Source organism: Nicotiana tabacum, chromosome 7 (assembly GCF_000715075.1).
Source record: "Nicotiana tabacum cultivar K326 chromosome 7, ASM71507v2, whole genome shotgun sequence".
Classification (NCBI taxonomy): Eukaryota; Viridiplantae; Streptophyta; class Magnoliopsida; order Solanales; family Solanaceae; genus Nicotiana; species Nicotiana tabacum.
The window spans coordinates 67731447-67803535 of record NC_134086.1 but is presented as its reverse complement, the minus strand read 5'-3'; the positions used below and the strand labels follow the sequence as shown (position 1 = coordinate 67803535).

Genomic DNA, 72089 nt, shown 5'->3' with positions numbered 1-72089 from the left:
GATGAGGGACCTCGAGGTCGATATCCGGCTCGAGCTTGAGCTATCGGGGGAAACTGGGGAAGGGATAACAGTTAGAATATAATTAAAGAAGGCTCTTTATGGAAAATATCAAGCAATAAATGAAAAACAAGTATGAAGGCGATGAATGCTAAGAGGGGCCTCGAGATAGTAAGAGCGAGTAAGTTAGAAAGAAGAAAGAGAGAGAGATATTATTGATCTTATGGAGAATAGTTGGAGCAACATCAGTCCCTTACAAAGTAGTGTGGGTTCCCTTTATATAGGAGAGGGAATACATTATAGAATAGAATGCATTAAATGTAAAGAAACAGGGATGAGACGGCTAGGCACGACGCTAGACTCTACTAATGTTGGTTGCTCGCCTCGGGAGTTCCCCACCCTCAGAATCTTTGTTGGGTCGTGGGCGAACCTCGGGGGAGGGAGCTCGATCGTAGTCCTACAGCCTCGAGATACTGAGATGACTTCCCGAAACACCTTAATGACGAGGAATTGGACCCTCCGATTTCACCGTATAAAGATAGTCTCCGCGTTTCCTAGAATGAAGTAATGGGAAACGACTTTGAACCGTCGTCTCAAGGTCATCATTCCCGCGACGTCAACCGTTTAAGAGCATTAAATGCTATGTTCCAGAGAACTATGTAAAGCTACCGTCAGATTTGGTAATCGAGGAATGCACAAACGGCCATTGGCTCGTCCTTTCCGCTTCCCCACTGGTTCCTATAAATGCATCAGTAGCTTGATACTTCGCACTTTCACCTCATTTCCAAGCTCACGATTCAGAATTTTTTGTATTTGACACTCTTTCATCTTTTTATATAATGATTTTTACCATTGACATGGCTAGGACTTCTAGGACAGTTCCCCAATGGAACGATACCACATCATCTTCCCGAATGCCTAAGGAAGAAGACATAGTGATTCCCTCTTTTGAACAATGTACCCCACCTAATCTCGACATGTTAGAGGATTTTAATGTCGATGCCACTTCATTTATACCGGGCCGATGCGAGCATGTGTCCCGATACGTTAACATTGTGACCGATATTAGCAAAGTGAAGAAGGACTACCGATGGAGCGAGGCAGTGGAAGTGGAGACTCTTGGTCCTAACGATAATATAACCGACTTTAACGCTGACTTCCTTCACGTGTACACCTACCCATTCACCCTAGGTCCCGACGAGTCCTCTCCCATGGAAATAGACCCAGTTATCCTTGATTTCTGTAACCGATACCAAGTGACGCTTGGTCAGATCTAACCTTCCTTTTGGAGGATAGTGTTGATGCTTCGCCATTTTACCGAAGGAGTTGAGGGTGAGATCTTTACCCTCAATCATCTAATCAGGATGTACAGCCCTCGATTGTATCGAGGTTTAATCAGGCTCTGCCATCGGTCCAAAAAATCTTTTTTCTCGAGCATCGACGAGGGAAAAGATCGAGGATGGATAAGCAGGTTTATCCAAGTAAAGACCTCGGACATCATCCCGACCCCGAGGATGACCTTTCCGAAGAGGTGGAATACCCGATGTAAGCAATTTTTCCCTTAGCCGTTGTTGGTATCGTGACCGAGGGGAGGTTCTTTATGTGTTTATCTTTTCTAGCTGCCTTTCATTTACCTGCTTAACTGTTAAAAAGGTATTTTAAAGAAGCTTAAACTGAACTAAGGTGACTTTACATGCTTTTACTGTTTTAATGTTTTTTTACTAGCTTTATATTGCTCCTTATAGCATGTTAATGTGCCTTTACATGTTTTCTTATCGCTCAGTCTTCATTTATCATTATTACTCACTGAGTTGGAGTACTCACTTTACTCCCTGCACCTCGTGTGCAGATTCAGGTGCTTCAGGTCCCGCTGGCAAGTGTTGATCCTTCCAACTTAGGCGGATTCAGATAGGTAGTTGCTCGGCGTTCGCAGTCCAGTGCTTCTCCCTTTATCTTATTTCCTCCCATTTTAGTTATGTAATAGTTGTGTAGACTATTTCATACTTGTAATTTTATGATAGATACTCATGACTGGTGACACCCCGATGTCGGGCTATGTGTATTTCGTAAATTGTATTATTCACCTTTATTTTGGGATTATTATTATGTTAAACACTTAATTTGTATTATTCTAACTGTTAAAAATGAATTGACTATGAGTCGGCTGGCCTTGTCTTCACGAGAGGCGCCATCACGACCGAGTCTGGGTTTAGGGTTGTGACAAGTTAGTATTAGATCCTAGGTTACATAGGTCTCGCGAGTCATGAGCTGGTTTAGTAGAGTCTCGCGGATCAGTACGGAGACGTATGTATTTATCCTCGAGAGGCTGTAGAACCTTTAGGAAAAACTTCATATTCTTGAAATTCTTATCGTGCGAATCTGTTGATCCGAGTACTAAACTTCTGTTATTCTATTCTCGCACAGATGGTGAGGACATGCGCTACAGTTAGGATGGATGACCACTAATACCACCAGCTATGTCCACTAGAGGTCGAGGAAGCAATCGTGGTCGTGGTAGGGGCAGTGGTGTGGCCCGTACAGCAGCTAGGGCAGCACCTGCAGATCCATCGGCTGCCTCAGTTCAAGATAAGGACCCAGTTGTGGATGCTCCTGCAGCACCAGCTTAGGCACCAGATGTGCGCATTGTGATTCCAGGTCTTCAGGAGGCCTTGGCTAAAATTCTGTTAGTATGCACTGGCCTAGCTCAGGCGGTCTCAATTACTATAGCCACAGCTACTTCTCAAGATGGGGTAGGCACTCAGACTCCCACCACTCGCATACCTAAGCAGGTCATGTAGGGACTTCAGACACCGGGTGTGCATCCAGCCCAGCCGGTTGTAGCTGCTCAGGACTATGTAGCCCCTGCCATGCTAGAGGACGAACAACATAGGTTGGAGAGGTTTGGTAGACTTCAGCCTCCGACTTTCAGTGGTGCAGAGGGCAAGGATGCCCAAGGTTTGTTGGATAAGTATTAGAGGATGCTTCGTACAGTGGGTCTTCAGGAGACCAGCGGGGTCGCTTTTACTACTTATCAGTTTTTTGGAGCTGCCTTCACTTGGTGGGAGGCTTTTGAGAGGCGTAGGCCTATTGGTGTAGCACCTCTTACCTGGCAACAATTCTCCGTCCTCTTTTTGGAGAAGTATGTGCCACAGACTCGTAGAGAGGAGCTGCGTAGATAGTTCGAGTGGTTGCATCGGGGAGAGATGACTATGACACAGTATGAGATGAGGTTCTTTAAGTTATCTCGCCATGCGATTTGGTTGGTTCCGACAGATAGAGAGAGGATTAGGAGGTTTGTTGATGGCCTCACTTATCATCTTTGTATTCTCATGACCAAATAGAGGGTGACTGGTGTTACTTTTGAGGAGGTTGTAGACATTGCTCGTGAGATTGAGTCAGTTCGTCACTAGGAGCGAAAGGAGATGGAGGCTAAGAGACCTCGAGGATCTGGTAGTTATGGTGGTGCTCCTTCAAGAGGTCAGTTTTAGCACGGCAGAGGCCATCCATTCAGGCATGCTCAGCCAGCTCGCCCAGGTTATTGTGGGGCGTCATCGAGTCATGGTTCACACGGTCCTCATCAGGGCCAGTCATCACTTAGTGACCTTCTAGCTCAGAGTTCGTCTCGTGCTCCATCCGTTCAGGGCTCTTCTATGCCAGGTGCATCTTCTAGTCATTCTGGTGCTAGGGGTTCCCTTCAGTCCCCGTCTCCAGCACCCGGGAGTTGCTATGAGTGTGGAGTGATGGGTCATATGTGGAGGAAGTGTCCTTGTTGCCTTGCGATCCATCTCAGCAGATAAATCAGCGATCGACGTTAGCGCCGGTTACTTCACGATCACCCACCCAGCTAGCTAGGGGTGGAGGTCAGTCAGCTAGAGGTCGTCCTAGAGGGGGAGGTCGATCGGGTGATGGTCAGGACCGTTTCTATACACTTTCAGCTAGACCCGATATTATTGCTTCCGATGTCGTTATTACAGTATTGTCTCAATCTGCCAGAGAGATGCTTTTGTATTATTTGAACCCGGTTCCACCTTTTCTTATATGTCATCATTCTTTGCTCGTTATTTGGATACGCCCTGTGAGTCTCTTGTTTCACCTATTCATATATCTACTCCGGTGGGCGATACTGTTATTGTAGACTGTGTGTATCGGTCGTGTGTGGTGACTATTGGGAGTCTAGAGACCTGAGTGGATCTATTGTTATTATGTATGGTAGACTTAAATGTTATTTTGGGCAAGGATTGGTATCTCCATGTCGTGCTATTCTGGACTGTCATGCTAAGACAATGACATTGGCTATACCGGGTGTGCCACGGATTGAGTGGCGAGGTCTGGCTGATTATATTCCCAGTAGGGTAATTTTATTATTGAAGGCCCAGCGTATGGTTGGGAAGGGTTGTCTTTCGTATCTAGCCTTGATGTCGCTGCAGAGACCCCCAGTATTCATTCTGTTCTAGTTGTGAGGGATTTTCCCAATGTGTTTCCTGCAGACCTGTCGAGCATGCCACCAGACAGGGATATTGATTTTGGTATTGACCTGGTGCCGGGCACTCAGCCCATTTCTATTCCGCCGTATCATATGGCACCAGCGAAGTTGAAGAAGTTAAAGGAGCAGCTTTAGGAACTCCTTGATAAGGGGTTCATTCGGCCTAGTGTGTCACCTTGTGGTGTGCCGATTCTATTTGTGAAGAAGAAGGATGGCACAATGAGGATGTGCATTGATTATAGGCAGTTGAACAAAGTAACAGTTAAGAACAGATATCCTTTGCCTCGCATTGATGATTTATTCGACCAGCTTCAGGGAGCGAAAGTGTTCTCCAACATTGATCTCCATTTAGCTTATCACCAGTTGAAGACTAGGGACTCAGATATTCTTAAGACGTCTTTTAGGACTCGATATGGTCATTATGAGTTCTTGGTGATGTCTTTTGGGCTGACCAATGCCCCAGCAACGTTCATGCATTTGATGAACAGTGTGTTCTGGCCTTATCTTGACTCGTTTTACATAGTCTTCATTGATGATATTCTGGTGTATTCGCGTAGTCAGGAGGAGCACGCGGAGCATTCGATAGTTTTGTTGCACATATTAAGGGAGGAGAAGCTTTATGCAAAGTTCTCCAAGTGTGAGTTTTGGCTCATTTCAATGGCTTTCTTTAGGCACGTGGTGTCCAGTGAGGGTAGTCAGGTTAATCCGAAGAAGATAGAGGCGGTTCAGAGTTGGCCCAGTCCGTCCTCAGCCATAGAGATTCGCAGCTTTCTGGGTTTGGCAAACTATTATTGCCGGTTTGCTCAAGGATTTTCATCCATCGCATCGTCCTTGACCTAGTTGACTTAGAAGGGTACTTCATTTGTATGGTCAGATGAGTGTGAGGAGAGCTTTTAGAAGCTCAAGACAGTCTTGACCACAGCTCTAGTGTTAGTTTTGCCATCCGCTTCAGGTTCATATATCGTGTATTGTGATGCTACAAGAATTGGTGTTGGTTGTGTATTGATGCAGGAGGGTAGAGTTATTGCTTATGCTTCTCGTCAGTTGAAAACCCATGAGAAGAACTACCCTGTGCATGATTTGGAGTTGGCTGCCATTGCTTATGAGTTGAAGATTTGGAGGCATTATTTGTATGGTGTGTCTTGTGAGGTATTTACTGATCATCGTAGCCTCCTGCACTTGTTCAAGCAGAAGGATCTCAATTTGAGGCAGCGGAGATGGTTGGAGTTGCTAAAGGATTATGATATCACTATATTGTACCATCCGGGGAAGGACAATGTGGTGGCCGATGCGTTGAGCCGATAGGCGGTGAGTATGGGGAGTTTGGCATATATTATAGTTGGGGAGAGACCTCTTACAGTTGATGTTCAGGCCTTGGCCAATCAGTTCGTGAGGTTGGATATTTTGGAGCCCAGTCGGGTATTGGCTTGTGTGATTTCTCGGTCTTCCTTATTTGATCGTATCAGAGAGCGCCAATATGATGATATGCATTTGCTTGTCCTTAAGGATAGATTTCAGCACGATGATGCTAGAGATGTGACTATTGGTGATGATGGGGTGTTGAGGATGTAGGGACGGTTATGTGTGCCCAATGTGGATGGGCTTCGGGAGTTGATTCTGGAAGAGGCCCATAGCTCACGGTATTCCATTCATCCGGGTGCCATGAATATGTATCATGATCTGAGACAGCATTATTGGTGGAGGAGAATGAAGAAAGACATTATGGGATTTCTAGCTCGGTGTCTCAATTTTCAGCAGGTGAAATACGAGCATCAAAGATCGGATGACTTGCTTCAGTAGATGGATATTCTAGAGTGGAAGTGGGAGAGGATCACTATGGACTTTGTAGTTGGGCTCCCACGGACTTTGAAGATGTTCGATGCTATTTGGGTGATTGTGGATCGGCTGACCAAGTCCACACACTTCATTCATGTGTGTACTATATATTCTTCAGAGCTGTTGGTAGAGATCTATATCCGAGAGATTGTTCATTTGCACGGTGTCCCAGTTTCCATCATTTTAGATAGGGGCACTCAGTTCACTTCGTAGTTTTGGAGGTCTGTGCAGCGAGAGTTGGGTACTCAGGTTCAGTTGAGCACAACTTTTCACCCTTAGACGGATGGGCAGTCCAAGTGCACTATTCAGATATTGGAGGACATGTTGCATGCTTGTGTCATTGAATTTGGAGGGTCATGGGATCGGTTTCTACCGCTTGCAGAGTTTGCATATACTAACAGCTGTCAGTCGAGTATTCAGATGGCTCCATATAAGGCTTTGTATGGAAGGCGGTGTAGATCTCCAGTTGGTTGGTTTGAGCCGGGTGAGGCTAGGCTATTGGGGACAGACTTGGTGCAGGATGCTTTATAAAAGGTAAAGGAGATTTAGGAGAGGCTTCGTACAGTGCAGTCGAGACAAAAGAGTTATGCTGACAAGAAGGTTTGGGATGTGTCCTACATGGTTGGTGAGAAGGTTCTGTTGAAGGTTTCACCCATGAACGGTGTTAGGATATTTGGAAAGAAGGGTAAATTGAGCCCTCGATTCATTGGGCCTTTTGAGGTGCTTCGGAGGATTGGGGAGGTGGCTTATGGGCTTGCTTTGCCACCCAGCTTGTCGAGTGTGCATCGGTATTTCATGTTTCTATGCTCCGAAAGTATATTGGGAATCTGTCTCATGTTCTGGATTTCAGCACGGTGCAGTTAGATGGTGATTTGACTTATGATGTGTAGCCAGCAGCTATTTTGGAGCATCCGGTTCGAAAGATGAGATCAAAGGATATAGCTTCAGTGAAAGTGTAGGGGAGAGGTCGGCCCGTAGAGGAGGCTACTTGGAGCCCGAGCGGTAGATGCGTAGTAGATATCCTCACCTGTTTGAGGCTTCAAGTATGTTTCTTGACTCGTTCGAGGACGAACATTTGTTTAAGAGGGGGAGGATGTGACAACCCGGCCAGTCATCTCATGAGTTATTGCTCTATTTCCCCCATTTATGCTTCTTATTGCTTTGTTTATCAGTTCTATGTGTGATCGGGTTGGTTGGCTCGGGTTTGGAATGGTTTTGGTAAGGTTTGAGACGCTTAGTCTCTTTAGAGAAAGCTTAAGTTGGAAACGTCAACTGTATGTTAACTTATGTGTTAGAGGGCTCAAATGTGAGTTCCGATAGTTCGGATAGCTTCGTAAGATAATTTGGGACTTAGGAGCATGATCGGAATGTGTTTTGGAGGTCCGGAGTAGATTTAGGCTTGAATTAGCGAAATTAAAATTTTAGCATTTTTGGTTTGATAGGTGAGATTTTGATATAGGGGTCGGAATGAAATTCCAAAAGTTGTAGTAGGTTTGATGTGTCATTTGGGATGTGTGTGCAAAATTTCAGGTCATTCGGACGTGGTTTGGTATACTTTTTTATCAAAAGCATAATTCGAAAGATTTTGGAAACTAAGGCTTTAATCTGATGTGTTTTGGTTGATTCGATGTTGTCTAAGGTGTTTTGAAGATTGGTATAAGTTTCAATGGTGGTATATGATGTATTTGTGCTTTTGGTTGAGGTCTCGGGGGATCGGGGTGATTTCGGATGGTTGGCGGAGAGTTTGGAAGTTGGTTTTGGCAGCTGAAGATGTGCCATTTGCTTTCATAACCACACCTGCGGCTAGGGGACCGCAGGTGCGGTCTCGCAGAAGCGAGATAGGAGTCGCGGAAGTGGAAAGAGACTAGGAAGGCAGAAACTGCAAAAGAGATTGAAGAACCGCAATTGCGATGGCGCAGGTGCGGATTGTGCATCGCAGATGCGAAAGCTGAGCACTTAGGTGAGGATCGCATATCTGGCGCTTGGGATCGCAGAAGCGGTTGTGCAAGAGCAAGATCTGGACCGCAGGTGCAAAAACCCTGGGCCAGAAGGTATAAAAGCATTCCTTTGCAATTTTTGGGTTGTTCTTTACCATTTCAAGTCGTTTTTGGAGCTTTTTGGGAGATTTTGAAGAGAAAATCAAGGGATATCGTCTGGAGGTAAGATTTTTGAGTCTAATAATTGATCCTATGGTATTATTTCATGAATTAGAGCTGTAATTATGGAAATTTAAGTGTTAAAATTGGGAAAACTAGGGCTTGGTATTGGAGACCTAGATTTGAGGATTTGAGGGGGCATTGGTGGTCGGAATTTGGGACTTTAGATATGTATGAGCTCGTGGGGAGATAAGGAATCTATTGATTTTATCGAATTCAGAGACGTGGGCCTGGGGGTCGGGTTTTGGTTAATTTCGGGATTTATGTTTTAAATTGATTATTTTCGCATGGGCTTCATTCCCTCAGCATATTTTGACATCGTGATTCTGATTTTGGATAGATTCGACGCGAGTTGAGGTCAATTCGAGGGGCAAAGGCATCACGGGCTAGATATTTGACCGGATAAAGGTGAGTAATGATTTTAAATATTGTCCTGAGGGTATGAAACCCGAGATTGCACATCGTGGTGCTATATTGAGGTGACGCACACACTAGATGACGAGCGTGGGGTCGTGCACAGTTGGGGATTGTGACTTAGTCCATCCCGAATGACTGTTTTACCACGTATTTGATTGAAAACTATTTGTTATCATCATGTTTTGGGTTGAACGCCATATTTGGTCCTCGTGCCAACTATTTGGACCCTTAGGGGATTTTTACTGATATTTCCTCACTATTTTGACTTTATACTTGTACTCAATCATGCTATATTCTACTGTTTTCATAACTCAGCCATGTTTACTCTGTTTTAACACAATAAATGATAATTTGAACTGAACATCATGTTTTACCGTTGCCTGAGTGGCTTATGAGATTCTAATTGAGTAAGGTCGAGGGTCTGTGTTGTGAGGATACACTGATTTATGATTATGAGGCGGAGGGCCTGAGATTGTATGCCACGAGGTGGCTTATTGATAGGAGGCAGAGAGCCTACTGATTATACCACAAGATGGCTTGATATAGTGCTTGGGCCGTAAGGGGCCCCTCCCGGAGTCTGCACACCCCCAATGAGCGCGGGTACCCATTGAGATATGAGATATAGCCCGATGGGCTGGTATTGTTCCATGTGTTGCCCGAGGGGTTGATTCTATTGGTATCGTGCCCGAGGGGCGGTTCTTTATGTGTTGATATTTTTTAGTTGCCTGTCATTTACCTGCTTAACTGTTAAAAAGATATTTTAAAGAAGCTTAAACTGAACTAAGGTGACTTTACAAGTTTTCACTGTTTTATTGTTTTTTTACTGGCTTTATACTGCTCCTTATAGCATGTTGATGTGCCTTTACATGATGTCTTATCACTCAGTCTTCATTTATTATTATTAAGATTTGTCATCCCGGTCCCCAAACTTAACATCTTGCCAATTGAACACTTACACTCGTTCAAAACATGTATAATAAACGCTTATGACATGAGGCTGCTGTGAGTGTAATACAATCTCCTACACGTAGGATGCTACGTCATTACTAGTGCCACATAGGAAAATAAACTATTGACTTTATCTTATTTTTTCCTTACTCCGCCATCTCTTCTCCTTACCACCAACAACTCCATTGTTATCGCCGGAAAATTCCTCCAGTCACAGGAGAACACCATTAAAAATCTTGTAGTGTTCATTCAATTCTAAGAGTCTTGTAGTGTTCTAATGAACTAACAGTGCTGCTGATGACATATACATACAAAAAAAAATAGGAAAAAAAGAAAAAGCAAGATATGTTTACAGTTGTTAGTCACTTCAAGGGGGTGTGGGTTATTGGGGGGGTGGCGGATAGGGGAAGAAAGAGAAAAAGAAATAGAAATGGGAGATGGGTTTTGGGGAAGAACGGACGGGGAGTTGCAGGGGGGAGAGCGGGAAGGGGAAGAAAGAGAAAAATAAATAGAAATGGGAGATGGGTGGGAAAGAACGGGAAAGGGAAAGGATAGAAAGAGAAAAAGAAATGGGGGAGAGGGTGGGGGTGGGGCTGTGGGAAAGAAGGAAGAAGAAAGAACAAAGATATTTTAAATTTTCTTATATTTTTTGTCTCTTGCTTTTACCTTTCTTTTTATTTTTTTCTTCTTATTTTAATCATTTTTAGTATAATTTTGTTTTGTTTATTCTCGTTATGCACGTGAAATTCACGTATTGTGACCAACTCAGTCATGAAGTTGCCACATAGGCTTGGTCAACAGTCAGAGGGGTTTAAAGTAATTTGTTTTAAAAAGTATGAGTGTCTAGATGAAACTTCGTAGAGTATCGGGACCAGGATGAGTTGGAGTACTCACTTTACTCCCTGCACCCCGTGTGCAAATTCAGGTGCTTCAGGTCCTGCTTGTGAGGGTTGAGAGCTTCTAGAAGATTCGGAGATTCACTAGGAAGTTGCCCGGCGTTTGCAGCCCCGTGCTTCTCCCTCTATCTTATTTCCTCCCGTTTTAGTTAACCAATAGTTGTGTAGACTCTTTCATACTTGTAGTTTTTATGATAGATGCTCATGACTGGTGACACCCCGATGTCGGGCTATGTCTATTCCACAAATTGTATTATTCACCTTTATTTTGGGATTATTATTATGTTAAAGACTTAATTTATATTATTCTAACTGTTAAAAATGAATTGGGTGTGAGTCGGCTGGCCTTGTCTTCACGAGAGGTGTCATCACGACCGGGTCCAAATTTAGGGTCGTGACACCAACATCTCACAAAAACATAATCCAATTATACAACGTGGAATATCACAATGTGCCACATATTCAGCTCAAACTCGTGCCACGTGACACCAATAACATGTGAGATAACATATCAAGAATATACAGAGACAGAGATATAATATGTGGATGTAACTATAATGACTGAACCGTATGACTACGGCTAATGCAAATAGCTCAACATAACAAAATAGCCCTATCATGTCTTAAACAATAAAACAGATAGCCTAGACATGATTTCTAGCATGAATAATAACTCACACATCCATACAAATGGAGGAAATATAATGTCAAAGAAGCACGATAGAAAAACGAGGCATATGATAGCCTAAGAACTACCAAGATCATGAATAACCTAGTGCATGCGCATACGACCGTCACCTAGTGTGTCACCCCCAACACATCTCAAATATTGTAGTTTTCACGGATAAATACCCTCAATTTAAAGTTTAGATATGTTACTTACCTCGAACAAGCCAAGACAATACCGAAAAATCAAAAAACAATTATCACGACCCGGAATTCCCACCTTCGGGACCATGATGGCGCCTAACATTTCACTTGCTAGGAAAGCCAACGTTAGAGAATTCACAAAATCAACTTCAGCAAATTTCTAATAACAGAATTAGTTAAGCTAAACAGAATTTGTGGAATATTAAAAAAAGTCCAAAATATCTAAAACATTTAGGATCTGGAGTCACAACTCACGAGCTACTACGATTTGCTACCAACAGAGTCTGAAAGATAACACACTATTCTGAAGGAAAAGAAACAGTAAAATAACAAGACTAGGAAGAGACTCCAGGGTCTGCGGATGCCAACAGATCTACCTTGGTCTCCTAACGATCAAGTCCAGCTACTAAGCTCACGATCAGCTAGGGCCGTTACCGAAATCTGAACGGAAGTGTAGTGTAGTATTAGTACAGCCAACCTCATGTATTGGTAAGTGCCGAGCATAACCTCAGCGAAGTAGTGACGAGGTTAGGACAAGACACCACAAAACAAACATGTATAGTGTAACAATATATATACAAATAGCAGCTATAAAAAAATAAGACAGGTAATATTGTGAAGGGGAGATGCTGGGGGGGGATCACAAGATAAAGTATCACAGCAGAATCTAGAACTTTGATCAACCGATATAATTAGAACGGATAAGGACAAGTAATCACAACAAAAGAAAGTATACGACATCACCCTTCTTGCTTTTACTCTCATGCTCACCATAGGTACTCGTTACCTCACCTATACGTTGTATATAGCATTCAAACACATAACATATAAGAAAACAAAATACATAATCCCTCAAGCCTAGGTTAACCACGACACTAACCTCGCTCCAACGGCCAAACTCAAAGCTCAACCACAACTTTTCCCTTCAAACAAGCCCCTGAACCAATAGAATCTATCAATTTACCAACCAAACGATTCAATTTAAGCCTTAGGAACTACCCATGATTGTAAAGAATTCAATTTAGGCCATTTTTGAAACAGTCAACAAAAGTAAACACCCGGGCCCGCCTGGTCCAAACCCGAAATTCGGACAAAAATCTGATTATTCATTCACCCCTGAGGCCTGATATATAATTGGTTTTGGAATCCGCCCTCAATTTGATGTCTAAATAATTTATCAAATCCCTAGTTTCTACCCAAAAATCCCCAATTTTCACCATGAAAACCTTAGATTCTAAGTTGAAATCTTGCAAAATGAAGTGAAAGATTGAAAGAAACTAGTTTAGAATCACTTACCTATGATTTGGAGAAGAAAAGGTCTTTAGAAAATCGCCTCTTGTGTTTTATGTTTTGAAAATTTGAAGAATGGGAGAAAATTCCATTTAAGTCTCTTTTCATCAGCTGCAGATGTCGCATTTGCGACCTAGGCTTCGCAAATGCGAAGCCCGCAAATGTGAAGGAAACATCACAAATGCGAACCCCTTATCATTTCTGTATAGTTCGCAAATACGAGGAAATGTTCGCCAATGCGAACACTGGATGACCGCAAATGTGATACAATCGTCGTAAATGCAAAGGCTACCCTCCCCAGACCAACTTCGCAAATGCGAAGTTTGTTTCGCAATAGCAAAACCTATGTAGCCCAGCTTCTCTTTGAATTTACAATGAGAAGCTCACAAATACAAATCTCTCAGAGATCGCAATTGCGATGCCTGATCTTGCAAATACGAGATCAGAGGCTTGCAACAAGATCAGTTACACCAGCAAACTTTTCCAAGTTCAAATCACTCTGTAGCCTATCTAAAACACATCCGAGCACTCGGGGTTCCAAATCAAACATGAACACAAGTCTAAAACACCATACGAACTTGCTCGCGTGATCAAATCACCAAAATAACACTCAGAACTACGAATTTAGCACCAAATCAAATGAAATTCTCAAGAACACTTTACAATTTTCTATTTTCTCAACCGGACGTCCGAATCACGTCAAACCAACTCCGTTTATTACCAAATTTCATAGAAAAGTCATAAATATGGTAATGGATCTATACCGGGTTCCAAAACCAAAATACGGACCCGATATCCAAAGAGTCAAACCTTGATCAAACACTTCCATTTCATTAAGCCTTAAACTTTCAAATTTCAACAAAGTCCGATATCTCGGGCTAGGGACTTCCAATTTATATTCCGGTCATACGCCCAAGTCCCAAATTACGATACGGACCCACCGGGATCGTCAAAATACAAATCGGGTCCGTTTACCAAAAATATTGACCGAAATCAACTCAAATAAAAATTTTAGGCAAAATTTCTTATTTTCATCAACGTTTACCATAAAAGCTTTTTGGAAACACGTGCAGACTGCACGCACAATTGGGGAGGGTAACAATGAGATTTTTAAGAGTGAAAAGCGCACAATTGAGTTCTAAAACACAAGAAACCTTTCAGTCATCACAACAATACTCTAGGAACGTCATCCCGTCCGAATCGACCTCCAAACGGCTCAAAACTAGTCATAGCCAACTCAAAATTATCAAATAATGCCAGAGGGAAACAAACCCAAACGATAAAGGTCGATATTTTAATAAAATACTCAAAGTCAACAAAAAATTTAACTCGGGACTGCACCTTGAAACCCGATAAAACTCACAAATTTTGACAACCCATTCGAATACAAGTCCAACCATACTTATTTCACTCAAATCCGAGTCAGAATCGATATTTAAATTTCAAATATTCACTTTAGATAAGTGTCATGACTCGGTTCGCCCTCCGTGAACCATCGTGACGACACCTAGTCTCTAGGACTAGGTAAGCCTAAAATGTGGAAGATAAACCAAATTTGCAGAAGAAAATAATTTAAAACATAAATAGAGTAATAAAACAGAGTCTAAAAGTGCCGCTCGGCATACACAATATTAACTCTTAAGACCAATACATTTTTCCCAAAACCCGAAAACCCATGAATCACAAGCTACGAATATAATAAAAATGCTCTAACTCCAGAATAACTACATCAATAGAAGAAAATAGAAGGGTTATCACTACAAGATAGAATGGAAAGGGACTCCTCGGTCTGCGGACGCGCATATATACCACGAAGTCTCTTGAACAGTCGCCTCGCCTCAAGGCTGATAGGACTGAGTCAAAGCACCTAGAACTACACATGAAAAACATGCACAGAAAGGGCATGAGTACACCACAGTGGTACTCAATAAGTGCCAAGCCTAACCTCGGTCGGGTAGTGACGAGGAAGGTCAGGGCCCTACTAAGGTTAAAAAAATATAAAGTTCGATAGTGTAGACAAATCAGTATAAATAAGTACAACAGTAAAAGTAACACAAGATATAAAGGGCAACAAAAACTATTACAGAGGTAAGGTAAACACAAAAAGAAATACGGCTCAGCACCAAAATAACAATCGGGGATCTCCCAGGATTCCATCCTGTAGTCCCAATTATACATATCCTATGGATCTCCCGGGATCCCTTCCCGTAGTCAAACTCATAGTGCGCGGGGATCTACCGGAATCTCGTTTCGTAGTCCCAAATATAAATACCCAGTAATAAGGGAATCTACCGGGTGCAGTCTCATAGTTCCATATAACTGTGCAGGGGGATCTACCAGAATCCCACATCCGTAGTCCCAAACGTAATTACACAACAGCATCAGGAAAATATTTAGAAATGTCAATTTGATATCAAGGCAAACAAGTAATTCTAGCCTAGCATGTTGCACGGAATTCAGGTAAAGCAGTTTGACCAAATAAAGCAATTAAAACACTTAGATATAATTTCCTAAGCTAACAATAGGCTTTAAATGCAGGTAATATAAATAGGAAAAGAAACATACTAGTAATTACTAAATGAAAATCGGATTTTCGACAATTAGCACAAGTACGTACTCGTCACCTCACGTACAAGTCATTTCAATTAACAGTAATACCAAATCCTAAGGGAAAGGTCCCCCACACAAGATAAGGCAAGCCGCTTACCTCAAACCGGCTCAAAATTAACTCGAAACCATGTTCTTGCCATGAGTACTCGACTCCAAATGTCCCAAATCTATTCAATCCAATTGCATAATGTAAATAACACTCCAAGTAACTGATTCTACATTTAAATTCTAAGCTAATACACGAAATTAGGTAAAATGACCAAAATGCCCCTCGGTCCCACGTCTCGGAATCGGGTAACATTTATATTTTCAGAATCCTCATACTCTCACGAGTTCATGCATACCAAAATTATCCAAATCTAAGGTCAAATTCCCAATCAAAATTCGAATTCTAGGTCTAAGAACTTTCTTCCAACTTTTCCCCAATTTTTATCTCTAGTCCGAAATTAAATGATGAAACTAAGTATAGATTGATGGAATATAACTAGAAAAGGTTAAAGAATTGTTACCCAATGATTTCCTCTTCAATTTCCTCCCAAAATTGCCCTCCCCCGAGCTCCAATTTGATTTTTCCAAGTTTTGAACCAAACCCTCGAAATTTCATATTTCTGCCCAGCGATTACCGCATTTGCAGTCAAGGGAGCGCACCTGCGGTACCGCTCCTACGGAAGAATGCATCGCAAGTGCGAAAACCCAGCCGCATTTGCGGATCCTGGAGCTTGGGCCAAATCTTGCTGCTACAGCCACATATCCGCTTCCGCGGTGGCGTACCTGTGGTCCCACACTTGCAGGTGCGGTTATGACAGGAAACCAGCAGCTGAAGCTGCTCAAACAAATTCCAACTTCTTCCGACAATCTTCCGAAACCATCCAGAGGCCCCCGAGACCTCAACCAAAGGTACCAACAAGTTTAATACCACTGCCCAAACTTGTACCAATCCTTAAAGCACTTAAAATAACATCAAAACTACGAATCAACCGAGAATTCAAGCCTAAGAACTCCAAAACTCTAAAAATACGCTTTCGATCAAAAAGTCTATCAAACCTCGTCTGAATGACCTGAAATTTTGCACACACATCACATTCAACACTACAGAGCTACTCCAACTTCCAGAATTCCATTCCAACCCTCAGATTAAAATCTCACTATCGAACCGAAAACTTAAAAATTCAACTTTCGGCATTTCAAGCCTAAATTAGCTACGGACCTCCAAAACACCATCTGAACATGCCCCTAAGCCCGAAATCACTCAACGAAGCTAACGGAACCGACGGAATTCCATTCCGAGGCCGTCTTCACACTGCTCTGACTACGGTCCAATTTCTAGAACATACAATCTCATTTAGTGGCTAAGTGTCCCAAAACTCTCCGAAACTGAAAACCGAACATCCAGGCAAATCAAAATAGTAGAATTAAACACGGGGAAAGCAGATAAATGGGGATCGGGGCGTAAATTCTTAAAACGACCGGTCGGGTCGTTACATCCTCCCACACTTAAACATTCGTTCGTCCTCGAACGGCCATAGAGACATACCTGATGTAGTGAAAAGATGAGGGTAATGGCTGGGCATATCCTGCTCAGTCTCCCAGGTCGTCTCCTCGACCGACTAACCCCACTACTAAACCTTTACTGATGCAATGTTCTTTGACCTCAACTTTCGAACCTGCTTGTCCAATATCGTCACTGGCTCCTCGACATAAGATAGATCCTTGTCCCACTGGACTTAACTGAAATCTAACATGTATGACGGATCACCGTGATACCTTCGGAGCAACGAAACATGAAATATTGGATGAACTCCTACCAAGCTGGGAGGTAAGGCAAGCTCATAAGCAACATCCCCAACAAGCCTCAATATCATTAAAGGGCTAATAAACCTCGGACTCAACTTCCCTTTCTTCCCAAATATCATAACGCCCTTCATAGGCGAAACCCAAAGTAGAACCCACTCTCCAACCATATACGAAACATCATGAACCTTCCGGTATGCGTAGCTCTTTTGTATGGACTGGGATGTGCGGAGTCTATCCTGAATCACCTTGACCTTCTCCAAAGCATCCTGAACCAAGTCTGTGCCCAATAATTTGGCCTCACCAGCTCAAACCAACCCACCGAGGATCGACACCACCTACCATATAAAGCCTCATACGGCGCCATCTATATGTTGGACTGATAGTTGTTGTTGTAAGCAAACTCCGCCAGTGGCAGGAAATGATCCCAAGACCCTCCAAACTCAATCACACATGCTCGGAGCATATCCTCAAGAATATAAATAGTGTGCTCAGACTGTCCTTCCGTCTAAGGTTGAAATGATGTACTCAACTCCACCCGAGTACCTAACTCATGCTAAACGGCCCTCCAGAACCGTGACGTGAACTGAGTACCTTTATCTGAAATGATGGAAACTGGAATACCATGCAGACGAACAATCTCCTGGATATAAATCTCTGCCAGACGCTCCGAATAATAGGTAGTACACACAGGAATGAAATGCGCGGACTTGGTCAACTGATCCACAATCACCCAAATGGCATCAAACTTCCTCAAGGTCCATGGGAGCTCGACTACAAAGTCCATGGTGATCTGCTCCCGCTTCCACTCAGAAATCTCTATCTGCTGAAGCAACCCACCCAGTCTCTGGTGCTCATACTTTACTTGCTGATAGTTGAGGCACCGAGCTACAAACCCAACTATATCCTTCTTCATCCGCCTCCACCAATAGTGTTGTCTCAAATCCTAATACATCTTCACGTCACCCGGATGAATGGAATACCGCAAACTATGGCCTCCTCTAGAATCAACTCTGGAAGCCCATCAACATTGGATACACATATCCGACCTTGCATCATCAATACCTCGTCCTCACCAATATTCATATCTCTGGCATCACTGTGTTGAACCTTGTCCTTAAGAACAAGCAAATAAGGCTCATCATACTAATGCTTCTTGATATGATCAAATAAGGAAGACTGAGAAACCATGCAAGGTAGAACCCAACTGGGCTCCGAAAGATCCAATCTCACAAACTGGCTGGCTAAGACCTGAACATCCATCGCCATAGGCCTCTCCGATGTTGGTAAATAAGCCAAACTCCCCAAACTCTCTGCCCGGCGACTCAAAGCATCGGCCACCACATTGTCCTTGCCCGGGTGATACAAAATAGTGATATCATAGTCCTTCAGCAACTCTAACCATCTCCTCTGGCGCAAATTTAGATCCTTTTGCTTGAACAGGTGCTGCAAGCTCCGATGATCAGCATAAATCCCACAAGGAACCCCGTACAAATAATGATGCTAGATCTTCAGGGCGTGAACAATGGCAACTAGCTCGAGATCATGAACATGGTAGTTCGTCTCATGCACCTTCAACTATCTGGATGTGTAGGAAATCACCCTACCGTCCTGCATCAAAACCGCTCCAAAGCCAATCCTCGAGGCATCACAATAGACCGTATAAGACCCCGAACCTGTAGGCAATATCAAAACTGGGGTTGTAGTCAAAGTTGTCTTGAGCTTCTGAAAGCTCGCCTCACACTCGTCCGTCCACTGGAATGGAGCACCCTTATGGGTCAGTCTGGTCATAAGGGCTAGAATCGATGAAAACCCCTTAACAAAATGATGGTAATAACCTGCCAAGCCAAGAAAACTACGAATCTCTATAGCTGAGGACGATCTAGGCCAACTCTGCACGGCATCTACTTTCTTCGGATCCACCTGAATACCTTCATTCGACAGCACGTGGCCTAAGAATGCCACGAAATCCAACCAAAACTCACATTTCGAGAACTTAACATATAACTTCTTTTTTCTCAAGGTCTGAAGCATTTTCCTCGGGTGCTGCTCATGATCTTCCCGACTCCGGGAATACACCAAAATATCATCAATAAAGAAAATGATGAACGAGTCAAGATACGGCCGGAACACACTGTGCATCAAGTGCATAAAAGCTACTGGGGCATTGGTCAGCCCAAATGACATAACAAGGAACTTGTAATGACCATACCGAGTCCTGAAAGCAGTCTTCGGGACATCTGGCTCCCGAATCTTCAACTGATGGTAATCTGAGCACAAATCAATCTTAGAAAACACCCGTGCGCCCTTAAGCTGGTCAAATAGATCATCAATACAAGGCAAAAGGATAATAGTTCTTCACTGTAACCTTGTTCAACTAGCAATAATCAATGCACATATGCATAGAAAACAAGACAGGAGCACCCCCAAAGTGATAAACTGGGCCGAATGAAACCCTTATCAAGCAATTTCTGTAACTGATCCTTCAATTCCTTCAACTCAGGAGGAGCCATACGATACGGAGTAATAGAAATGGGCTGAGTTCCCGGCAACAGATCAATTCCAAAATCAATATCTCTATCAGCGGCATGCTCGGAAGATCAGTTGGGAACACATCAAGAAAATCCCGTACTATTAGAACTGAATCAACTTAAGGGGTGTCAATATTGGAATCTCTAACATAAGTTAAATATGCGTCACACCCCTTCTCAACCATACGTTGAGCCTTAAGGAAGGAAATAACTGTATCGAGAGTGTGATCTAAAATACCCCTCCACTCAACACGCGGTACACCTGGCATAGCCAGCATCACAGTTTTGGCGTGACAATCAAGAATAGCATAATGGGGCGACAACCAGTCCATGCCCAAGATAATATCAAAATCTACCATGCTGAGCAACAATAAATCGGCTTTGGTCTCAAAACCACTAAGAGCAACCAAACACGACCGATAATTGCGGTCCACAATAAGAGAATCTCCCACATTAGTAGAAGCATAAATAGGCGAACTCAAAGAATCCCGAGGTACACCCTAATGTGGAGCAAAATAAGAAGACATACAAGAGTAAGTGGAGCCTGGATCGAATAGAACCGATGCATCTTTGTGACAAACCAGTATAATACCTGTAATGACAGAATCAGAGGCAACAGCCTCGGTACGGGCAGGAAGGGCATAGTATATGGCCTAGTCTTCCTCTCTAGGTGACCTCTAACTCCCCGACCTCCACCTCTAGCTGGTTGAGCAGAGCAGGTAGGGTAGCATCTGGAGCTGTAACCATAGCCTAAGAACTCTGCAGGGCACGCTGTGGCTGAGAAGTCTGTGGAGGTGCACCCCTCCCAAGTTTGGGGCAATCCCTCACCATATGGTCTGTGCCACCATACTCAAAACAAGCTCTGGGAGGACATGGAAGCTGTGACTGGATCGGGCCAGGTATGCTGGACTGACCTCTGAAAGCACCCAACGCGGGAGGCGCGTTAGAAATTGAAGGTGCATAATAAGGCTCCTGAGGCCTAGAAGGAGTTGGAATACCACTGGCTGCTGGAAGAGCTAAATGAACAGGGCGACTCATATAACCCCTACCATGGCGACTCATATAACCCCTACCATGGCAACCTGCATCTGGGGCACGGGCACTAGAATAATGGCCCGACTCTCGAGACCTCTTAGCCTCCCTCTCTTCTCTCTCCCTAGCATGTATACCCTCAATCCTCCTATCAATGCTCACCACCTGCTGATAAGAAATGTCCATCTCCAACTCACGAGCCATGCTAGACTTGATGTTGGGAATAAGGCATTCAATAAATCGGGGAACCCTCTTGCGAACAGTAGAAACTAAGGCAAGTGCATGTCTAGCAAAACTAGTGTAACGGACAGCATACTTTGAGACAGTCATGGAACCCAGGCGCCAATGCTCAAACTCTACGCGCCATGCATCCTTGAGGCTCTGAGGAACATACTCTCTCAGGAATAGATCTAAAAACTGAGTCCAAGTCAGTGAAGCAACCTCATCTGCACTGTCTAACTCATAGGTGCGCCACCACTCATAGGCGGCTCCTCGAGCTGGAAAGTAGTGACGAAAACCCCACTCGACCCTGATATACCCATGGTATAGAGAATGCGGTAACACTCATCTAGAAATCCTAAAGTATCATCCGATGCTAGACCACTGAATACAAGAGGCTTGTACTTCTTGAACCTCTCAAGCCTCAGCTGCTCATCCTCGGAAACCGCTGCCCTGTCCTCGAGCTTATCTCGGACAACAAGCTGTACAGGAATATTCTCAAGGACCTGCTCAACATGCAGTCGCTGCATAGGAGTGCGAGCGGCGGGAGTCTGTGCTCCTCCCCGGCCTGAGACGTAGCTGCAGCAAGGGGAAGCAATCCTGTCTGAGCCAAAGTTGTATACATGCTCATGAACAGTGCCAGAGTCTACTGAAGTGCTGGATTAGTAGTAGCACTAGGCGTATCAGGTGCCTGGACTCCGGATGGAACTGCTAGCGGTACTGCGGTGGCAGCTCGCGCAGGTACTCTGGCTACACCACGTGCGCGTCCTCAGCTTCTACCCCAGCCCCGACCTCGGCCTCTGATGGTTGCAATAGGGGGCACGGGTGCCTGATCATCTCGGGTAGAGCGTGTCCTCACCATCTGTGAGGGAATAGAAAGCAGAAGTTTAGAATTGTGACATCAAAATCTCGCACGACAAGGAAATCAAATGAAGTGGAATTTTTCCTAATAATTACATAGACTCTCGTAGATAAGTATAGATGTCTCCTTACCAATCAGCGAGACTCTAATAAACTGGTTTGTGATTCATGGCTACTATGAACCTAGGGCTCTGATACCAACTTGTCACGGCCCCGATTTGCCCTCCGTGAACCATCATGACGGCACCTAGTCTCTACGACTAAGTAAGCCTAAAATGCGGAAGATAAACCAAATTTGTAGAAGAAAATAATTTAAAACAAAAAAAGAGTAATAAAACAGCGTTTAAAAGTGCCGTTTGGCATACACAATATTAACTTTTAAAACCAATACATTTTTCCCAAAACCCGGAAACCCATGAATCACAAGCTACGAATATAATAAAAATGCTCTAACTCTAGAATAACTACATCAATAGAAGAAAATAGAAGGGCTATCACTACAAGATAGAATGGAAAGGGACTCCTTGGTCTGCGGACGCGAGAGATATACCTCAAAGTCTATGGAGCAGTTGCCTCGCCTCAAGGGTGATAGGACTGAGTCAAAGTACCTGGATCTACACATGAAAAACATGCGCAGAAAGGGCATGAGTACACCACAGCGGTACTCAGTAAGTTCCAAGCCTAACCTCGGTCGGGTAGTGATGAGGAAGGTCAGGGCCCTACTGAGGTTAAATAAAATATAAAGTTCGACAGAGTAGACAGATCAGTATAAATAAGTACAGCAGTAAAAGTAACACAAGATATAAAGGGCAACAACAACTATTACAGAGGCAAGGTAAACATATAAAGAAATATGGCTCAGCAGCAAAATAACAATTGGGGATCTCCCAGGATACCGTCCTGTAGTCCCAATTATACATCCCATTCCGTAGTCCAACTCATAGTGCGCGAGAATCTACCGGAATCCTGTTCCGTAGTCCCAAACGTAAATACCCAGTACTAGGGGAATCTACCGTGTGCAGTCCCGTAGTTCCATATAACTATGCAGGGGGATCTACCGGAATCCAACATCCATAGTCCCAAATAAGCAGACAAGGGGGAGCTACCGGAATCCCACATCCGTAGTCCCAAATGTAATTACACAGTAGCATCAGGAAAATATTTAGAAATGTCAATTTCATATCAAGGCAAACAAGTAATTCTAGCCTAGCATGCTGCACGGAATTCAGGTAAAGCAGTTTGAGCAAATAAGGCAATTAAAACACTTAGACATGCTTTCCTAATCTAACAACATGCTTTAAATACAGGTAATATAAAAAGGAAAATAAATATACTAGTAATTATTTAATGAAAATCGGATTTTCAAAAATTAGCATAAGTACGCACTCGTCACCTCACGTACAAGGCATTTCAATTAACAATAATACCAAATCCTAAGGGGAAGGTCCCCCACACAAGGTTAGGCAACCCACTTACCTCGAACCGACTCAAAATCAACTCGAAACCACGTTCTTGCCACGAGTACTAAACTCCAAATGGCCCAAATCTATTCAATCCAATTGCATAATGTAAATAACACTTCAAGTAACTGATTCTACAATTAAATTCTAAGCAAATACGCGAAATTAGGTTAAATGACAAAAATGCCCCTCGGTCCCACATCTCGAAATCGGATAACATTTATATTTTCAGAATCCTCATACTCTCACGAGTTCATGCATATAAAAATTATCCAAATCTAAGGTCAAATTCCAAATCAAAATTCGAATTCTAGGTCGAAGAACTTTCTTCCAACCTCTCCCCAATTTTCATCTCCAATCTGAAATTAAATGATGAAACTAAGTATAGATTGATGGAATATAACTAGAAAGAGTTAAAGAATTGCTACCCAATGATTTCCTCTTCAATTTCCTCCCAAAATCCCCCTCTCCCGAGCTCCAATTTGATTTTACCAAGTTTTGAACCAAACCCTCGAAATTTCATATTTTTGCCTAGTGATTACCGCATCTGTGGTCATGGGAGCGTACCTACGGTCCCGCTCCAGCGGAAGAATGCATCGCAGGTGCAAAAAGTCACTTAATGGGCTGGGTCCGCATTTGCGGCATCGCATCTATGAAAACCCAGCAGCACCTGCGGATCCTGGAGTTTGGGCCAAATCTCGCTCCTGCGGCCACATAGCCACTTCTACGGCACTGCACCTGCGGTCCCACACTCGCAAGTGCGGTTATGACAGGAAACATGTAGTTGAAGTTGCTCAAACAAATTCCAACTTCTTCTGATAACCTTCCGAAACCATCCCAAGGCCCCCGGGACCTCAACCAAAGGTACCAACAAGTCTAATACTACTGCCCAAACTTGTACCAATCCTTAAAACACCTAAAACAACATCGAAACTATGAATCAACCGCGAATTCAAGCCCAAGAACTCCAAAACTCTAAAAATAGGCTTTCCATCAAAAAGTCTATCAAACCTCATCCGAATGACCTAACATTTTGCACACATATCAAATTCAACACTACGGAGCTACTCCAACTTTCGGAATTCCATTCTAACCCTCGGCTCAAAATCTCACTATCGAACCGGAAATTTCAAAATTCGACTTTCGGCATTTCAAGCCTAAATTAGCTACAGACCTGCAAAACACCATCCGAACAAGCCCGTAAGCCCAAAATCACTCAACGGAGCTAACGGAACCTACGAAATTCCATTCTGAGGCCGTCTTCATAGAGCTCCGACTACGGTCCTATTTCTAGAACTTACAATCTCATTTAGGGGCTAAGTGTCCCAAAACTCTCTGAAACTCAAAATTGAACATCCCGACAAATCAAAATAGTAGAATTAAACAAGGGGAAAGCACATAATAGGGGATCGGGGCGTAAATTCTTAAAACGACCGGCCGGGTCGTTACAATAACATAATAACAAACCCCCCCCCCCCCCCATTTTTTCTTTTAGATTCATCCAATCAAATGTCAAAATCAAAGATGGAATCATGTAAGGTAATCAAATCCGAGTAAAAAAATACTTACCCCAATCTATGTGGTGAAAATACTCTCCAAAATCGCCTAAATCCCTTCTAAACTCCAAATGTCATAAAATGAATTCAAAGTCTGAAATAGAGTACTTGTAAACACTGCACAAGTATATTCATTGCAATTGCATAGAAGAAAAAATAGCACTACCCAAAATACACAACGTTCGCGACGCCGGCCATGCGAACACGATGACAACACGAATAGAACTACGCGAACACGCCCAACTCCATGCGAATGCGATGACCACAAGAACAGAACTATGCGAACGTGCCCAAATTCATGTGAAGGTTAAGAAAATTTGCCCAGCAACCACGCTGCCTCGCGATCACAAACTCTCTTTTGCGGCTGAGATAGTCGAATCACCCAGGCTCCGCGAACGCAATCTTCTAGTCGCGAATGCATAGAGTAAAAGTACCCAGCTCCAACTTTATAAATCATGATCACGGTATCCCTCTCGCGATCGCGAAGATGGAAAAACATAACCAGTAATTCAAAGCAAACCAGCAATTAAACATGAAGGAAAAATGGTCTGACACCATCCCGAAACTCACACTAGCCTCTCGGGAGCCCATACGAACATACCAAAAAGTCTCAAAACATAAAATGGAACTACTCGACGCCTCAAATAACCCAAAGCAATATCAAAACCAGGAATCACACTTCAAATCAAGCTTAATGAACTATTTCAAATTTCCAAATTCCAAACTTACGCTGAATACATCTAAACAACTCGGAACCACCTCAAATTTTCACACAAGTTCCAATTGACATAACGAACCTATTCCAACTTCCGAAACCAAAATCCAAACCCGATAACATTAAAGTCAACTTTCGATCAAACCTATGAACTTTCCAAACCTTCAAATTGCCAACTTTCGCAAATTTGTGCCAAAACCTTCTAGAAACATTCAAATGAAAATCCAGGCATACATCCAAATCTAAAATAACCATACAGACCTAAAGAAACCATAAAAACTCTTATTCGAGGTCAAATATACAAAAGTCAAACATGATCAACTCTTTCAACTTAAAGCTTCCTATTTAAGAATTATTCTTTCAAATCAATTTCGAACAACTCAAAAATAAAAATTGACCATACAAACAAGTCATAATACACCATATGAAGTTACTCATGAGCTCAAACTACTGAACTAAATGCAAATACTCAAAACAGACTAGTCGGTGTTGCACCCTATTTTGCACTAGTCAAGACAGGATTCAATTTGTGGTTTCTCTGTTATTGAAGAAAGTGAGTCGCCACCTAATATTTAAAGATATATTAGGGTACATATTTAATTTATAAGTTATATTCCTTGTGGGTCTGCAAATCGGTGAGATTATGGATAAGGGTTCTTGTTCTTCTAAGGCGGGGAAGGTGTTAGGCACCCTTAAAATCTACATGAGGTAGCTCCATAGGGATTAGACTAATTTTTAGGAACTAGTTATTTATACTATGTTTAATTACTACTAAGGCATGGCTTGCTATGTATTAAAGAGAGTGTATATGTATGACTTAGGAGGGATGTGAGTTTATAGAAGAGTTATAGAATGTTAAAAGTGTTCTGAAAGTAGTCCATATTTTAAGGCTTGTAATTGTTAAGTTATGGTAGTAATTAATTTAGAGAATAGATGCTTGTATAATTCTAAAAGATGTTTGTAGGAAAGTGATTCTAAATATACCTTAGTTTAAAAATTCTGAAGAAGTTCAATCTTTGAAAATTTATTTGGGTGGCAGTACCTTACTGTTTTTATGAAAAATATGGTTTCATCCCATGTTAGTGAAAAACCTACAAGTCCTTCCTGATTTCCTCTTTTGAAAATGGACTGCTTTTTTTTATTAGAGTCTGGGCTATAAAAATCTTTAAGAAAGTGAGTGAACAAGATGAATAAATTATAATTAGTGGAGAAAAGATTAATTACTAACTAATTCTCTTTAAATCCTACATTAGTTAAGGTTTGCCTATGTTTCCATTGGTATTAAAGCATGAAGGTAAAGCACATAATCTAATATATGAGTGTTAAATATATAATAATGAAATATGGTAAAACGACAAGGCAGTAAGGGAAAATAATGAATCAGTAAACTATGCTATGGAGAAATGCATAGTAACAAAAGAAATAAGGGAGAGGAGACTGGACTCTGATGGTTGGGACTCAAGAAGGTAGGCCCAGCGATTAAAGGTGCGTCTATAGCTGACTAGATCCTTCAAAAAATGCAACAAAGATGGTTTGGGCCTGAGTTCCTTAGGAACTCAGCAGACCCAAATGTATACATGCCGAAAAGGAAAGAAGGTCATTAGAAGTATACCCCACATACTTAATATATTCAAAAGATGTATGAAATGTATATAGACAAACAATTGGAACAAGAAATAATTAATAATTTCAATACTATGAGAAATTATATTAATGTAGTAGTTCTACTCGACAAATAATTCATATTGAAAATCTTTCCTGTCATTAAATATTAAACCCCTGAATAACTAAATGTGTCAATGAAATAAGGGCTAAGGAGGAGGTTCCACTCAAGGTCTATGCTCCTTTTAAACCCCCGGCACTTCAAAGTTCCCAAAGGACTCAACGCCCAGGGCAATACTTGTGCCAGAGAGGGCAGCCTAACCTAGAGTTAAACTCCATTCTCAAATACCCTTAAAAATACATAAGTAGCCACCCGAACTATACACCAAATTTCTGTTACACACTTTCTAAGGACCAATACCACCTTACACATGTAACCTTTCAAAATTGTATCTAGTACACACTCCTTTTTTCTTGACCAGTTTTTTGTTTGGAGATTGCATACACGTGCCAATCAAAATGCGACATGTGTCATAACTCATTTGTAATAAATACTACTCTATATATTTAACATAAACTTTAATTGATTAAATTAAATAAAATATCTTATGTCATCTTCCCCAAGCAACCCCCCTCCCTCCTCTTTCCATCAGCTTCCTCCTCGGTCATGTAGCTTAGAAGAGGAGAGCAATATCATCTACCATCTATCGAGAATAATACATGGAGCTCAAAAGAGAAGAGCAAAATCAAGTGCAACAAATGAAGCTAAGAATGCCATCATCATTATCAATGCAATAACATTTTCAGATCCGAGAATGAAAGAGATGAAAATTGAAATTGCAGCTTCTCCTTCCTCCATTTTCCTCCTCCATTTTCAGATCTTATACCACGACCAAACAAAGCAAAGCAAATTTAATTTCTGGTTTTCATGAATTAAAGAATTTTATTGTGAAAAAATCTTCAATCTTCTCTTATAATTTTATTCATTCTCATGAAATGCAAAAAACTATTCCTTTTTATCTATGTAAAAATTGGATATTTTGGTAAATTTTAATAGTAGAAAAAGAAGTAAGACAAGTTTGGAAGGGCAAGAGACGAAATGAAAGGTTTAATTTCTGCTTATCTTTAAATTCTTTATCATGGGTTTTGATGGATTTTTTTAAGCTACAAGGGGAAAAGACGACACAAAGAGAAATTTGGGGAAGACAAGTGAGGGAAGGGGTGGGTTTTGGTGGGGGGAGCAGGTGGTTTTGGGAAGACGGCAGGTATTTTCATTTGATAAAAAGGAAAAATAAGAAAAATGTTATTACTTTGACACGTGGCACTAAATACGGAATTAGAGAAAATATTTTACAAATTTTACGCGCTCAATCTTTTTGTTAAGCACGCGCGTGCCACGTAGTTAAAGTAGTGTGTACTAGATACAATTTTGAAAGGTTGCACGTGTAAGGTGATATTGGTCCTCAGAAAATGTGTAACAGGGATTTGGTGTATAGTTCGGGTGGCTACTTATGTATTTTGCCTATGTTTTTCTTACAGGTTTAAATGTCAATGAGGCTCTTTCAATGTAAACTAAATGCTATAGCATTACTTACCACAAAAATATACTTTCCCGCCTAACATAAGAACATATTGCCTACATTGGATACCAAACAAACATATATCAAGTGAATTTAAAGGTCTGACTTTCAAATACACCTAGGTGAGGAGCAGAAACATCACAAGTATGGTATAAAGGTCTGAAAATTAGAGAAAAACATATTCTACGGAAAGGCAAGCTATATAGGGTCATATATGCAACAACTCAATAGATACAAATGTTTTTGTTTTTGGAAAACCAAATGTGAACTATTTGGTTTGCTTCTAGCACATACATAGGTTGATAATACTAGTTTAACACTTTAAAAGTCATCAATGGAGATTGAGACAATACATTCATGACTAACCATTTACAGAGGTTATTAAAGATATCTAGGATAAGATCAATTCTCTCAACAGGTCTACAAGTTGATAGATTAAAACATGGGATCCCTAAGAACTTCAATAGAGTCATACTCCTAACAGTGTTAGCTTCAAATAAATTATCATGTTCAGATCGCATCAGCAAAGATCCTTATAAGATTTAAGGATTATATTTGGTTTCAAACTAAAAGTAAGGAAAGGACTAGAGTAGTTCTGGACGAGGCATGAAATCAGGAATCAAACAGGAATATACAATACCTAGTTAGTTACATGAACACTTCAAGTGGAGTAATGACTTCATGTAGACAGGGAAGCTTTACGCATTTATAGAATCAGGTTAAGCACAACATGAGTAGAAAGAGTTATAGATAAAGGAAAGGCATTGCATTTATCTCAAACCTAAGTCTAGATTAGTATCTAAGTATGAAATGATCATGCTTCTGTTTTCACATATTATCACTTGGTTATATTAGAGGAGTTAGTTCCTATTTTTAAGCAAGACAATCTTAAAAGATAAAATGCATGTTATCTTTTCAAAGACCAATGATAACCTAAAAGGATTAGAGACAGAGGGGTACTATACCAAGTAAGTTTTGGAATGAACATGCAGCTGAAGATGTTAACTAATCAAGAAAATAACTGATTTCATCTTAATAAGTTATCATCTATTTATAACAAATAAAAAAAACAGGGTCATGATTGTGTTATGAAGGAAGGATAACTCAGTTTTAACAAATGTGTACAATAGAACTATTGGGATTCATGAAGCGAAGAAAATTTGATTCAAGCAAACCAAGTCAACAAATGCAACAAAATCTAATGAGAATCAAAATATCATAATGACAAACAAGAAATGGTCTTCACAGTTTAACAGACATAAATATGAAAAAGAAAAATAAATAAACACTTAAAGATTCATGTTAGGATAAAGGGTAGATGATATAAACTTAAATACTTTTAGATTCATGTCACTCATGGTTATCAAACGATAATCACATAATACAGAGAAGTAACATATAGGGGTGAAGGTTGTTATAGAATCATCAGTGAAAGACTATAAGATTTAGGCAAGTATGCACAATCATTCAAGATACATTACAACTCAACATGTAGGCTATTAGAAACTCAAAAATAAAAAATTCAGTAGGAGTCACTTAATGGCTTAATCAATCATCGATTAAAGACTCAAAAGAAGGACAAATAATTACAAGTAAAAATTAGACTAATAGAACATAAGCCCTAACATGCTAATCACAAACACCACATAACAAATGTAATCCTCAGAATATAGCTAGCATATCTGTAGTATTCAAATGAGATGAAGAGAAGAGAGAAATAAAAGATGTGCTGACCTTTTTGAGGGCGGTAGACCAAAACGAAGCTTTCTCAGTTGCTTAAGACCCCAGGAACCTGAAGTTTGAACAAGCGACAGTACTCACAAAATGAAGAGAAAAGAACAGTAAGAAAGCTTAGGCTTTTGAACTATAGATTTCTTAGATGATATCGGCGTTAGGTCGATAGTGTTTGCATCTGCGTGTGTTAGGTGAGAGAATTGAAGACCTTTTTTTGTAGTGCCATTAACGCTCTAAGGTTTCAAAGGATTCAAATCAGATAGTGGAGTGACTCGTGGTAATGATGATAGCAAACCGAGTGAAAATCAAAACACATAGGGGAATTCAGTGTTGAGTTTACCTAAGTGGAGGGTAATCGATTGTTGAAAACTTCGAACCAACAGACAAACCCTAAAACCTAGAGGTCATTGTGTTTGACCTTTGGGTATAGAATTTTATGATTATACTCTAAAGAAAGTTTAATGCATGCTCTAATTCGACAGAGTATTAGAGGATTTGAAGTTTCACGTTTGATCTTAGGGTTCCAGATTTTAGGCTTTTGAATTTCATCGACGAAATGGGGAAGACACCAGCGGGATTCGCAGATTCAGAAGGCAAAGGAGATGAATCCCTGATCGATTTGTGACCTTGCACGAATTAGTGCAAGGTTTTTTTTTATTGATTTGGTTTGTGAGGTTGAGAGAAAAGAGAGATGAAAGGGAAAAAGAGGCGGCGAGGTCAAAAGAATGACTTAGGGTTTGGGTACTTAGGGTCGGTCTCTAGGGTTAAGAATGGGAGATGGAACAGGAGCCGTTGGATCTATTGATCAACGACTCCAATTATTCGGTAATTAGGTTTTTTAGAAATGATTTAAGTGGAAAAATTGATAGTCGTTAGATCAAAAGAATTTGGATGGTTGGGATTTGACATCTAGGGAGGGTATTTCAGATTAAAAGGAAAATCAGGGAATAAATATCAGTCGTTGATCAGAGGAACAGACGGCTCAAATTCGTTTCTGCTTCTTATGTAAGTGATAAGGGAGGGTGACATGGCATGTTGTGATTGGTGCAGATGGGATCACTTGGATTGCCATGGTGGAAAATAGATGGGTGTTTCGGTTGGGTGATTTTCGGATTGGTCTTGAATAATTGCGCCAAAGTAATTTTAAAAAAATGTCATTTTACATTTGATTCAAGAATTGCAATTGTGGCTTTTTGGTCTTGCAACCCCTTTTGAATTTATTTTAAATAAACTTAATTGTTTTCAATAAATGTGATAAAAATTAAAATTATTTATATACTACTAATTATTATAAAATTAATTATTTATGAAATACTTTATTTTCTACATTGTAACACTAATTTTCGAATTTTCACATAATCTAATTAACTAGAAATTAAAGAGTAATTTATCAAATTAATTATGTGTAACGGCCCGACCGATCGTTTTGAGCTTTTGCACTTCGCTCGCCAGTTCTCGGGTAGGACTTTCCCCCTGTGGTGTATTATGACTTATGTAAATCATTGGTGTTGGGTTTCATGTTAATCAGAATGAATTTGGAAGAACAGTCTCAGTTGAAAGCTGAAAATTTGAAAGGCTTGACCAAGATTTAACTTGTGTGTATTTGATCTCAGATTAGAATTTTATGGTTTGGTTAGCTCCGTTAGGTAATTTGGGACTTAAGAGCGTGATCGGAATGCATTATGGAAGTCCGTGGAAGGTTTAGGCTTGAATTGGCGAAATTGAGATTTCGGCGTTTTCCGGTTGATAGGCGAGATTTTGATATAGGGGTCAGAATAGAATTCCGAGAGTTGCAGTAGCTTCGTTGTGTCATTTGGACTGTGTGTACAAAATTTCAGGTCATTCGCACGAGATTTGATAGGCTTTTTGATCGAAAGCATAATTTAAGAGTTCTTGGAGTTATTAGGCTTGAATCCTATGTTAAATTGGTGATTTGATGTTGTTATGAGTGTTCTGAAGTTTTGAACAAGTTTGAACAATGTCATGGGATGTGTTGGTACAATTGGTTTGAAGTTCCGGGAGTTCTGGGTAGGTTCTGGGATGTTTTAGGCCGAAAATAATAGCTGTAGCAGGTCCAGAAGGGTTGCAGGCCTCGGAACCCACCCGTGCGGTCCGCACAAAAAGAAGTGAGGCCATGGTATGTGCTGCGTTGACTGCACAAAATGAAGTGTGGCCGCGGTAGGTGCTGTGCGGACCGCACAAAATGCAGTGAGGCCGCGATGGGGGACATTTCATTGGTCCTACTTCGGAAGCTCATATCTTTTGATCTACAAGGAACTTTGAGATGATTCAAAAACGAAATTTGTAGCCCTTTGTGTCTAGTGTTTGGAAAGTTAAAGATAACTCAATTTGGATATCTATAGAAAATGTTATGGCCAAAATACTAAATCATGTCACTATAGAGGAAAGCATGTGCGGCCGCGGTCTTTTTTGTGCGGACCGCACTAGTTTTGTGCGGACCACGGTCGATTTTGTGTGGTCCGTGGAGGTGTAAATCTGTAGGGTACTCTATAAATACGAGGTTTTGGGTTTTATTTGATATTTTGACCTAGAGAGCTCGGAGTTTGGTGATTTTTCGAAGTTTTTTCAAGAAATTCATCGGGGTAAGTGTTTCTAACTCAGATTTGGCTAGAGTACATGAATCTATCACTAAATTCATCATTTAACTTGTGATTTGGGATGGAATTTGGGAAGAAAATTGTGAAATCTTTCAAAAATGTAAAATGATGAATTGAAGAACCAAATGCTATCGGAATTGGATAATTTCCGTATGGTTAGACTCGTGGGGGTATAAGGATTCTAGTTTTGTGAATTTTGTCAAATTCTGAGATGTGGGTTCGGGGGTCGGGTTTGACTAATTTCTAAAATTTTGTGGTAATTCGATTGTTTTCGCTTGGGCTTTGTTCCCTTAGCATATTGTGACGTATTCGTTCTGATTTTGGATAGATTCAACGCGCGTGGAGGCCAATTCGAGGGGCAAAGGCATCACGAGCTAGAGAATTAGCCGGTTCGAGGTGAGTAATGATTGTAAATGATGCTCTGATGGTTTGAAATCCCGAATTGCACATTGTAGTGCTATATTGAGGTGAGGCACACGCTTGTTGATGAGCGTGGGGTCGTGCATTATTGGGGATTGTGACTTGGTCTGTCCCGATTGATGATTTTACCGCATATTTGACTGAAACTTATTTGTTACCATCATAATTTGGGTTGATTGCCATATTTGGGCTTCGTGCCAACTATTTGAACCCTTCGGGGGTTTTTATTACTATTTCCTCGCTGCTTTGACTTATTAATTGAACTCAGTCATGTTATTTTCCACTGTTTTATCACTCACCCATTTTTACTCTGTTTTGAGACTTAAATGATATTGTAAATGATATTTTGGGCTGAGAAATACTGGTTTACTAATGCCCGAGGGGCTTCTGAGCATTTTTTACTGAGTAAGGCCGAGGGCCTAGTTGTGAGTAAACGCTGATACTAATTGAGGCTGAGGGCCTGAGATATGTATGCCACAAGGTGGCTTGTTGATATTGTTTATGAGGCCGAGGGCCTGAGATATATACGTCACGAGGTGGCTTGACTGATATGAGGCCGAGGGCCTAGATTTGATGCCACGAGATGGCTTGATATTGCGCTTGGGCCGTAAGGGGCCCCTCCGGAGTCTGTACACCCCCAGTGAGCGCAGGTACCTATTGTGATGTGAGAGATAGCCCGAGGGGCTGATATTGTTCTATGTGATAGCTAGAGGGGTTCGTATTGTTCTATGTGATTGTCCGAAGGGCTGGTACCATTCTATGTGATTGCCCGAGGGGCTGGTACCGTTCTATGTGATTGCCCGAGGGGCTGGTATTGTTCTGAGATATTGCCCGAGGGGTGGAGTTGTTGACATTGTGCCCGAGAGGAGAACCTTTATTTGTTTATCTTTCATATTTACTTGTCATTTTACCTATTAAAGTATGGTATTTGTGCCCGAGGGGAAAATTTTTGTGCTTCTCTGCACTAACTATTTTGCATTCATTTGCGTAACCGTTGAAAAAGCCATTTTCAAAGAAGTTTAAACTGAACTAAGATATTTTAAGAGATTTTTTACAGCTTCACTGCTTTCTTACTGGTTTTGGACTGCTTCTATATAGCATCTTGATATGTTTTACGTGACTTCTTGCCTTCAATCTTTATTTATTATTATTAGTCACTGAGTCGGAGTACTCACATTACTCCCTGCACCTTGTGTGCAGATTCAGGTATGTTTTGGTTGATCGGAGGCAGAGTCATCAAAGTTTAGCAAGGTAGTTGTCGGTGTTTGCAGCACTGTTTTTGTCTCTCTTCATTTCACTAGACTGTATTTGTACACTCCAGGCTTTCAGTTGTATTTATACCCTAGTAGATGTTCGTGACTTCTGACACCCCGGTTAGGGCTGTGTTGGGTTGTATAGCCGCTACTTATTATCATTAAATCATGTTTAGACTACTTTTATATTGTTTAACTATTTTAAAAAGTGAATTGGGTTTAATTGGTTGGCCTTGTCTTCACGAGAGGCGCCATCACGACCGGGTTCGGGGTTAGGGTCATGACATTATGGAACCTATATAACGTATGCATTAAAAAATCTTTAAAATAGTTAATATGTTTGTAATTACAAAATGTTAATACTGTTTGATTAATTTTAAAACTAATGCTTGGTTAATTTGTGAAAAAATAGATATTTATTACTAAAAACACTTTGAAAACATTTATTGTAAATTATTAAAATATAAATAAATTAATTTAAAAGGGGAGGGTCAAAATTAGTCATCAACAGTCGAGTTTTTATATTCTCCCACACTTAAATATATGTTCGTCCTTGAGTGTGCCAAGAGTCTTTTCAAAGCCATCAATTCACTGTATAAATCAATCAAACACATACACATAGGTGATCTCATATCACCACAATCAATATAAACCCGAAAACACAACCTAACTGAAAATCTTAACTTCAATCTTAGTCCACAAACATTAGAACCTAATTCTCAAACATCAGAAATTCATCATAAGATCTGATTCTCACATCTATACACTGTCTAAGTTTGAACAACCTGAATCAAGACATAATGTTAGCTCAATATGTAATCACATGGTATACCATTTAACTCAAATACTCATAGCAATAACTTCTAACCACAATAGCTTCCCAATAACAAATCTGGTACCGGTAACAAACCTCCTATCAAATAAAACCTTGTTCTGAACCTTCGCATACTGCCAATGATGAAAGAAACACATAGATACTCATAATCACTCATCATATCAACAAGTCGTGGGGTTCCCTCACCTGCCAAGAACCATAACCAAATTCTAAGTTGACAAGTGACATCACCTAATCTCCAAATATGCCTTAATCATTTTTGACAGTACTTATTCCAGGGCCAATAACCTCATCTCATCCACTACAAGTTACTCGACCGACATGCCACACCAATACCACCTAGAGATGTATACTATACAATCTGTGCACCAAACAAAAAATAAATCGAATGTAGCCATCACACAAAGGAGAACCAAAAAATACAAAATCAATACAAAGGATCATGTCCTAGCATAACTTTGTTGCGATGCGTGACCCAATCCAAACATCGGTCCACATGGAATACTTCAAGCCATGATGCTCACAATCAACAACCATATGTATAAATGACAAACACGCGAAATACATTACCATAACTATGGAAAAATGGATAGCATAATATACCATTAATAGTAAAGACCATAACTAGAGCGCAATCAATCATTCAGCACCCACGAACCATCTCGCTTGAATTCAGCTACAAGGTCCAAACAAAATCATATTATGTGTGCAAATAGTCAATGTAATGAACCGAATGATCGTTTTCCTTTATAGATATTTGTTTCCCTATTTAAGACTTCCTATATGTTCTTGTAGTATTTTATTACTTTCGGGGATGATTGGTTTGGTTTTGGAAGCATTCGGGTTGAATTCGGAACACTTAGTTCAATAATTGTGGCCTAAAGTAGCCAAGTTTGACTTGAGTCAATATTTAAAGTAAACAATCTCGGAATCGGAATTTTATAGTTAAAATAGGTTCTTATGATAATTTTGGACTTAGGAGTGTGTTCAGATCGAGTTTCGAGTGATCCGGGAGCATTTTAGCGCGTAGTGTTGAAAGTTGGCGCCTTAAAGGTTTTAGAGTTTCTTAAATTTTGATTGAAGTAGACTTTGGTGTTATCGATGTACGTTTGGAATTTCGAGCATGTAATAGGTTTTTATGGTAATTTGTGATATGTGCATAAAATTTGGCATTATTCCGAGTGGTCTAAGTATGATTTGTCACATTCGAGGCTAGTTTAAGAAGCTTGAAGTTCAGATGTTAATTAATTTAGTTTTAGGGTATGATTCTTGGTTTCAATATTTCTTGACATGTTTCGAGACTTCAAGTAGGTCCGTATTATGTTTATGAACTTGTTGGTGCAATTAGACAGGGTCCCAGGTGGTTCGGGTGTGTTTCGGACAACCCGGAGTTAAGTCCAAGTTGTAGAAATTGCTGATGTTGGTTTCATTCTTTGCAAACACAGAAGGTTCCTCACGTTTGCGATGAAGGATTTGGGGGTTGGTTCATATTGTTCTTTTCGTTCACAAAGTATGGGTCACATTCGTGAAGGTTGGGGACCGGTGGACTTCGCGTTCGGATGGGAATCCCGCGTTCACGTAGAAGGGACTAGGTTTGGGGGCCAGAAGGCCTTTGCCCTTTGCGTTCATGAAGGGCTGGTTATAATCGGGTAGTGTTGGATGGGCTCGACTTCGAAATCGCGAGGTGCTGATTACATTCATGAAGAAGTCCTTTGAGACGAGGAGCAGTTTTGCCTTCGCGATCGCGAGGCTTCTTTCGTGGTCGCAGGAAGGGTTCATTGGACAGAAACTCTTAAAAATCGGGATTTAGGTTATTTCCTTCATTTCTCACATTTCTTGGCCGATTCTAGAGTTCCTTGGAGAGTAATTTTCACCTAGCAATTAAATGTAAGTGATTTCTATATAATGTGAGTTTAATATATAGACTTTGAGTAGATTTTAACATAGAAATTGTGGAAACTATGGGGTTATGTTGAAAAATATAGGGTTTGGTAAAAATGGGATTTGACCATGTAAATGATTATGAAATTGAGTAGAAATTCTATATTTGAGATCATAAGTTCATGAGTAACATTATTCTACCAAAGTTTTCGGAATCCGGGCTCGAGGGTTACTTTTAGGAACTTTCCGATTTGGGTTGGGTAAGTACTCTAATAGATAAATTATGAACTCTTGGGTATGTGTTGATTAGTTTGTAAGACCTTTGGCTAGTTTTAGATTGCTCGACGTCGATTTGGGCAATTAGTGAGGTTGAAGGGCCGAGTAGTGGATTTGGAAACGAGATAAGTCTCTCGCCTAATCTTGTAAGAGGGAATTTATCCCCGTAAGTGCTTAAATTGTTATGTGCTACTAATTTTGGGTGTCACGTATGCACAAGGTGATGAGAGTCTGTACGTAACTAAAAACATGTTTATGTTCGGGTAAATTTAGGACTTTATCATGCAATATTTGTGCTATTTGAACTCAATTTGTTAGTTTAGTTACTTGAATTTATAATTGAATTTGTATTTGAGATTTTGTTAGACCGAGCTTCATTATCTTGAGTTTTGGTAAAAATACTTGATTATTGATGGAAATTATGCCTTCTTTGAGCACCATTCTTGTGTTGTCGTCGCTGGCCGTAGTTCATAGAGTTTTCCCTATTATTTGAGATGTATCTATCATTCGCGCTGGTCAACCCTCAGAAGTGTACAAAATTATTCTGGATTGGATCGTACAACCTTGGCATAACTCATGCTTAATATTCCTAGGAGTCTGATTATACTTGATATTTTTCTTTCCTGACTTGAGAATTGATAATTACTTGATGGCTCTTATTTGTTGAAATTGGCATGTGATAATTGGAGATTTTAAATTGATATTTTGTTAAACGATAAATATATTTTTATTTTTTCTCATTCCATTGTTACTGTGTGTTTTCATGACTATTTAGAGTTCTTGCACTTTATTTATTGACCACTAGTAAGTGTTGATGTCGATACCTCGTCACTACTTCTTCACGATTAGACTAGATACTTACTGGGTACATATTGTTTTACGTACTCATGCTACACTTCTACACAAATTTTGAAGGTACTAAGGCATGTACATCTGGTTTCCGTTCGGGCGCGCATCCACATTATTTGGAGACCTAGCAGTGAGTTGCTTCCCATGCTCTGATCTACAGCACCCGGAGTCACCTTCTTATTGTATTTACTATTTCTATCTATTTCAGACAGTAGTTATAGAGATTTGTATATTCTACTAAATTTCTCATGCACTTGTGACACTAGCCTTTGGGAATCTCTAGTAGATATTTATGATTTTTGTCTATTAACATAGCCATTTCACTCTTATGTTTTACTTATGCTTTATATCACTATGATTTTCTATACTTAGTCTCTTTATTAATAATATCCATTATTTTAAATGTAATAAAAATGGATAATTAAATAGAAAGATCATTATTGGCTTGCCTAACGGCGACGTTGGGGCCCATCATGGCCTATAGTGGAAATTGGATTGTGACAGCTTGATATCAGAGCACTAGGTTCACATAGGTCTGACAAGTCATGAGTAGGCCTAGTAGAGTCTTGCGGATTGGTGCAGAGGCATCCGTACTTATCTTTGAGAACCTATATGGTGTTAGCAAACTTCCCTTTCTTCATCTTCCATCGTGCAGTGATGTTGTGCTAAGTATCTTTCTCTTATTCTCTCACAGATGGTGAGAATGTGCGTCGCGACTGTACCTGGTGGAAGAGGGGTTTCTCCCCCCATTATTAGAGGTCGAGGCAGAGACCGAGGGAGGGCCACAGCTCCTTCTGGAGGATGGGGGCATCCTAGAGTTTTTCTTGTCGTACCACCAGTGGATCTAGTGAAGGATCCTGTTATTGAGGAGCAGGATGAGGCACTTGTAGCTAAGCCGGCCCTGATAGATTTTATGACTGCACCAGGATTTTAGGAGGCCATGGGTTGTATGCACTGGTTCATGGATTCAATGACTCAGGCATGGCTATTTCCAGCAGACCCAACCACATCTTAGGCAGTAGGGGGAACACGGATCCCTACCGCTCAAGCTCTAGGGCATGCTGCTATAGTATATTAGACCCCAGGCGCACTACTTGTGGGCCGGCCTCAGTCAGTCACAGTGGTTTTACTAGAGCCTAAACCAGTTGTGACTGTTGAGTAGGAGAAGCGATTAGACGGGTGGACCAGGCTACATCCTCCTGTCTTTGGTGGTGAGCGACACAAGGAACCAAAGGACCTTATTGATCGTTGCAGTAACAGCCTATATAACATGGGAGTATTAGAGTCCAACGGGGTAGACTTCACCACATTTCAGTTGGAGGGCAAGGCTTGTAGATAATGGAAGTCATATCTCTATAACAGGCCAGAAGGTTCACCTCCCTTGACCTGGGACCAGTTCACACGTCTCTTTTTAGAGAGGTATATTCCACCCTCTTAGAGGGAAGAGTTACGGGGTCAGTTTAAGCGGCTCCAATAGGGTCAGATGTATGTGACCAATTATGAGGCGAGATTCTCTAAGTTGTCTCGCCACGCACTTATGATACATCCCACAGATATAGGGAGAGTGCATAGGTTTATTGCGAGCTTGCATTACAGTATCCAGGTTATTATGGCCCGAGACAATGAGATGGGGACTTCTTATGAGCAAGTTGTGGAGATAGCTCGGAGGATCGAGGGAATCCGCCAGCAAAGCCAAGAGCATAAATCGAAGGACAAGTAGCCTTAATATTTGGGAGGATTCAGTGGTGCTCCGTCTAGGGGAAGAGGTCAGTTCATGAGGGGCCAGTCTAGCAAGCCCATGTATTCTGCACCACCGCATTCTCGTTGTGCTCCAGCGCGGCTCTACTTCAGCACCACTCCAGAAAGCACCTACCATCTACCAGTTATTCAGGGTTCTTCCAGTGGGTATCCAGGTCACCAAGGTCAGTCATCTTCTGCACTGAGAGGTTTCTATGAGTGTGGGGAGCTTTGTAATATAAGGAGGTTTTGCCCCAGGCTTCGAGGCAAGGTAGTAGAGCAGGGTCATCAACCCATTACACTACACCAATTACCGCACTGCATGTCCGGCCGGGAAGAGGTAGAGGGTAGGTGGGTAGGGGTTGCCCTAGAGGTAGAGTCTAGCCAGGTGGCACTCCAACTAGATTCTATGCCTTTCCAGCTAGACTAGATGCAGCAGCCTCAGACACTGTGATCACATGTATTATTTCTGTCTGCAGTCGGGATGCTTCAGTACTATTCAACCTAGGGTCTATTATTCTTATGTGTCTTCTTTATTTTCTCCATATCTGGATGTCTCTTATGATCCCTTGGATGTTCTTGTATATGTGTCCACGATAGTGGATGATTCTATATTGCAGATCGGGTTTACCGATTCGGTGTAGTGACTTTCTGTGGATATGAAACTAGAGCGAATCTTCTGTTGCTTGATATGACTGACTTTGCAGTCATCTTGGGCATGGACTGGTTGTCTCCGTAGCATGTCGTTTTTGATTGCCATGTCAAGACTGTTACCTTGGCGATTCCAGAGTTTCCTAGATTGGAGTGGAGGGGTTCATCTATCAGTACATCTAGTCGGGTTATTGCCTTCTTGAAGGCTCAACATATGGTCGAGAATGGTTGTTTGGCCTATCTGGCTTATGTTTGGGATACTACCATGTAGACTCCCATGATTTATTCAGTGCCTGTGGTGCGGGAGGTCTCCGATGTCTTTCCTTCTGATCTTCCAGGCATGCCACCAAATTGTGATATCTATTTCATTATTAATTTGGCACCAGGCACCCAACCAATATCTATTCCACTGTATCGCATGGCTCCGAAAGAATTGAAGGAACAACTTGAGGAGTTTCTTGCGAAGGGGTTCATTAGGCTGAGTGTGTCACCTTGCGGTGAACCGGTGTTGTTTGTGAAGAAGAAGGATGGGAGTATGCAGATGTGTGTTGATTACTGCCAGTTGCATAAAGTTACCATTAAGAATAAGTACCTATTGCCATGCATTGATGATTTGTTTGATCAGTTGTATGGTGCTAGAGTGTTCTCTAAGATCGACCTGAGGACAGGGTATCATTAGTTGAGGATTCGTGCTTCGGATGTTCCGAAGGTGGCTTTTTGGACTAGATATGTGCACTATGAGTTTTTAGTGATGTCCTTCATCTTGACTAATGCCCTAATGGCATTTATGTATTTGATGAATCAGGTGTTCAGGCCATATCTTGACTCATTTGTCATTGTCTTCATTGATGACATATTGATCTACTCACATAGTATGGAGGAGCACGAGCAGCATTTGAGGATTGTGCTTTACGGGAATAAAAGTAATATGCTAAGTTCTCCAAGTGTGAGTTCTATTTAGATTCTGTGGCTTTCTTGGGGCATGTTGTATCAGATGAGGGTATCAAGGTGGATCCCAGGAAGATCGAGGTAGTTCATAGTTGGCCTCATCCTACCACAGCGATCGAGATAAGTAGTTTCTTGGGGTTAGCAGGTTATTATTGTCGGTTTGTGGAGGACTTCTCATTTATTGCAGCTCATTTGACTAGATTGACCTAGACGGGTGCTCCGTTCAAATGGTCCGATGATTTCAAGGCAAGCTTCAGAAGCTCAAGACCGTATTGACTACTTCACTAATGTTAGTGTTGCCCTACGGATCAAGGATGTATACTGTGTATTGCGACTCTTCACGCATTAGTTTGGATTATGTATTAATGAAGGATCACAGAACCCCGGTTTTTAGGAAAATTTTAACTGGGCCTTACAACCCTGTACATGATTTGGAGTTGGCTGCGATAGTTCATGCTTTTATGATCTGGAGGCATTATCTTAATGGGGTGTCCTATGAGGTTTACACTGATCATCACCGTTTACGGCATTTGTTCAAGCAGAGGGATCTCAATTTGAGGAAGTGCAAGTGGCTTGAGTTACTAAAGGACTATGATATTACCATACTTTACCATCCGGGAAAAGCGAATGTGGTTTTGGATGCCTTGACTAGAAAGGTTGAGCGTATAGGTAGTTTGGCATTCATTTCAGTAGAGGAGAGACCATTGGCTTTGGACATTCAATCCTTAGCTAACAAACTTGTGAGGTTGGATATTTCAGAGCCAGTCGAGTTCTTGCATGTGTTGTAGCTCAGTTTTCTTTATTCAAGCGGATCAAGGCTCGTCAGTACGATGATCTGCACTTGTTGGTGCTTAGAGATACGGTGCTACGGGGTGGTGGTTACTATCAGGGATGATAGTGTTTTGCAACTCTATGATCGCCTATGTGTTCCTAATATTGATGGCCTGAGGGAGATGATTCTAGAGGAAGTTCACAATTCAGAGTATTCTATTTATCCAGATGCTACGAAGATGTATCATGACCTGAGGCAGCATTACTGGTAGCGGTGAATGAAAAAAGACATCGTAGAGTATGTGGCAAGATGTCTAAATTTCTAGCAGGTTAAGTATAAGCACCGGCAGCCAGTTGGCCTACTTCAGCATATGGTTATACCGGAGTGGAAGTGGAAATGCATCACTACAGACTTCTTAGGTAGGTTACCGTGGACGTTGAGGAAATTTGATGTCACTTGAGTTATTGTCGACATACTGACCAAGTCTGTACACTTTATTCCCGTAGTGACTATGTACTCTTTAAAAAGGTTGGCCTAGATTTATATTCAAGAGATTCTCGGGTTGCATGGTGTGCCTATTTCCATCATTTCAAATAGAGGCCCTCAGTTCACTTCACATTTTTTTAGGGTAGTTGGATTGGGTTGGGTACCCGGTTAGAACTCAGTACGGCCTTTCATCTGTAGACCGACGAGTAGACGGAGCAGATAATTCAGATCCTAGAGGATATGCTCAAAAAATGTGTGATTAACTTCGGAGGGTAGTGGGATCGATTCTTACCTTTGGCCGAGTTTGCTTATAACAACAGTTATCAGTCCAGTATCGAGATTCCTCCATTTGAGGCTTTATATGGTTGGAGATATGTCTTTCCCCCATCGGTTGGTTTGAGTTTGGCGAGGCTAGGTTATATGGTACTGATTTGGTAAAGGATACCTTGGATAAGGTAAAGTTGATTCAACAGCAACTTCACACAACTTAGTCCAGGTAAAAGAGTTACGCGAATCAGAAAGTGCGTGATTTATCATTTATGGTGGGCAAGAAGGTTCTCTTGAGAGTCTCACCGATGAAGGGTATCATGAGTTTTGGAAAGAAGGGCAAGTTGAGTCAGAGGTTCATTGGTCTATTTGAGGTGTTGGAGCAAATTGGAGAGGTTTCTTACATGCTTGCTTTGCCTCCCAGTCTATCAGGAGTTCATCCAGTTTTCCACGTATCTATGCTACGGAAGTACTATGCCGACAGGTCATATGTGTTAGATTACAGTATAGTTCAGCTAGATGAGAGCTTGGTTTATGAAGATGAGCCAGTTGCTACTGTAGATAGGCAGGTCCGCCAGTTGAGGTCTAAGAATATTTCAGTGGTAAAGGTCTAGTGAAGTGTTCAACCAATCAAGGAGGCGACTTGGGAGAATGAGGAGGACATGCGGAGTAGATATCCACACTTAATCAGCACTCTAGCTATGATTTTAGACTCGTTCGAGGATGAACATTTGTTTTAGAGGTGGAAAATTTAATGAACCGATTGGTTAGTTTGCTTTCTAGATCCCTGTTTCCCTATTTAAGACTTCCCATATATGATTTTACTATTTTATGACTTGCAGGGATGATTAGTTTGGTTTTGGAAGAGTTCGGTTGAATTCGAAACACTTGGTTCACAATAGTGGCCTAAGGTGGCCAAGTTTGATTTGAGTCAACATTTTGAGTAAACAGTCTCGAAACTAGGATTTGATGGTTGTAATAGGTTTATATGATAACTTTGGACTTGGGCGTGTATTTGGATCGAGTTTCGGATGATCCGAGAGCGTTTCGGCACTTTATGATGAAAGTTGGCAACTTGAAGGTTTTAGAGTTTAATAAATTTAGTTTGAAGTAGACTTTGGTATTATCAAAGTCTGTTTCTAATTTCGAGCCGAAGAATAGGTTTTTATGGGACCTTTGGGTAAAATTTGGCGTCATTCCAAATTTTTGAAGTATGATTCATCACGTTCGGAGCTAGTTAAAGAAGTTTGAATTTCAATATTGATTAATTTGGTTTTAGGTGCGATTCTCCATTTCGATATTGTTTTATGTGTTTAGAGACTTCGAGTAGGACCGTATTATATTTACGAACTTTTTGGTGCAGTTGGACGGGGTCCCAGGTGTGTTTCGGACCACCTGGAGTAAAGTCCAAATTGCAGAAATTGCTAGTTCTGGTTTTCGTCTTTGCGAACGCGAAAGGTTCCTCATGTTCAATGATGAAGGATTTGGGGGATGGGTCATCTTCTTCTTTGCGTTCACAAATTATGGGTCGAGTTCGCGAAGACTGGGGACCAGTATCCTTTGCGTTTGGGATAGTCGTCCCGCGTTCGCGTAGAAGGGACTTAGTCTTGGGGCCAGAATGCCTTTGCCCTTCGCGTTTGCGAAGGGCTGGTCGCATTCGCGTAGTGTTGGCTGGGCTAGACTTCGCGATCGCAAGGTGCTGACTGCTTTCATGAAGAAGGCCTTTGAGGCGAGGAGCATTTTTGCCTTCGTGATCGCGAAAAAGGTTCACTGGGCAAAAACTCTTTAAAACGAGATTTAGCTTTCCTACATTTCTCACATTTCTCGGCTGATTCTAGAGCTCCTTGGAGAGGGATTTTCACCTAGCAATTGAAGGTAAGTGGTTTCTATATAATGTGAGTTTAATACATAGATTACAGGTAGATTTTGACATAAAAATTGTGAAAATTATGCAGTTATGTTGAAAAATCTAGAATTTGGTAAAAATGGGATCTTATAGTTAAATTATGAACTTTTTGATTTGGGTTAGGTAATTACTCTAATAGTTAAATTATGAACTTTTGGGTATGGATTGATTAGTTTGTACGACCTTTTGCTAGTTTTAGATGGCTCGGCATCGATTTAGGGCAATTAGTAAGGTTGAAGGGCTGAGTAGTTGACTTGGAAGCAAGGTAAGTCTCTTGCCTAATCTTGTAAGAGGGATTTTATTCCCATAGGTTCTTAAATTGTTATGTTCTACTAATTGTGGGTGTTATGTATGTATGAGGTGACGAGAGTTTGTATGTAACTAAAAGCATGTTTATGTCCGAAAAGACTTAGGACTTTATCATGCAATATTTGTACTATTTGAACTCAATTTATTAGTTTAATTTCTTGAATTTATAATTGGAATTGGATTTTGAATTTTATGAGAGCGAGCTTCATTATCTTGAGTTTTGGCGGAATACTTAGTATTGGTGGAAATTATGCCTTGTTTGAGCATCATTCTTGTGTTGTAGACGTTGACTGTAGTTCATAAAGTTTTCCCTATTCGTAAGAATCGGGCCGATGCCTCGGCGGTATATTTGTGATACATCTATGGTTTGTGTTGGTCGACCTCGGAAGTGTACACGATTATTCTGGATCGGGCTGTACAAACTCAGCATAACTCATGCGTAATATCGCTCGGAGTCCGATTATACTTGATATTTCCTTTATGACTTGAGAATTGATAATTACGTGATGGCTATTATTTGTTGAAATTGGCGTGTGATAATTGGAGATTTTAAATTAATATTTTATTAAAGGATCATTTATTTATTGTTTCTCATTCCATTGTTACTATGGTATTTCATGCCTATTTATAATTCATGCACTTTATTTATTGACCACTAGTAAGTGTCGATGTCGACCCATCGTCACTACTTCTTCGAGATTAGACTAGATACTTACTAGGTACACATTATTTTACGTACTCGTGCTACACTTCTACACAAATTGTGCAGGTACTGAGGCAGGTACATCTGGTTTCCGTTCGGGCGTGCATCCAGATTATTCGGAGACCTAGTGGTGAGTTGCTTCCTATGCTCCGATCTACAGCACCCGGAGTCTTCTTCTTATTGTATTTACTATTTCTATCTAATTTATTTCAGACAGTAGTTATAGAGATTTTGTATATTCAACTAGATTGCTCGTGCACTTGTAACACCAGATTTTGAAAATTTCTAGTAGATATTTATGATTTTTGTCTATTAATATCACCATTTCACTCTTATGTTTTACTTATGCTTTGTATCACCATAGTTTTCTATACTTAGTCTCTTTATTAATAAAATTCATAATTTTAAAAATAATAAAAGTGGATAATTAAATGGAAAGATCACCGTTGGGTTGCCTAAGAGCAACATTGGGCTCCATCACAGCCTATAGTGAGAATTGGGTCGTTACAGTCAATAGTCTCACAACTCATCGTAGCATAGAAGAGCAACACCCGGAACATATCAGAACACAAATAAGATCAACTCTGACTGATGACACACCCTTCAACAATAGTTGTGCTCAGTAAACGAATCCGACCCAATGTAAAATACGCATCCCCATTTGGCCTACCAATGGCCTCTATATCAATTCTGATCCTCCCGAAATAGGTATATAATCTCTTAAAAGTCCACAATACGCTATACATATCACATACCCTCAGCCTTCAACCTCTTAGCACACATTCACTATCTGCAACCAAGGAACAATCTGCCTCTAAAAACTCTTCTAGTCTTCAAATCCCTAGAATACAAGAATCTCTAAGTCTAATCCCAAATTCACCACTTAAATAACTGACACATCCCTCATAAACCATCCTCTCATAAGAAATACTTCCATAATTCTTCTATGCCACATAGAAAACTCTGAATATCAGCAATTGATCAACTAGGCAATTACAATAATAATAGTTAGGTATCCACAAGTCAAAACACAGCGTGCCTTCTGAAATGTGCACCCTTCTTAGGTGATACTAGATTGTGCTAGCATTCTTCTAAATATCCAAAATCATACATGCTGTCTAGAACTCATTACCTTCCTTTTGAATGGAATCGTAACCTTGTACATACAAACCTCATTCACATACGTCGCTCCACATATATCATGCCATCATATGAAACACAATAATCCCATTATCAACCCTAAATCACAAGCAGGATACACATTTCGTCAGTCAGAAATCTTCCACTTAACCCCCATCCAAGAGAAAATCACAACACACAACAAACTCCATATGCTTGTAGAAAACATCCATCATCGAAACACATTAGCATATAACCAAGTCATCAGAATTGAATCCCTCTAACTCAACCAAGTTACACAGATTGCCATGTCTAAGAGAATTGCCATAACATATCTACAAAGCCTCGCCATACCAAAAGAACCAATCATTTCTATTACCATGCTCACTCAAGCAACTACCAAGCTGACCAATTTCTTTGAGCCTCTGACGACTTGCCTTCAAGCTAACACTTCTCCATGCCAGTAACACTACGGTCCCCAATCAAAGATCACCCCAAGATATCCTAGCATGAAACCATGTCATTTTGAAGCCTATAAACCACTGTATTCCCACTTAAGAACACAGTAGTACCGCAACCAAAATGAACACTTTAAAGAAACCTTTCGCAAATCTGAAGTTTTTTTTTAAGCTCTTCGATACTGAAGTATAGAATGCACAATGATACACAAGTACCACCAGTCTCAACACCACCCAATGCAAATCTCAGATCTTTGCCATATAAAAAAATTGGGGAAAATCCTCAAATACCACATATAAATCTATAACTCACTAGAACCTTCTTGAGAGTCATCCACTCTACTTGTATCTCCAATACATCGCCAAACGACTTGTGCCCTATTAGCACACAAACACCTAAACGAGTAACCCCCTACTTTAATGCTCCTAGATGAATCCTTTTTCTTAGCACACTACACCCACCACAATGGCAAACCCAAAATCGCTCCAAGATTTTCGTATATCCATAAAGTGTAAAACATCATACATCCAAAAAATTCCTTACTCGAGCCATCCCGAAATCAACCTCTTCAAGTCATAACCGATCCACAAGTATGCTTTAGACCAAAACTATAATAGCACATGACCATGCAATCTGATCATCAATAGCAGACTCCCCTACTCAGCCTGAAGCCATAGTACACATCATCTGGTTACCACATCATTCTTCCTTTATAACTTCCATGGTCTCGCATTGTAATTCATCTGAATCCTTCATAAACTCATGTAGAACTAGTCATATAATACCTCAAAGCTTATGCTAAGTGCATATCCATCCCCATGACAGTCATGCAACCTTCCTCACGTGATCCGAACTCAAATTGCATAATATTCACACCCCACATGTAGAAAGGAAATCCCTTTATAGAAACATCTTATGGATCACACAATCTCAAGACATCCCATAAGAGATCACCCACATGCCTAGCCTCAAACTAGCATTTCTCTATGCCCTAACATGGTCACAACCACTTTGCAATTGCTAAATTCTCACAAGTATGAACCCATCGACAAGACATAAGAATCTACTTCATTCCACCATTAAACAACTAAGAAAGATCCTTAACATACTTATAACTCAAGATGGCACAATATATCAATACAGAAATCAAGCATCCGTAGTCCTTTGTGCCCTATGCAAATTCTTTTCACTCACATCCAAAGCATCTAAGCATACTCCTCAATTATGTAATACTCGTCATATAGCTATCCAACCACTCACTGAGCCATTAATCACACTCATAGGGACACTACCAGACATATAAGTCCAGAGGCAGATAATCACACAATCGAAACCATCTGAACCCAAGCTGCGGTCTGAACCTGGTCTCAAGTCCTCCAGACTGGCATATTCCCATAACACAATGAACACCTCGCGCACCTTATCCATGACATCACGGGATGTTGATGCACACTGATACCGAGTGCTCAAAATAACATATGAGAGGATGGAAAGAAATCAAAGATACACGCTTCAAGTTGGATCAAAGCCACACGACAAGAAAGAAAGATGGGAAGTTTTCCTAAATGCTCTGTATCCTCTCAAAAATATATATGGACGTCATCATATCGATATGTAAGATTCTACTTGACACTTTCTCATAACTTGTAGAACCTATAAACCTAGAGATCTGATACCAACTTGTCACGACCTAAAATCTAACTAGTCATGATGGCACCTAACCCAATACACTAGGTAAGCCAACTAACAGGCAATATAATTCAAATGAGAATAATAAGAAATCAATAATGAATTAACTAAAAAAATTATACAATAACCCAAAGACTGGTAGTACAAGTCATGAGCCGCTAAGACTTTGATTTACAAAGCTTGTGTGAAATAAATAAAACATCTATTTAACATTTACATAAATAGATTTCAAATATAAAGCTACCAAGAACAAGTGGTAGCGATATACGGAAAGCAGGTACATCCTCAATGCCAGCTCTCGCTAGACACAACAGTGCATCAGCTCCAAGATCTTCACACTAGGTGCAGAAGTGTTGTACGAGTACAACCGACCCCATATACTCAATACTAATAATCAATAAAATACATGATATAATAATATCAGTAAAAGTAAATAACTCAAAGGTATCATATTCAGCTCGATCACAAATACAGAAAATTAGACATGCTTCACAAGTATAACAGTTAAGCCCAAATCTTTCATTGAAATCACCAAAATATGAGTTTATTAGAGAAATGTTATTTATCCCAAACCTTCAACAATAGATAAGACACTTCATTAACAAGTTAAAATAAGAAAAATACATCTCTATGCGTACATGTTAAGTATACATGTCAAGTCAATAACACCATGATATCATCTAGCATGAGGAGAATACATGTGTATGCCTACATGTCAAGTCAAGAACATTACAGTGAAATCATCAAGTACACTCACTCTCAGCACACTCAAGGTGCCTAGCTCAAATGCCCAACCACACACAGTTACTCAGTATTGTACACACACACACACACACACACACACACACACACACACACACACACACACACACACACACACATATATATATATATATATATATATATATATATATATATATATATATATATATATATATATATATCAGACTTTGGAAGGGCAGATAATGGCCCAAGCGCTAATCAATATCACATAGCCCAATCATGGGGCCCAGTGCACGCGTCGCCCCTAATCAGTATTACTTAGCCCAATATGGTTCTGGCGTACGCATCACCTCACAATTAATAATTAATATACCCTATGGCGTGCAACCCGATCTAACATAACTCACAACATGGCTCTATGGCCCATATCGATCATCAACCGCTCAAGTATCTATATGCCAACATCTCATAGAAACATAATCCAATTATACAACACATAATATCATAATGTGCCACATTTTCAACTCTAACTCGTGTAACGTACAAGGACACCAATGACGTATGTGATAGCATATCAAGAATGCACTGAGACAGAAAGTTGACATGCAAATGTAACTATCATGACTGAACAGTATGACTACGGCTAAGGCAAATAGCTCAACATGGCAAAATAGTCATATCATGTCTCAAACAATAAAGCAGATAGTCTAGACATGATTTCTAGCATGAATAATAACTCACATAGTCATATAAATGGAGGAAACATGATGTCAAAGAAGCATGATGGCAAAACAAAACATATGATATCTTAAGAACTACCTAGATCATGAATACCCCGATGCATGCATACACGCCCGTCACCTAGCGTGTGCGTCACCCCCAACACATCTTAAATATTATAGTTTTTAGGGATAAATACCCTCAATTCCAAGTTCAGATATGTTACTTACTGAAAGTAAATGTATCAAACTAGAGTCTAACTCTTTGTAGAATAATAAAATTAGTTAGGAGTCGTATAGGTTCTAGCTTTACAAAGTTGTGTATATTTAGGAAAAGGTTTATGTGTTATACTACTGCAAATAGGAGTCCAAATAATCCGGTCGTGTATTATTATTTATACCAAGACATAAACCATGTAAACCATAACAGAAAAACCTCAGAAACAAAGCTTATTCTTGTTCTTTGTTTTCCTAGTTTGCTTATTTCTTCATGGTATCAGAGCTTGGTTCTAACCAAGATTAATCCTGACGTCTATCTTTATGTTGCTATGGCTGCTGGAACGTCTGCTAGCCTTTCTTTATCTCCTGCCTCCCTTCATAAACTCATAGCCATATGTCCCATAAAATTGAAAGCCCCTAACTATTTAGTTTAGAAAACCCAAATAACTCAGTTAATACAAACACTGAAAGTTAGAGATATCATCAGCAAAGTCACCTCCTATTGTCCAGGCAAACGAAAAAGGGCAAAAAATCCCTAATCCAAAATTCCTTGAATGGGAAGAAAACGATGTTTTGGTTAGAAGTTGGCTCACGAGAACAATGACCGAGGAGTCAATTTTCCTCACCATTGTCTGTACCTCGGCCAAACAAATTTGGCAAAGTCTTGAGGATAATACCTACAAGCTAGCAAGGATAAAGAGTTCCAATTGAAGCAACAACTCCAAAGTATCAAGATGGGTTCAAAGACGGTGGATGATTATGTAAAAGAATTCAAGGGAATTTGTGATAGTCTTAATGCTATACACAAACCTTTGAATGAGGATAATAAAGTTATATACTTTGCAAAGGGTCTGGGAAATAAATACAAGACTCTGAGGACTGTAATGTTGGGTAAACCTCCATATCCAATATTCACACAATTTGTTAATGCCCTAAGAGGTTTCTAGATGAGAGAAGAAGATGGTAAAAAAGATATTGTAGATCAAGCAATGGCTTTTCAAGTTCAAAAAATACGGGGATCTTTTGGTAGAGGCAGAGGAAATTCATATAGAAGAAGAGGACAAGCTAGAGGAAGAGGAGGCTTTGGTCCTAGATTCAACAATTACTCAAATCCCAAACAACTTGGTGGTGCAAGAAATAATCAGAAGGGACACCAATCACAATTAAATCCATGTCAGATCTGTGGAAGAAATAATCATACTGTTATTTCATGTTTATATAGGTGGGATTATTCATATCAAGCTCAACAAGAAACGCCACAAGCTCTTTAACATCAACTATCAATGAGCAAACAGATAATAACCTCTACATGGACTCTGGAGCAAGTCATCATATGGTACAGTCAACAGGTAATCTGAATAATTCTGTTCTATTCCATGGCTCAAACTCGGTTATGATAGGTGATGGAAAATGACTCAAAATTACACATGTTGGGAATAAAGAAATTAATAAAAATCTACAATTAAAGAACGTTCTAGTTGTACCTAAGTTAAAGAAAAACCTACTATCTGTGAGCAAACTTGCAAGCGATAATGAATGTTTATTGGAATTTGCTAACTATGATTGTTGTTAAGGACAAGAAAACACGGAGTTTACTGGCAAAGGAGAGTAGAAGAGGAGATTTATATGTCTTAGATCCAAAAGATGCCGATGGAAAGGTGCATCAAGCTTTGGCAGCCATATGTTTAAGTAAAGCATCAGATCAAGTTTGGCATCAAAGGCTCGGGCATCCTAACTCTAGGACCATGCAATTTTTATACTCAAATAGATTAGTTAGAATTAGTAGTTGGAATAAGAGTTTTTCATTTTGTGTTGCATGTCAAATCGGAAAAAGTTGTAAACAACCTTTTGGGAGTTCCAATAAAATTGAGACTGATCCTCTTATCAAAATTCATTGTGATCTATGGGGTCACTCGCCATTTACTTCACCACAAGGCATGAAATATTATGTGATTTTTTGTAGATGAACATAAAAAATATACTTGGCTATATCCATTGAGAAAGAAATCAGATTTTTTCACTACTTTTGTTAATTTTCAAAGGCTAGTGGAAAATCAGTTTAATAAGAAAATTAAAATATATCAATGTGATGGAGGTGGAGAGTTCAGTAGTCAAGTCTTTATTGATCATCTTGCCCAATTTGGAATTCAAAGGCAAATTTCATGCCCACATACACCTGAGCAAAATGGCGTCGCGGAAAGAAAGCATAGACATTTAGTTGAAACTGGATTAACATTGCTTTTCAATGCTAGTGTACCGCTCTACTTGTGGGTTGAAGCCTTCATGACTGCCGTATATCTTATCAATAGATTACCTACACCGGTTTTAAGGATGCAGGCTCCCCTTCAGAAAATTGTATGGAAAAAGACCAGATTATAGTACTCTAAAAAATTTTGGTTGTAGATGTTTTCCACATCTAAAAGGATACAATGACAATAAGTTTCAACCGAAGACCTTTCCTTGTATATTTATCAGATATAGTCCCTTGCACAAGGGATATAGATGCTATCATCCTCAAACAAAGAAAGTTTATATATCCAGAGATGTTATTTTTGATGAGCAATGTTTACCTTTTGTTCCTAGTATTGTACAGGATGCTTCAGGTACAAATTTTTCAATGTCAACATATAAAAAATTCATTGATCCAAAGGAGGTTACAACTGAAGAGTACACAGATGCAACTCATGCACAAACAGATCAATTTTCTCTTCCTAACATGGACGTTAAGTTTGAAGTGCAGCAGCAACAAGAACATGTCAACAGTTTGTTACCAAACTCACCAGTTCATAGCTCGACATCACCCAGTTCTCCCATCAGCAACCAACGATCACTCTCCTCATATGAGCAGTCATCCTCTTCAGTACAAATTACATCCTCAATAGTACCCTGTAGCTCGTGCAAATCAGACATCCCCGGTATCGATTTGTACATCGATTTCACTAGATATCACGATGATTCAGTGGCTGCAACTTCACAGGACAGTACTCATAACATGATAACTAGGAATAAATCCAAAGGTATGTCACAACCACCAGAGTTTCTAACCTTAATGGCTAACACCTCAAGTGATATGAGTGAACCCAGGAACATCAAGGAGGCTCTCTCTCAACCTCACTAATTTAAGGCAATGGAAGACGAAATGCAGGCTCTTCATCAGAATGGAACCTGGAAACTTGTGCCTCGCAATCTGTACATGAATGTAGTTGGCTCAAGGTGGGTGTTTAAAACCAAGTTAAAGGCAGACGGATGGATTGACAGGTTTAAAGCTCGTTTAGTCGCAAAGGGGTACAATCAAATTGAAGGTCTAGATTTTGAAGATACATTCAGCCCTGTGGTTAAAGAAACTGACTGTTTTAACATTAGCAACAGTTCGGAAGTGGCTGCTTCGACAACTTGATGTGAATAAAGGTTTCCTCCATGGACGACTCAAAGAAACGGTGTATATGGAATAACCACCGGGTTTCAAGGATCATACTGATCCTAACCATGTTTGTTTGCTACAATGCGCTATTTATGGATTAAAACAAGCTCCAAAGGCTTGGTTTCAACGATTTAGTGAAGCTCTTCTTCATTTGGGGTTTAAAGGAAGTCATGCCGACTCCTCCCTCTTTGTTCTTCGCAACAACACTGGTATAGTGATTCTACTACTATATGTTGATGATATAGTTGCTACAGGGGATAATCCTAACCTCCTAAACTCAGTTGTTTCCCAGCTATGTAATCAGTTTTCTTTAAAAGATATGGGAGCTCTCCATTTCTTCCTAGGGATTGAAGTAATTCCATACACAGGTGGTCTTTATCTAACTCAAACAAAATATGCAAAAGAAGTAATTCAAAAGACCATGATGGTGTGTGCTCGATCCCTTCATACACCACTCTCACAGAAGAATGATTTCCATTCAGCTGCAGGCTCATCACCGGTTGATCCATATGATTATAGGAGTACTGTTGGAGCTTTATAGTACTTGACATTGACGAGGCCAGATCTCACTCATGCGGTTAATCAGGTTTGTCTATTCATGCAAGCGCCAACAACAATCCATTGGCAAGGAGTGAAGAGAATACTCTATTATCTAGCTGGGACAATTAATTATGGACTGCGTATTGCATCCAGATCCACACTGAAAGTCGTTGGCTTTTCCGACGCGGTTTGGGCAGGATGTGCTCTTACTCGTAGATCAACAATTGGATTATGTGTTTTCTTGGGCTCAAATTGTATCTCCTCGGCGTCGAAGAAGCAGCACACAGTAGCGAGATCTAGCGCCGAAGCTGAGTATCGCGCATCACATCTCTTGCTGCTGAAGTCACATGGATAGTCCATCTTTTGCGTCACATTGGAGTTTTCTAAGACTCTCCTCCAATTCTATACTCTGACAATATCAGTGCATTGCATTTAACTTGCAATCCAATTCTTCATGCTCGAACAAAGCATGTTGAGTTAGATTACCATTTCGTTTGAGAGAAGGTTGCCCAAGGTGCCATGGTCAGTCGATATGTTCCGTCTTTGCATCAAGTAGCTGACATTTTCACAAAGCTTTAACTAAGCGAAAATATCAGTTTCTTCGTAGCAAGCTTGGAGTTGTGTCAATCCCAGCTTCCAGCTTGCGGGGGGGGGGGGGGGGGAGGGATAAAAGTAAGTGTATCAAACTAGAGTCCAACTCTTTGTAGAATAATGAAGTTAGTTAATGAGGTTATTGGTTTTAGCTTTACAAAGTTGTGTGTGTTTAGGAAAAGGTTTATGTATTATACTATTGCAAATAGGAGTCCAAATAATTCGGTCGTGTATTATTATTTATACCAAGACATCAACCGTGTAAACCATAACAGGAAAACCTCAGAAACAAAGCTCATTCTTGTTCTCTGTTTCCCTGGTTTGCTTATTTCTTCACTTACCTCGAACAAGCCAAGACAATACTGAACAAGCCAAAATAATACTCTAGAAACCCCATCTCGCATGAATCGACCTCCGAACGGCTCAAAACAAGCCAAAAGCAACTCAAAAATTATCAAATAATGCCATAGAAAACAAGCTCAATCGATAAAAGTCGAATCTTTAATCAAATACTCAAAGTCAACCCGGGCTTGCACCTTAAAACCCAATAAAACTCACAAATTCCAACAACCTATTCGAATGTGATTCCAACCATACTAATTTAATTGAAATCCGAATCCGAATCGATGTTCAAATCTCAAATATTTACTTTAGAAAAGTTTCAACAAAAACCCCCAATTTCTCTTTAAGATGCATCAAATTAAATGCCAAAATCAAAGATGAAATCATGTAAAATAGTCAAATCCGTGTAAGAAATACTTACTCTAGTCCATGTGTGAAAATCCTCTCCAAAATCGCCCAAATCCAAGCTCCCAAACTCTAACTGCGATCGCGGCATATCCCTTGCGATCGCTTAGAAGAAAAAATCGCTCTGCCCAAAATACAAAACACATTCACAACACAGGCCATGCGAGCGCGATGACCACATGAACAGAACTACGTGAACACGCCCAACTCCACACGAACACGAAGATAATTCGCCTTGCACCCACGCTGCCTCGCAATCGTGAACTCTCTTCTGCCACTGTGATAGTCAAACCACTCAAGCTCCGCGAATGCGATCTTCTAATCGTGAATGCGTAGAGTAAAAGTACTCAGCTCCAACTTTACTCATCACGGTCGCGGTCTCCCTCTCGTGATCGCAAAGAAGGAAAAATGACACCAGTAATTTAGAGCAAACCAACAATCAAACGTGAAGGAAGAATGGTCTGATACCACCCCAAAACTCACCCGAGCCCCTTGGGGCCTCGTCCAAACATACCAACAAATACCAAAATGTAACACAAACCTACTCGAGCCCTCAAATCACCCAAAAAGATATCAAAACCTCGAAGCGCATTTTAAATCAAGATTAATAAACTATTTCAAATTTCCAAATTCCAAACTTATGCTGAACATGTCTAAACAACTTGGAACCACCTCAAATTTTGAACACATGTTTAAAATGACATAACGAACCTATTCCAACTTCCTGAACCAAAATCTGAACCTAATAAAATCAAAGTCAACTCACGGTCAAACTTGTGAACTTTCCAAACCTTCAAATTGTCAACTTTTGCCTATTAGCACCAAAACCTTCTAGAAATATCCAAATGCAAATCCAGGCATAAGCCCAAGTCCAAAATCACCATGAGAACCTAACAAAACCATAAAATCTGATTCGAGGTTAAATACACAACAGTCAAACTCGTTAAACTCTTCCAACTTAAAGCTTTTTATTTAAGAATCATTCTTCCAAATCAATTCTGAACAACTCGAAAACCAAAACCGACCATACACGCAAGTCATAATACACCATATGAAGCTACTCGTGACCTCGAACTACCAAAATAAATGTGAATACTCAAAATAACTGGTCAGGTTGTTACATTCTCCCCCATTTAAACATACATTTGTCCTCGAACAAGCCAAGAGTCGTTCCAAAGCCATCAACTCACTGTATAAATCCACCATACACATACCCATTTGTGATACCACGTCATCACAATCCATATAAGCCCGACAATACAACCGAATTGAAAATCCTTACTTCAACCTTAGTACACAAACCTTAGAACCCAATCTCTAACATCCAAAATTTATCATAAGACCCGATTCTCACATCTATACACTATCTAAGTCTGAACAAGCCGAATCAAGCCATAACCATATCCCTAGATGCAATCACGTGGTATACCACCTAACTTAGATACTTAGAGCAATAACTTCCGCCCATAATCGTTGCTTAATAATAAATCTGGTACCGATAACAAACCCCCTATCAAATAAAACCATATTCTGAACCTTTGTACACTGCCAACGATGAAAGAAACACGTAGATACTTATAACCACTCATCATATCAACAAGTCATGGGGCTCCCTCGCCTGCCAAGAACTATAACCAAATTCTAAGTTAACTAGTGACATTACCTCATCTCCAAACATACCTTAATCAATTTCGATAGTACTCATTCTAGGTTCAATAATCTCATCTCATCCAGTACATGTTGCTCAAAAGAGATGCCACACCAATACCACCTAAAGCCACATACTATGCAATCCGTGAACCAAACAAGCAATAACTCGAATGTACCTAGTGATGAAAAGAGGATCAAATGAGAGAACCATCCTGCAAGCTAGACAGATATCACCATAAAGCACAATGCTATGAACCCATCACACAAATGAGAACAAAAATACACGAAATCAACACAAAGGATCATATCCCAACATAACTCTACTGCGATGTGTGACCCAATCCAAATACCGGTCCACATGGAATACTTCAAGCCATGATGCTCATAATCAAAAATCATATGCATATCAACAACAAACAAGGTGCTGAAAAATTAAACATCGCGAACGTGATGCATGCCTCGCAAACGTGAAGTTTTGCCTGTCGTGCCCTATGCGAATGCGAGGGTCTCTTCGTGAACGCAAAGGCCAATGGCCTTCCCCTTCCCCAGCTTGCCTTACCCTATGCAAACGAAGACCATCTAACACGAACGCGAAGACCAGTGGCTTAGAGCTTCACGATCGCGAGCTCCTTAACGCGAAGAACAAATTTCTCAAACCCAATTTCCTTCATCATGAACACAAGGACTTCTCCGCATTCATGAAGAAGGAAACCAAAACAGCAAAAATCGGAATTTTGGATTCAACTCTGGGGTGGTCCGAAACTCACTCGAGCCACCTGGGACCCCGTCTAGCTGCAACAACAAGTCCATAAATATAATACAGACCTGCTTAAACCCTTGAAATGCATAAAACAATATCAAAACTAAGAATCGCACCCTAAAACAAAATTTATCAACCTATGAACTTCAAACTTCTTCAACTAACTCTAAACACGTCGAATCATACTCAAACAACTCGGATTGACACCAAAAATTTTATACAAGTCATAATTACCATACTGACCTATTCTCAGGCTCGAAAGCCCAAACGAATCTCGATAACACTATAGTCTACTCCGAATCAAAATTAAAGATATAGAAAACCTTCAATGTTCCAACTTTCAATATTAAGTGCCAAAACACTCCCGGATCACCAAAAAATTGATTGGAACACATGCCCAAGTCCAAAATCATCATAAGAACCTGTTAAAACCATCAAATCCTAGTTCTGAGGTCGTTTACTCAAAATATTGAATCAAGTCAATCTTGGCCATCTTGGGCCACTATTAAGGAACTAAGTATTCCGATTTCAACTCGAACCCTTCCAAACCTAAACCAACCATTTTCGTAAGTCATAAAATAGTAAAAGTACATATGGGGAGTTTTATTTAGGGGAACGGGGACCTAAAAAGCTAAACAATTGGTCGGTTCATTACAGGGTACATCCGGTATTTCATGTTTCCATGCTTCGGAAGTACTATGAGGACAGATCACATGTTGTGGACTTCAGCACGGTGCAGCTTTATGAAAATGTTACCTATGAGGAAGAGTCGATGGCTATTCTAGACCGACAAGTTCGTAAGTTAAGATCCAAGAGTTTTCTTTCTTTGAAAGTGCAATGGAGGGGTCATCTGATCGAGAAGGCTATGTGGGAGTCCGAGTCTGATATGCGAAATAGTTACCCCCACATTTTTAGTCCAGATACTTTTCTATGTCCGTTCGAGGATGAACGTTTTTTTTAAAGGTGGAGAATGTGACGTCCTGATAGGTCATTTTGAGTACTAGCATTTATTTCCGTGTTTCGAGACCTATCTTAGCTCCATTTGATGTTTCTTGATTTGCGTGCATGATCCATGTTGTTTTTTCATAAAGTTTTTACATAAACATTTGAAGAAAAAGTGATTTTTGGCTTAAAATAGAACTTGAGCTAACCACGGTTAACATTCTTGGTTTGTATGGTGTTTTTGGAATTGTACGCACTTTTGATTGGGGTCTAGGGTGACTCCAAGATGAAAATCATGAGTTTTGATGATCTATTCTTGTGATTTGATGTTATTTTAACGATTTGAGGAAGCGATCAAGTTTGTAGGATGTTGTCACACCCCTTTTTTAACCACACTTCACTAACCTTCTTAAATTAATAAAAAGATTTGTAAAGCTTGAAAAGGGCTTTCCAATTAGAACGTGACAAAAATTGTGTTCAAAAGAAAATAACTCAGAGTCGCCACTGACATTTGATTTCGGTGTGTCAGGTCACCGTTTTTTTTTTAAAAATAATTTTTTCCTCTTAAAACACTTTGGACTCTAAAACTAAGTCTGCACCAGAGATTCGGGTAAGGGGGTTCATTTGACTTGGGGAGAAGGTGTTAGGCACTCCCCAAGTCCCGTAACTAGTACGGTTGCATACTTGATCTAGTTGGCTTTTAAAATATTTAAGTTGAGGTAAAATTATGGAAAAAGCAAAATAAACACACACGAGGCTCAAGGTCGTCCCCCACCAAATAAAAAGAAAAATAAAAATAAAAATAAAAATAAAAGTACTACGAGTTCTACTATCGACCTCCAAGTACAAATACTTCGGGGCATACCCCGGAATAAAATATATACAATTCCTTCAGGGCATTCTCCGGATAAATTTAATTAAGGGAATGGCCTCTCGCCTCGAAACCAACAAAAATTCTAAGGCTTGCCTACCCAAATGTGGTCGGCCTAAGCATACTCCTACCGATCAAAGTAACAAAGCAAAAGTAAAGAACAAAAATAATCCAAAGCTCAAATTACTATTAAAAAAAATCCAATCGGCTATTTAGATCAAATTTTGAAGCCCAATATTATTTGTTCTATTAATCCAATCCCGCGGCGTCTCGAACAATTCAGTTTTCTTTATTTATCAATAAAACAAATTCAGAACCTATCTAACTACAATCTCAATCCAGCAACATCATCAAGAGAATAATTCAATGTCAAATCATGAAAATGCAGCAAACATGAGCAGTTAAACCCAAATAACTAGGAAAAAGTAACGCAAGCATGATATAGTCCATAAAAGTATAAAACAAATCTTCACAAGTAATTAAAACAATAACATTAAGGGGAAAGAAGAGATGGACCTTCAACAGCCTTTAACGATTCTCTGTTCGGAAATACAAGCAAAAGCCAATGCGAGGACTCGAGCAAAATCGGAATAAGCCAACAGGAATCCGCAGACCAACTCGAACAAACTGGGAACCTTGACTCCTCGAATGCGCACCAGATCTCAAGCATAACCCATTTTCATTTCATTTGCTTATCCAAATCTAATTTTTGAAAAAAAAAAAGAAACTAACGCAGTTTTTGTGTGATTATTTTTTATCTGAATGGCTAAAGATCTGTTGGATTTCAATGGAGAAAAATGAAGTTTAGCTATGATGGAAAGCTCATTTCTGAACTCAGGTGATGCGGCGCAAGGAATTTTATCGCCTTTCCTCTGGCTCTCTCGTCCTCTCTGTCACTCTATGTGCGTTATCCTTCAGATCTGTGTCCTACACTCTCTTTTCTCTCACTGCTTTTTTTCGCTGTTTCTGTTTTTTTCCCTCTTTTTAGAGGAAGGCCCCCCAATTGAATTAGTGGCTTGGGGAAGGAGCCAGACCCCAAAACGTGTGGGCCCCATTATTTTTGTGTATAAAAAAAGTCCTTGAAATTAACGTGGGGTCTAATTGGCAAGGGTAGTGTGTTGTGCATTTATCTGATATGTGTGTATTTGTCATGGAGTGCACATGAAAATTGTTGGATTTGTGAGATGAAACTATAAAGGACGGTGAAGTGTCAAGATTTTATTGGTTAAATGAGGACATGAAACATGTGGGAAATTTAAAAGAAATGGCAAGTGAGTATAGGAGTGAAAAGGGGTTACGGACAGTTTTAAATTTTCTCTTCTCCTTTTTGGCATGTGCATTTTCGTTCTTTTCCTTCTTTCTTCTTCTTTTTGATTTTTTGATTTTTTTTTTTTTGAATTTCCTTTAGCTAAATCAAAAGTAAGTACATAAAAATACTACTCCTAAATGAAAAAAGAAATATTAAGGAAAACAAAATAGCTATATTCTTAAGGTAGTATAAAATCTATCAATCTACTTTAAAAATTTAATTTAAGACTTACACTACATCAAATAGACACAAATAAAAATACATATATTTTGAATTTTTCTTTTTATATTTTGCAAAAGAAAAATATGATTCTTTTTTTTTTAGTTTTATGAAAAGTAAGAAAAACTAAAAGTTACTTGTCAAAATAACAATTAGCTAGCGTAAAGGAAAATAATTTTGTAATTTTTATTTTAAAGATAAACTAAAGCAAAAAAGTAAAAAATAATAATCAAAATAGCAATACTAAACTTAAAATAAATATCTAAATACTAAAATCAGTAAAATTTCGGGGAGGGTCAAAAATTACATGTCTACAGCTGCCCTCTTTGACTAGAAACGCGAAAAGTTTTCAGACAAAGAACGACTAGATAAGTTTTTTGACCCGACCCTTATTTACAAGAGAATAGAACTAAAAGAAAGGAGAATGTGACTGAGCCCTGGTATCTGAGCTGCCTACATATCCTTGGCTATAAAGGAATCAGGCCACGTGTAGTTAAAAATGAGAAGGATGATGGAGTATCGAGGTGGAGAGTCGAGTGAAGTGCCGTCGAGGTTCCAGCCCGCGGTTCCTGCCATTACATCAAAATAAAAGAAAAATTACAGCGAAGTGAAAGAAAAATACAAGATCCTATCTACTTTTTGTATTGAATCTTCCTTGAGTCTCTATTTGATCTTCAATATGCAACTGAAAAATGGACCATGTTCTTCAGGTGGGCTCCTGATGCTTCTTGAATTTGCGACTTGATGTAGCTCTGAAATGAATTCCCTTGTTATCCAGGTGGGTGCCTAATTACTAAAATTTGAATTGTATTCCCTCGTTGTCCAGGTGGGCGCCTGATTACCAACAACTTAAATTGTATTCCCTCGTTATCCAGGTGGGCGCCTGATTACCGACAACTTGAATTGTATTCCCTCATTATCCAGGTGGGCGCCTGATTACCATAAACTTGAATTGTATTCCCTCGTTATCCAGGTGGGCGCCTGATATTGCAACAAAACAGACAAAACAAAAGCAATTTTCTGCCCCAATTTGGGATCTGGGCATATTTGTGAGTGTTGATCGGATCATGTTACCTATAGAGCTTTAAGAATTCAAAAGCTAAATCTCATTATCCAGGAGGGCCCTGAAAACTTCGAATTAAACCTCCTCTAAAACTTAAAACTAAATCCCATTATCCAAGAGGGTCCTGAAAGCTTTAAAAAGTAAGTTCATTATCCAAGAGGGTCCTGAAAAATTTAAAAACTAAATCTCATTATCCATGAGGGTCCTGAAGATTTAAAATTAAATCCCATTATCCATGAGGGTCCTGAGAACTTTTTAAAATTAAATCCCATTATCCAGGAGGGTCCTGAAAGCTTTCGAATTAAATCCTATTATCCAGGAGGGTCTTGAGAATTTAAAAACTAAATCCCATTGTCCAGGAGGGTCTTGAAGATTTAAAATTAAATCACATTATCCAGGAGGGTCCTGAAGATTTAAAATTAAATCCCATTATCCAGGAGGGTCCTGAGAACTTTTTAAAATTAAATCCCATTATCCAAGAGGGTCCTGAAAGCTTTCGAATTAAATCTCATTATCCAGGAGGGTCCTGAGAATTTAAAAACTAAATCCCATTGTCCAGGAGGGTCCTGAAGATTTAAAATTAAATCTCATTATCCAGGAGGGTCCTGAGAACTTTTTAAAATTAAATCCCATTATCCAGGAGGGTCCTGAAAGCTTTCGAATTAAATCACATTATCCAGGAGAGTCCTGAGAATTTAAAAACTAAATCTCATTGTCCATGAGGGTCCTGAAAGTTTAAAAACTAAATCCCATTGTCCAAGAGGGTCCTGAAAATTTAAAAACTAAATCTCATTATCCAGGAGGGTCCTGAAAATTTAAAAATTAAATCCCATTATTCAGGAGGGTCCCGAAAGCTTTCGAATTAAATCCCATTATCCAGGAGGGTCCTGAGAATTTAAAAACTAAATCCCATTGTCCATGAGGGTCCTGAAGATTTAAAATTAAATTCCATTATCCAGGAGGGTCCTGAGAACTTTTTAAAATTAAATTCCATTATCCAGAAGGGTCCTGAAAGCTTTCAAATTAAATCCCATTATCCAGGAGGGTCCTGAGAATTTAAAAACTAAATCTCATTGTCTAGGAGAGTCCAGAAAATTTAAAAACTAAATCCCATTGTCCAGGAGGGTCCTGAAAATTTAAAAACTAAATCCCATTATCCAGGAGGGTCCTGAAAGCTTAAAAACTAAATCCCATTATCCAGGAGGGTCCTGAAAATTAAAAACTAAATCCTATTATCCAGAAGGGTCCTGAAAATTTAAAAACTAAATCCCATTATCCAAGAGGGTCCTGAGAACTTTTTAAAATTAAATCCCATTATCCAGGAGGGTCCTGAAAATTTAAAAATTAAATCCCATTATCCAGGAGGGTCCTGAAAATTTAAAAATAAATCCCATTATCCAGGAGGGTCCTGAAAATTTAAAAACTAAATCCCATTATCCAGGAGGGTCCTGAATGATTTAAATTAAATCCCATTATCCAGGAGGGTCCTGAAAATTTAAATTAAATTCCATTATCCATGAGGGTCCTGAAAATTTAAAAATTAAATCCCATTATCCATGTGGGTCCTGAGAACTTTTTAAAATTAATTCCCATTATCCAGGAGGGTCCTGCGAATTTAAAACTAAATCCCATTATCCAGGAGGGTCCTGAAGATTTAAAATTAAATCCCATTATCCAGGAGGGTCCTGAGAACTGAGAATGAACTTACCTGAGCCATGCTCTCATCTTGGAGAAATCTGAACAGAATTTCTTGCTCCACGAACCATGCCTTTTTTCATGGGAGGTTCCTGTGGATTAACAAATTTTCTTGCCCCTGTTTGAGACAAATAAAATCTTGTTAGTTTGAAAATGTGGTGGTTAGTTTGTGGCATCCTTGCTAAGTGTCTGCTTTCGCCACTGGCATGCTTCATTCTGATTAGCTGCTTTGGGCTAGCAAGAAGTTGTTTGACCTTTTGATTGTAACTGGACCACAAAACCTCTACATGACCTGAATCTCTCACACTCACTTGTTGCATTGTGTTTTCATTTTGAAAATTGTTGAACCCTTGTATTTTCTCAAAATTCAAAATTCACTTGATTGCTTGAACCTCAGTTATCACCATACTGCTTACTCTAAATCAAGTCATTTGTGATTAGCCTAGCCGGACTCCGCTTTGTGCAATTTAGAAGCTGGTAGTAGGCTTTGAAATCCTTTCCTGCTTGTTCAACAAGGGCTGACTCAAAAGAGACCCATAAAGATAGACTCAAAGAGTAAAGTAAAATAATTTTTGACAAAAGGAACAAAGGAAAATTTTTAGCACAGATGACTATATGAAGAAGAATGAGAAAAGAAGACTTATCTGAGGGAAGCAGCCTGCTTCAATGATCATGACATGCATTTCGGATCGATCAGCCTAATCCATCCAACCAATCATATTTTCAATTCATGTCCCGTCTTCATACTTCAAAACCGGGCTTTCACCGATCCAAATTCCCTGTAAAGTCATGAGCCTCATTCGACTTGTAGTGCCCCAAAGGGTTTTCACCAACAAGCCTCTTTTATTTGTTCATCTCTCAACTCACCATCGCCTTATGGTGCCCGCCAGGGTTTTTACCAATAAGACTCTCTCATTTTAAATTTTCTCTCAGCTCACCATCGCCTTACGGTGCCCGTGAGGGTTTTCACCAATAAGACTCTCTCATTTTAAATTTTCTTTCTTGCGCCCGTGAACAAAGTGTTCCCCATGATGTAAATCATACATCTATCTCGCTTGACCTGGCATCCTCAAAGATTGATCGGAAGGTCTTTCTTTGGACCGTAATATAGGCTTTTGGACATGGTTAAAAAGAAAGGGTGGCATGAAGGCTCAAACTAATTTAAGATGAAAAGGGGTTAAAATTACAACTTTTGGAATCAAATCTTTTCGGAAACCCAAACTTTTGTCCCAGTTTCTTTGAGTCTGGGGAATTTTTATTTTTATTTTGATGGGACCGAACCGTGAGGCTGCCTACGTATCCTTAAAAGGAATCAGGTCGAACGTAGTTCAAAAGGATGTTGTTTGTGTTTGTTGCTTTTCTTTTATTTTCTTCTTTCTTCTTTCTTTCTTTTTCTTTTTTCCTTTTCTCTTTCTTTCTTTCTTTCTTTTTCTTTCTTTTTTTTTCTTTTTCTTTTTCTTTCTTTTTCATTCTTCTTATTTTCATTCATTCATTCATTTTTTCGCTCTCTAACTCTGTTACTGATTCTGAAAGAGGGGTATGAAGGAAAATAAATAAAGCTCAAAAGGGGTAACAAAGGGTGAAAGTGTTTGGGTAGCGGATCAAAATGCCCTCGTCATTTCAACTTTGAGCATGCCAAGTACAAAATACAACTGAAAGTAAGCGGAGAAATCATATGTAGTACCTCTTATCTGCATCAGAATTGATATCCATATCTACACATTTGCCTTCTATGTCTGTTAAATACAAAGCACCATTGGGCAACACTCTTGTCACGATGAATGGCCCCTGCTAGTTTGGGCCGAGCTTGTATTTAGCTTCAACCTGATGAGGAAGGATGCGTTTCAATACCATCTGGCCCACTTCGAATTTCCGAGGATGCACCTTTTTGTTGTATGCTCTTGTCATTCTCTTATGATACAATTGACCATGACATACTGGAGCCAACATTTTCTCATCAATCAAACTCAACTGCTCTAGCCGGGTTTTGACCCACTCATCATCATTAATTTCAGCTTCTGCAATGATCCGAAGGGATGGAATCTCAACTTCTGCAGGTATAACTGCCTCAGTTCCATATACCAGCAGATAAGGAGTTGCACCTACTGAAGTGCGAACAGTAGTGCGATAACCCAGTAAGGCGAAAGGCAACCTTTCATGCCACTGCCTAGAACCTTGAACCATCTTACGAAGTATCTTCTTTATGTTCTTGTTAGCAGCCTCAACAGCTCCATTTGCCTTGGGGAGATACGGAGTGGAGTTTCGATGCATGATCCTGAACTGTTGCCATACCTCTTTCATCAAATGACTGTTGAGATTAGCAGCATTGTCTGTGATGATCACCTTGGGAATTCTAACCGACAAATGATATTTGAATGAACAAAGTCCACCACCGCCTTCTTGGTCACGGACTTGAAAGTTACAGCTTCGACCCACTTGGTAAAGTAATCAATGGCTACCAAAATAAACCTATGCCCGTTTGACGCTGCCGGCTCAACTGGTCCAATAACATCCATCCCCCAGGCAATAAAGGGCCAAGGTGCAGACATTGTGTGTAACTCAGATGAGGGAGAATGAATCAAATCACCATGTACCTGGCATTGATGACACTTGCGAACAAAACTGATACAGTCCCGTTCCATGGTGAGCCAATAATAACCTGCTCGAAGTATCTTCTTTGCCAAGACATACCTGTTCATATGCGGTCTGCAAACTCCAGAATGCACTTCAGACATGATAGTTGAAGCTTCCTTAGCATCTATGCACCTCAGCAATCCTAAATCTGGAGTCCTCTTGTACAAGATTCCTCCACTCAAGAAAAATCCACTAGCCAAACGTCGAATGGTTCTCTTTTGTTCACCTGTAGCATGTACTAGATATACCCCTGACCTGATGTATTCCTTGACATCGTGGAACCAAGGTTCGCCATCTATTTCTTCTTCCACCATATTACAATAAGCATGTTGATCACGAACTTGGATATGCACGGGGTCGACATAAGCCTTGTCCAGATGATGTAACATTGATGCCAGAGTAGCCAAGGCATCAACAATCTCATTATGAATCCTAGGAATATGTTTAAATTCAATCGACCTGAATCGTTGACAAAGATCATGCAGACACTGTCGGTACGGTATGAGCTTCAAATCTCGAGTCTCCTATTCTCCTTTAATCTGATGAACCAACAAATCTGAATCTCCCCGAACCAGTATTTCCTGGACTCCCATGTCTACAGCTAGCCTCAAACCTAGGATGCATGCTTCGTACTCGGCCATATTATTGGTGCAATGAAATCGAAGCTGGGCTATTACAGGGTAGTGTTGCCCTGTTTCAGATATAAGTACAGCCCCTACTCCGACACCCTTCATGTTAGCAGCTCCCTCAAAGAAGAGTTTCCAACCTGGCTTTTCATGTCGGTCAACCTCGTCAACATATATGACCTCTTCATCAGGAAAATAAGTCTTCAGTGGCTCATATTCAGCATTCACCGGATTCTCGGCCAAGTGGTCGGCCAAGTCTTGGGCCTTCATCGCGGTCCGAGTCACATAGATGATGTCAAACTCAGTAAGTAAAATTTGCCACTTCGCCAGTCTTCCCGTGGGCATAGGATTCTGAAAGATATACTTTAGAGGATCCATGCGGGAAATGAGGTAAGTAGTGTAGGACGACAGATAATGCTTCAACTTTTGTGCAACCCAAGTCAGGGCGCAGCATGTCCTCTCAAGTATAGTGTACTTAACCTCATAGGGAGTGAACTTCTTACTGAGATAATAGATCGCTTGCTCCTTCTTTCCCGTGATGTCATATTGACCCAATACACAACCAAAAGAATTATCCAAGACTGTCAAATAGAGAATTAAAGGTCTTCCAGGCTCTGGTGGGACCAACACAGGTGGATTCGACAGGTACATTTTAATCTTATCAAATGCTTCTTGACATTCGGCAGTCCACTTGACCGCAGCATTCTTCTTCAACAGCTTAAAGATGGGCTCACAGGTTGTCGTGAGCTAAGCAATGAACCTGCTGATGTAATTTAACCTTCCAAGCAAACTCATCACCTCTGTTTTGTTCTTTGGCAGCGGTAACTCTTGAATGGCTTTGATCTTTGACGGATCTAACTCAATGTTGCATCTACTAACCACGAATCCCAGCAGTTTCCCAGACGGGACACCAAATGCACATTTCGCTGGATTAAGCTTGAGGTTGTAGCTGCGGAGCCTTTGAAAAAACTTTCTCAAGTCCTTGACATGGTCAGACTGCTTCTTTGACTTTATGATCACATCATCTACATAAACCTCGATCTCCCTGTGTATCATGTCATGAAATATGGTGGTTATCGCCCTCATGTAAGTTGCCCCAGCATTCTTCAAACCAAATGGCATTACCCGATAACAATATGTTTCCCATGGCGTGATGAACGCTGCCTTTTCTGCATCTTCCTCATCTATCAAGATCTGGTGATATCCCGCATAACAGTCCACAAAAGACCCAATCTCATGCTTGGCACAATTATCGATCAGAATGTGAATGTTCGGCAATGGAAAATCATCCTTTGGGCTTTCTTTGTTAAGATCACGGTAATCAACACAGACCCTGGTCTTACCATCCTTCTTTGGTACTGGCACAACATTGGCTAACCAAGTGGGATATCGAGTGACCCGAATGACCTTTGCAGTAAGCTACTTTGTGATTTCTTCTTTGATCTTCACACTCATATCAGTCTTGAACTTTTGCAACTTTTGCTTGATAGGAGGGAATGCTGGATCAGTTGGCAATTTATGAACTACCAGATCAGTGCTCAGGCCCGACATATCATCATATGACCATGCAAAGACATCTTTGTACTCAAACAATATTTTGATTATTTCCTCCTTAATTCGCGGTTCTAAATTCACACTTATCTTGATTTCCCTAACATCATCCTGGTCCCCTAAATTGATTGCTTCGGTCTCACTTAAATTAGGCTTTGGTTTTTCTTCAAATTGTTTTAGCTCTTTACTGATTTCCTCAAATGTTGCTTCTTCATCATATTCTATTTCATCATCATATTCTACTTCTTGGATTGTTATTTTAGAATTAGATTGGCTTTTAAGACTCGGCTGAAAACTCTTCATGCATGTCATGTTACTACAACTAGCATAAAAAGAACTGTACAAAATAAAAAAGAACAAAATAAAACACTATTAAGAATAACGGAAAACGGAAAATTGCATTTCATTGAAAATAAAAGGATAGAAAAGTTTGAACATCAAAACAAGCAAAACTAAAAATCTGGATTACAACCCTGGAATAACCCAGATAACAGAAAGGAAAACAAAGCAAACTATCAAAACTCCTTCCTGGTGGGGAGAGAAGTAGCTTCCCAATTGCTAAGCTTCACGTTTGGGCCAACGAGTTGCACATCTGCTTTACTAGAGCTTTCACCAACTTCTACCATATTGACCTCTTCGAACAGACTTTGGAACCTCTTGATCAGCTCTTCATCAACATCGACCACAGGTTTTGGGATTGAGGAGGTTGGAGGCTTTTCGACCCCTAGCTTGACAAAAGACTTAGAGATGTGTGGGACGGGCTTGGGGAGCGACTATACCTTCTGTTTCAGATTTTTAACCCTTTTCACATCCTTCTCTGTGGGCATGAATCCCAAACCAAATGTACCAAGATTCCCACCGGGGTGCACTGGATGCACAATACCATGCAGAGATGAGCCTAGACCCTTGCCGGGCACAAAACCATTCTTCAACATTTCATTCGCAACCATGACAGACGTGGAGGATAACTTAGGACCCGGAATGCATTTTCCTTCAGGGATTTTCTCAACAGAAACTGTTTCGAAAGTCTGATAGATCCAAGGTCCCTTATCATCTTCAGCTTCGATGAATGGAACAATTGTATCAATACAGGCTGACAAGTCCTCATCACCGTGCACAACTATTTCCTGCGTGTCCCATTCAAACTTTACCATTTGGTGCAGAGAATATGGGACTGCCTTAGCAGCATGTATACGGGGCCTGCCTAACAACGGGTTGTAGGAGACATCCACATCTAACACTTGGAATTCCATAGTAAACTCAACAGGCCCTATCGACAATTCGAGCATTATATCTCCAACAGAATCTTTACCGCCCCCATCAAAGCCTCGAACACACACACTGTTCAAGTGGATTCTTTCGGTGCCAATCTTCAATTTTTGCAGAGTAGACAAGGGACAAATATTCGCACTAGAGCCATTATCAACCAAAACCCTTGAGACAATAGAATCTTCACACTTCACCGTGAGATAAAGAGCTCGGTTGTGTTCTGTACCCTCCATAGGAAGTTCATCGTCTGAAAAAGTGATCCTATTTGCTTCGAAGATCTTGCCAGCTATCTTTTCCAAGTGGTTCACTGTGATCTTATCAGGAACATGTGCCTCATTCAAAATCTTCATCAAGACCCTGCGATGTTCATCTGAATGTATCAACAAAGACAAAAGAGAAATCTGAGCTGGTGTTTTCCTTAACTACTCCACAATGGAATAATCCTGCACTTTCATCTTTTTCAGGAACTCCTCAGCCTCTTCCTCAGTGATCGATTTCTTTACTGGCATTGGGCTATCCTTGAATGGCTTGGCTTTCCTTAATTCTTCTGGGGTGAAACATCTCCCAGAACGAGTTAATCCTCCAGTTTCATTAACTTCTTCCTCTATTTCTTTTCCTTTGTATGTCACTATCACTTGTTTATAATTCCACGGAACAGCCTTGGCATCCACCACTGGAAGCTGGGTTACTAGTTTAATGATGATAGGGGTAGTAGGAGCCCCCTTCACAACTATGACAGGCTTACTTGAAATCCCTGGTACTACCACTTTTGAACTTT

At 40.2% G+C, this 72089-nt stretch overlaps 1 long non-coding RNA gene across 1 annotated transcript; it reads right to left on the bottom strand.

Annotated features, from left to right (window-relative positions):
* Window positions 1-56144: 56144 nt before the first annotated feature.
* LOC142182705 (uncharacterized) lies at window positions 56145-62416 on the bottom strand. Its single transcript, XR_012711676.1, has 2 exons — window positions 61462-62416; window positions 56145-58548 (listed from the first exon to the last, which is right to left on the bottom strand). It is a non-coding gene; the product is annotated as an uncharacterized LOC142182705 (long non-coding RNA).
* Between the last annotated feature and the right edge of the window lie 9673 nt (window positions 62417-72089).